Below are 72,089 nucleotides of genomic sequence, written 5' to 3' on the forward strand. Positions count from 1 at the left end.
TTTCAGAGGTTTAGTCCATTGTCATGACAGAAAGCACAGCAGCACACGAGCAGACATGGTGCTGAAGCTGAGAGCGCTACATCTTGCTAGGAACGGAAAATCAACAAGACACTGGGCAGTATCCTGAGCATAGGAAACCTCAAAGTCTGTTCCCTGCAGTGACACACTTCCTCCAACAAGGTCATACCCAACTCCAACAAAGGCACACCTCTTAATAGTGCCACTCTTTATGAGATTAAGGGGGATAATTACATTCAAACTATAAGAAATGATTACATGGCATTTAATTTATATGCTCATTGTGGTCAATTGGGTTGCTTTCCTAGTTTTTTGTGTTTTGAATCTTGCTGCTGAGAGTATTCATGTAAAGTGGTGGTGTGCCTGCCTTCAGTTATTCTAAGAATATCCCAATAGATGGGATTTCTGGCTCGTAAAGTAACTCTGTGCACAAAGCTGAAGGAGCATTAAGACTGTTTCCCAAAGCAGATGAACCTTTTCACATCCCTACCAGCTGTATAGCAGGACTCCAGTTGTTCAACATTCTCATCAACATTTGACATTAACTGTCTTTTTGATGATTGCTACCCTGGGTGGCTTAGTAGTCACTTGTGGGTTTTTTTTTTTTTGAAGATATATATAATCAGGTATTTCTTGAATGTATCTTCCCATTGTTTAATAGAGCTTATTTTTAGAGACGTTTTATGTCCACACCAAAATGAAGTAAAAAGGAAAGGTAGACCCTTACTCTCACATGGGCACAGCCTTCACCACACTGTAGCTCCACACTACGTGTAGTCCATGAGTTTCTGTGGGACAGCATGTCAGAGTTGATGTTAGGATCCACTCCTGATGCTCTAGCGTCTGTGGATTTAATAAATGTACAAAGATGCATACCTGCTGTAAAAAATAGTTTCTGCACCCTAAGCAAAAATCTTCTGTTTATCCATCCTTCCTTTCCTTCAAACCACAGGCAGATACTGATTTCTCTCTTACTGGATTTAGAGTTTTGTCATTTTCAGATTGTCCTGCAGTTGCAGATTGGAGATATTCACTTGGTAATAAGCATTTGAGTTTCCTTCGTGACTAATTTTTCAATACAGTTCATCATGCATTCTATGCTGACCACCGTTTCACTATGTAGCCAAACCAGACAGTGAAACTTCTGGTCTTGCCTCCATCTCTCAAGTGTTGGGAACATAGGTATGCCTTACCATGCCCTGTTTGTGGGATGCTGGGGAGAGAACTCAGTGCTTCAAGCTGGCCAGAAAAGCACTCCACCAAGTGAGCTGCATCTTCAACCCTATTCTCCATGTCCTTTCATAGCTTGATGATCTATTTCCTTTTATCCACAGATGGTATTCCATCACCTGGACATATCATAATTCACCTGGCCTTTTACCTACTGAAGACTATTTTAGATGTTTCTGAGTTTTAGCAAGTAGAAACAAAAGAAGAAAACTTCTTTAAAAATCCATGTGTAGGTAGGTGCCTTTGCCCACTTTTAAACTGACTTCTCTTTCCACACTGAGTTGTGGTCGTTTTTCCATACCATATTCTAGATATAAATTCTCATGAATAATGAATTGGCAAACATTTTCTATCACTCTTTGAGCTCTCCTGTGCTTTCTTGATGCTATCTTTTGAAGTTCTTTATTTCAGTTATGATGTCCAGCTCATACATTTTTACAGTGGCAGCTGCTTATAATTGTCATGTCATATCAACAAAACCCTAGCTAGAGCCACAGTCATGAAGACTCGTACAGGTCTTCTTCTAAGAGTTTTATAATTTTACCTCCTCCCTTGGGGTCTTTTATCTATTTGAGATGAGTGTGTATGGTTTGATGGTCTTATTCTTTTGACAGATACTAACTAAAGAATAGGAGAACTAGATGAACATCTGAAGCAGCTAGAAGAAAATATGGCAACAACTTTAACAGTTCCAACACCTATATGTGGTGGAGAGATTTTAAAACTCCACTGAAATTTTTGTTTTAAGCAGTAAGTAAGAAGTAAACATGTAGAAATTAAAATAAGAAATTAATGGACTGTCGTAATAGACTCCAAATGAAAATGTCACTAATAGAGGAATAAAGTCGAACTCACTTTAGGATATGCAGGGGGTATGGAGGGGTGTGTGCAAATGCTCATATGTGATGTACAGATATGTGTACAGATGAGAGCTTAAGGTATCCTTGTCTGTCACCTTCTCTTTCTCCCCTTGAGAACCTGAACCTGATTCTAACCGGATCTGGAGCTTGACTGGCAGCCAACAAGATCCAGAGCTACTCTTGTCTCCAGTGACCCAACTCCCAGAACTGGGTAGCAGCCATGTGGTTACATTAGACTTTTACCTGGCCCTTATCTGGGGTATTGGGGATCTAAATACATGTCTTCAAGCATACTCAGCAAGCTCTCTTAGCAGCTGGGCCACCTTCTGAGGTCCCTCTATCGGTTATTTTGAAAAGTAATTGTAGATATGCTTCAGTGCTTTATAGCTGTCTCTATAGTACTTTCTAAGAGAATGGCCTTGATAGGGGTCCTTGGCTTTGAGGGTTCTTAGAAACCATAACTGAAAGGCAGCAGCTACTAGCCATCCCTGGCTGTCTGGCACTTCAAGTGTTGCAAAGTCACATTCCAAATTGTAGTGTATAATTTGTAGGTATAAAATATACACCAGAATTTGAGGGATTGCTACCAACAAGACAATGAACTTCTCATTAATCCCTCCTTGTTGATTACATGTTGGAGTAATACTAGTTTGAATATTTTGTATTAAATAATGCGCACTATTAAAATAACTACACCACTTTCTTTGTGCTATTTTCAAAATGTGAATTATCTATGAAACTTGTCACATATGTACTTGGGGCAACGCTGTCCTAAAGTAACAAAGAATGTGCTGGAACACTCACATTCTGATTCCTTTGCTACTTTTGAATAGCCATACAACTTTGAGATATTTATTCTATACGTTAGTCCTAGATAAGAAATAAATTCATTCAGCTAACATGTAGAAATCTCACTACATGAAAAGAAATTAGAAATATGAAGTAGAAAATACAAGATATAAACCTGCCCCCAACTTTGAACCTTTCTTTTCCCATTTCACTCCTCTTTGTTCATAAGTGAAGTCACATATTAACAACGGGAATTCTCACCATTTTAGCTTTTCCCACAAATATATCAATCTTAAAATACTGAACATTGTGCAATATGGGTATGGACTGAAAACCCATATGCACAGAGAATTTGATTTTTGCTTCCTCTGAATTTAAACAGTGAGCAGAGACTGTGCTTTTCTAGAGTCCCTCTCCCCGCTGAGCAATGAAGTTCCCTGGGACAGAACTTTGTAAGACATAAGGTGCAACTCTCTCATTCATCCATGGCACATTGACTCTGATCTTGACCATGTGACTTGCTTTGGGCAGCAGGATACTAGCAAGCAAGATACAAGCAGAGTGTTGGTGTTTGCTCACCAGGCATTTCTTGTTTTTAATTAGTTTGTTAGGAGAGTACAAGATGAATTTCACTACGTTTCTGTTCATGTATTTATTTATCATTGAGGTTTGTCTTTTTGGAAGATTCTTTTTTTGGAACTCTCAAGCTACGATGTGGGGGAGCCTCAATGACCACCAGAAAAAGTCTGCATGGAGGAGGAAAGGGCCAGGGTCATTTTGCCTGGCCAGGAGATAGTTAATTGTGCCTGGAGACACTTTTGGTAGTCACAACAAGTGGAGAAGGACTACTGGTTTCTTATGGGTTGAAACCAGGGCGGGAGTTTCTGAGTATCCTATATATTGAGGGGAGCCCCACAACAAAGAATCACCCAGTTTATCAGTTGTGCTAAACTTGAGAGACAGTTGTAGATAAGGGTTTTCCACAATCTGTCTCCTGTGGATCAAAGAAAAAAGGTGCTTGGGAGAGAAAGCGTTCACCCAAAATCTATAGCTGCTTTCTGAAGCTTGTTTATTTCTCAGTGATAGCTTGGTGCAAGCCTCCTTCTTAGGATTAATTTTTGCTGACTCCCATTGGGATCCTCATCAATTGTAAGTGCAGTTTGCCCCTTGTAGACTCAATACTCAAGTAATGTCCCTCAACAAGCATTTTCCTTGTCGTGCCGCCACAGAGATTTCATCTCATGCTACTATCAAGGTCACATTTAATCTTAGCTTCTAGAATCTCATCTAGAATTAACCTAGAGATCAGGAACTTTAAAATATTATTTTATGCTTCATTGGTTTTGTTATCAAAGAATCCTAGGACCCCACACAGATCAGCAACTTCTTTCCCCCTAATAAAAGCATGTATATACTTAGAGAAATGTCATGATTAATAAATTTCATCTATGAGACAAATATTTAAGGACAGAAAAAATTACAGTAACATTACTGCTAGTAAATTTTATTAGATGAGTTTAAGCATAATTATGGTAGCAGATTCATTCAATAAAATTTTTAGACATCGGTTGGGTATGAGTATAAATCTCATCTCTATGGTAATTTATTATGCAAATTTAATTATGAGATACAGTCATATGCCACTTACCATGCGGTATGTTTTGAGAAATACATCATGAGGTGAATTCATGCTCCTGCAAGGATTGTAGAGTGCACATAAATGAACCAAGACAGTGTAACAACATTAAACAATATATTCTTGATGGTGTGGTTTGTCATCTGAATCTTTATGCAACACATGACTGGGTGTAGCTGAAAACCCACTGGAGGTAGATTGTTGTTGCTGGAGTTGTTTTTGAGACAAAGTCTCACTATGTAGCACAGGCTAGCCTGGGATTCTTGATCCCCATCTCAACCTCCTAACTGAGGAGATTATTTACATCATCATCTCCTTGACTTTAAAAAAAAATCATTAGTAAGATTGCCATTTTTACTATGTTAATTCTACCTACCCAAGAGCATGGGAGATCTTTCCACTTTCTGGTGTCTTCTTCAATTTCTCTCTTCAAAGATTTAGTCATGCAAGTCTTCTACTTGTTTGGTTAGAGTTACTCTGAGATAAAAATAGCATAAAATGCTATTTGTGGCTATTGTGAAGGGTGATGTTTCTCTGATTTCTTTATCAGCCAATTTATCATCTGTGTACAGGAGGGCTACTGCTTTTTTGAGCTACTACATTACTGAAATTGTTTATAAGTTGTAAAAGTTTCTTGATAGAATTTTTGGGGTCACTTATGTAAATTATCATATCATCAGCAAATAGAGTTTGGCTTCTTCTTTTCTGATTTGTATCCTTTTGATCTCCTTTTGTTCTCTTAATGCTCTAGCTAGGACCTCAAGAACTATATTGTATAGATATGGAGAGAGTGGACAACCTTGTCTTGTTCCTGATTTCAGTCAAAAATCACAGGAAAATTCTTCACAGACCTTGAAATAACAGTATTTAACTTCATATGGAAAAGCAAACAACAAAACAAAGAAAATCAAAACAAAAAAAACCAGGAAAGTCAAAACAATCCTGTATAATAAAAGAACTTCTGGAAGCTACAGTACTGAAAACAGACTAGTACTGACATAAAAACAGACAGGAGGACCAATGGAAATTAAACAAAGACCCACATATCAATCCACAAATCTATAAACACTTGATTTTTGACAAAGAAGCAAAATATTTATAGTGGAGAAAAGAAAGTATATTTAACAAGTGGTGCTGGCATAACTGGATATCAACATGTAGAAGAATGAAAATAGACCCATATCTATCCCCATACACAAAACTCAAGTCCAAAAGGATCAAAGACCTCAACATAAAGCCAGCCACACTGAACCTTATAGAAGAGAAAGTGGGAAGTACACTTGAACACATTGGCACAGGAAACCACTTTCTAAATATATTCCCAGCAGCACAGACACTGAGAGAAACAATTAATAAATGGGACCTCCTGAAACTGAAAAGCTTCTGCAAAGCAATGGACAAGGTCAACAAGACAAAATGACAGCCTACAGAATGGGAGATCTTCACCAACCCCACATTGGACAGAGGGCTGATCTCCAAAATACACAAAGAACTCAAGAAATTGGCCATTAAAAGAACAAATAATCCAATAAAAAATGGTGTACAGACCTAAACAGAGAACTCTCAACAGAGGAATCTAAAATGGCTAAAAAACACTTAAGGAAATGCTCAACATCCTTAGCCATTAGAGAAATACAAATCAAAACAACTCTAAGATTCCATCTTACACCTGTAAGAATGGCCAAGATCAAAAATACTGATGACAACTTATGTTGGAGAATTTGTGGGGTAAAGGGAACACTCCTTCATTGCTGGTGAGAGTGCAAGACGGTACAGGCCTTTGGATGTCAGTGTGGTGATTTCTCAGAAAATTAGGGAACAACCTCCTCAAAACCCAGCAATACCACTTTTGGGTATATATCCAAAGGATGCTCAATTGTGCCACAAGGACATGTGCCCAACTATGTTCATAGCAGCATTGTTTATCATAGACAGTGCCTGGAAACAACCTAAATACCTCTCAACTGAAGAATGGATAAGGAAAATGTGGTACATTTATACAATGGAGCACTGCACTGAAGAAAAAAATGACAGCTTGAAATTTGCAGGCAAATGGATGGATCTAGAAAACATCATATTGAGTGAGGTAACCGAGACCCAGAAAGACAAATATAATATATACTCACTCATAAATGTCTTTTAGACATAAAGCAAAGAAAGCCAGCCTACTAATCACAACCCCAGAGAACCTAGACAACACTGAGGACCTTAAGAGAGATATACACGGATCTAATCTGCATGGGAAGTAGAAAAAGATAAGATCTTCTGAGTAAATTGGAAGCATGGGGACCATGGGAGAGGGTTGAAGGAGAGGGTAAAGAAAGGGAGGGGAGCAGAGAAAAAAATGTATAGCTTAATAAAATCAATAAAAATATAAAGTAAGAAAAAACTCATTAGGATATATACACCTTTGTAAGCAGAATGAAAGGGGGCAGAAATTCAACTGGAATGGTGCTTTGGAAAACGTTTTGTTAATCAGCTCATTGGAGTTTGAAAAGAAACCCTTTGGTAAATCCAATTTGCTTGGGTTTAGAGCATTGACAAACAGGGTTCCACTAGACCAAATTGGCCTTGAACTCACCGAGCTCCACCCATATCTGCCTCCAGAGTACTGAGATTAAAGGCTTCCATCACTACGGTTGCCGTCCAATTTGCAAAATACAAGGAAGGACCCAAATGAAAAAAAGCTCGAGGATATGAACAATCTCTTCCTAATCCAAGTAACACAGGAAGTACCTTTAGAGTGGGTTAGAATTCAGCTGCAAGTGGCCTTGGCTGTGGATGGCAAGCCGATTCTTGGTGAACATTAGCAGAGCCCAACCATTTATCTGACAAGTTTAATCTGTCTCTCAAGGCTTTTTTTCTTTAAAAAAAAATGTCACTAGGATCACCAGTGCCCCCACTCCTCCACGAGCTCAAGCTAAATCTCTTTACTGATATTTCGCTTGTGCACATTGTTTGGCTCCGATACCGGATTAACTTCCTCAGAAAAGCTGAGGTCTGGGATCAGCGGAAGCAGAGGTATCCTGGAGGAGGCAGGCTCAAGAGAATCAAAGAGAAGGTGCTGTGAAGGGAGCCAGGGGACCAGCCTATCTACATAAAAGTCACTGCAAGCCCATTGGGTAGAGTCAATGGGCTTGGGGATCAAATGGTGGCTCACATCAATGGCTCCTTTAAGGAGCATCACACCTGATTTATCAAGAACTAGACGCTAAAATTTCCAGGCTTTGTGGACCAAGAGGCAAAAGAAAAGATACTGCGTAGGCATTTATATAACAAGGAAGGAAACGAGTTTTCAGCTATTATTGAAAAATCGAAAACAAAATATACATATCTAAATCAATGAGAGAAAGGAATTGTCGCTGGTGGGAAAACCTTTCTGCAAGTCAAGCTTCAGAGGTAGTGTATACCATCACAGAAAGTGAAACACGCTTCATTCTTGGGTGCAAATGCAGAGCCGCTCTGTGGGTCTCTCCCACATGGACACTGGATGTATCACCCCTGGGTTCTGAGTTTCCGGGTTGAAAGGTGGCTTTTGATGTGAGGCACCCCATGGTCCCTTCCTGCAGTCGCTGGCTCTATGTGCCCACTTCGTCTGGTTCATTGACCTCTTCACTTAGAGGCAAGTCAGAGAGGTCAGGTGTGAAGCATCGACCTCCCCGACGGAGCAACCGCACCTAGGAGATTCTGGACCACCCAGAGCTTCACAACCTGCTGCCCAGCCTGCTTGGGCAGAGGCCACTTCCCAGCACCCTCCAGTGACTAGTCCGTTGCTCCTCCCCTCTCTCTGGTTCCTCCCCCAGCTCCTCCCCTCCCCTAGGTCCCGCCGCTTTTTCCCCCGCTCCACCAGCAGCCTTGGGCACCGCAGCAGCAACAGCGGCAGCGGCAAGTAGCAGCAATAGGGGCAGCGGCAGTAGCAGGGGCAGCAGCAGTAGCAGTCTGTGTCGCTGTTGCTTTCTCCTTCACAGAGCGCCCCTCACCCCCGGAGCGTCACCATGCCCAACATCGTGCTCTTCAGCGGGAGCTCTCACCAGGACCTGTCGCAGCGCGTGGCCGATCGCCTGGGCCTGGAGCTGGGCAAGGTGGTCACCAAGAAGTTCAGCAACCAGGAGACCAGGTGGGAGTCACACCAGGGCTGAGGCAGGAGCCAACGCATGCCCGGGGCACCTCCGAGGGCGCTGTGCTCTCCCTTCCGGGGCGGGACGGCAGCAACGCGGCTTCAGTGCCACCGCGTCTGCGCCCGGGGAAAAAGAAGTCCAGCCAGGGAGCCCCCCCTTCCACCCCCTCACACACACCCCGCCACCCTGGAGTCTTTGCGCGCTGTTGTCCCTCTAGTGGCCAGACCTCCAGCACCCGGACTTTGGCGACCAGTCGTCCCCTAGGCACCCCAGGCCCCTCTTTTGCGCCGCCTAGCCTGGTATTCTCAGTCCGGAAGGGCGACATCGGTGCAGTCACAGAGCATCTGAGAGTGGGCGCAGCGTGTGGGCATCACATCAGTGCCGGGAATGGTGGGGGCAGGGAGACATCTGTGGATCTGCCCGCCCCAGTTTCCGAGTCTCTGCCAGACGGCACCCCAGACTAGAGCGTGGTCGAAAAGGTTCTGCACAGGTCCCCGGCACTGGGTTTACCTGGGGAACTTTCGAACGCTTCTTCCAGCGGCTGGCGATCAGAGTGCTGCCAGCTGCTCAGGTGACTCTTCCGAGTAGCCTAGGTGTTGAGCCGTCTTATCCAGAAGGGTGCGTTTGTGTGGGAGTTGGAAAGAGCCTGAGAACATAGGACGCACGTGTTGAAAGCCCCTGGGCTTCCTTTAACTCTGCTGCAACGAATGTTGCGAACTAATAGGTTCTTTGTGTTTATGGACCTCAGCTGCGCACAGCCAGTCTGGCAAAAATTACACCCCTTTCTCACGTGAGCAAGAGGTGGTCACCAGTATTCAGTGCAATCAGGCAGACGGTAGCCCTCCTCCGAAGTTGAACTGGGGGCTCCTTGTCCCACTTGCCCGAGGCCAATTTCTTTTCCTCCTTCTGTTTAGTTCAGTTAACCAACTATACAGTGACAGATAACCCGTTGTACACTTGGCAAAGTTGCATTTCATCCAACAAGTTTACGGAAAAAAAAAACATATAGAGAAAGACCATTCTTCGTATTTACAAAAATTAACTTGAAATGAATCGTAGACAGAAATCTCAAATCTAGAACTTTGAAATTTCCAGAAGAAATCAGAAAATCTTGATGACTTTGAGTCAATCGAGAATTTGTGAAATTAAGGGCATTTTTTTCCTTTTTGTTGTTTTATTTTTGGTTTTCTGAGACAGGATTTGTCTGTGGTATGTAGGATTGTATTGAATTGAGTGTGTTGCCCTAGCAGGCCTCAAACTCACAGGAGAAACCCCCCCACACACCTCCCAAGTATTAGAATTACAAGTATATGAGTCTCACCAAACCCAGCTAAGAGTTAGATGAATATCAATGACAAAGATTATTTCTCTAAAGGCTCTATGCATCCCGTGTGACCTTTCCCAGGTGGTAAACTCCATTTACATCCCTTGCATGAGAATAGGAGGAACTCTGGACAGCTGGTGGTGTTGCCCTGTAGACAGTTCAGCCTAAGAATGCCCCTTTGGACTTGAGGATGTAGCTCAGTTGGTAGAGTTGCTTGCCAAGTATGCATGAAGCCCTGGATTTGGTTCCCTGTACCACATCAAAACAGGATGTGGTAGCATACACTACAATCCCAGCACTTGGGTGGAAGAAGCAAGAGAAGCGGGAATTCAAGAGCATCCTTGGCTACCTAGGAGATTTGAGACCTGCTTAGCTAAATATAAAACACTTTGCCTTTGTTGGTTGGTTGTTTTTCAGTACTGAGGATGGATCCCAGGTCCTTGTGGATGCTGGGCAAGAAGACAACTGCTGAGCTACATCCACAGCTCCCTTTGTACAAAGAGTTTAATATCTGGAGGGTTCTCTAGGACTTTGGTGAATTGAGCTAGGTTTGAATATTGCAGGATTTTCTCAGTCCCGTCCAAGTTTCAGCAGCTCTGGGAACTCTAATAGAATAAGAGTCTTTGTTCAGAAGGTGTTGTCATGTAAATAGAGGAGACATTTCTGGGCTGAGTGGGTTTTGAAAGTAAGTAAAGCAACTCTTCCTTATTTTCCCAGGGCAGCGCTATCCTTTGCTGCAGAGCATAGCTAATCTAGATGAATTCATTGCTCGGTTAGTATTGGATTTCTGCTACCAGTCCTATATGGGCTGTTGGGTGAAACTCACTGGGATCTTCAAGAGTAATTATTCATACACTTATTTGAAATAGAAAGCAGACTTGTTTTTATTTAGTTTGGGTCCTCTTTTACCCACGTTTGACCATTAGAGATCGTAAGATGGTCAAGACTCCTCAGGCCCGTGTTATGTTTCTTGTGTTTTGCTAATTGGGTTGGGATTTTGTTTTGTTTGCTTTTCCTTCCTTTGAGTCAGGATCTCATGTAGTCTAGCCTGTTCCAAAGCTCACTGTGTCACTAAGTCTAGCCCTGAAATCATGATCCTCCTGCCTTCACCTCCCCAGTGCTTGCTGGGAGTGCCAACACGCACAGCATCTAGCTACAGCTCACATTTCTGTCGCCTCAAAGAGTTTGCAGGGCTAATGTGCTAACTTTTCTTGTGCGCTACACGGGGACAGAGGTTGATTTTTACATATAGTCCTCAAATTGGCTGTTCCTGTTTGGCTGTAGAAATGAGAAAACAAAGAGCAGAAACAAGAAAAAGTGGATTCAGTTTATGTAAGGTCCTGTTTCCTCAGTGTCTCTTGTGTAGTGAGGAGAAGTCCGGATGCTGCACCCTAGCCCTCAGCGCCTTGGTTCCTAGTTTTCTCAACTGCTAGTTCATGAGACAGGCATGCTTCCACTTTTACCTTCTCCAAATTCTTTCCATTTTTCAGGGAGCAGTATATTCCAGCTTCTCTTCTCACCCCAGTGAACCCTCCATAACTTGCAGGGCACTGTTCATAATGGCATCCCAGGTCTCTTGTAGGGTTTTACCCTGGTTAATTTACTGCTGTGCCGGGGGACCCAGTATTCTGGTGACTGCCATTTGCCAGGTCACCCAGAACTCGATGGCTTTAAACAATCTGTTTATGGGGCTCCCAGCCCCAAAATGTGTATAGGTCAAAGCAAGGAAGGCTTATTTCTGTTTGCACTGTTGTCAGCTAGGGTGGGTAGTGGGACCTCCAGACCCAGTTTTGAAGATAGCTCACTCATGTGGCTGATAAGTTTGGCTAGCTTTCGCCTGGATGCTTGGCTAAGAACCACTTCACAGGGCTGCTTGGGTTGCCTTCTAGCATAGAAGCAGTTTTCCAAGAGGGAGTGTTTCAAAAGACAGGAAGTAGTTAAGTATTAGTCTGTTAAGGCCTGAGCTTAGAAGCTGGCATATCATCACTTCTAGAACTTTGTATTGGTCAAAACCCTCTTAGGGAAGAGATCAAGAGTCTAGGGAAGAGACTTAGATCCTATGCCACAATAGAGATAAGTGTTATCAAATATGCAGCCATCTTTTACGTTGCCCTAGCCACTCAGCATTGCTTCAGTCTTCTTGTCTGAGGGTCTCTTGTCCTTGAGCTGATCCACGCAGCCTATTAAAGACGGACACCACAAATTGCGGTAGGGATGTCTCCTTTATAAGGAGAAGCAGAACTGACTTGGAAGAAATGTTACCATGGTGTTTCCTGTGCTCCCCTGGACTGCTAGTCATAGGAAGATTGCAGTTCCTTGGTGAGGAAAGGCAGGCCAAAGAATGTGATCTTGCGGGGATAAGCAGTCATAAGATCAGGAGTTGGGAAACTTTCCATAAAGAGCCCGATCATAAATATTTTAGGCATTGCCAGCCACATGCCGTCCGTGTTACTGCTGCGTTACATATCTATACCTATACAGAACAAGTGCCGTATAGGTCAGCAGGGGCTGCCTTTCCTCCCGAAGCTTCATGGAGAACTCTATGCCCTTGCCTTTTCCAGCTTTCTAGTCTTTTGCTTACAGGCAGTCTCACTCAGGTAGCCTAGGCTAGCCTTGAACTCTGAGTATGGCTGATGATGACCTTGGACTTCAGATCTTCCTGTCTCCACCTGCCAAGTATCAGAACCACAGGTGGGTGTCACCATACCTGGTTGTTCCCTACTGATAGACTGATAGGGATCAAACTCAAAACTTCCTACATATTGGACAAGCTGGAGTCCCAGTCCCCTTTTCCATTTTTTTTTTTTTTTTTTTTGGTTTTTCGAGACAGGGTTTCTCTGTGGCTTTGGAGCCTGTCCTGGAACTAGCTCTTGTAGACCAGGCTGGTCTCGAACTCACAGAGATCCGCCTGCCTCTGCCTCCTGAGTGCTGGGATTAAAGGCGTGCGCCACCACCACCCGGCTCCCATGGGACAAATTTAAATGGTTATGTCTGACCATCCTGGTTTATGATCGATCAATTGATTGGCAGGCTTGATTCCATCTGAATGTATACATCCCCCTTGCCATATAATGTAACATATTCAAAGGATTAGGGTATAGATGGGGGGTATTCATTACTGGGACTACCACACCATTCTTATTGGGTGGGGAGGGGGCTATACAAAAAGAGGCTGTGTGCTGTATTTTGTCAGCCCTGAACTATGCAATACTTGCTTTCCAAATTAAATCAGCCCAATACTTGATGTAATTGTGCTACGTAAGTTATTTGTACGTATGTGCACATGAACGCTACGACACACGTAGACGTCAGAGGACAACTTGGGAATCAGCTCTCTCCTTGCGCTTGTAGAAGTAGGATTTTTCTCCTTCCTGCAATGCTATGTTCTCCAGGCGAGCCGCCAAGCTTTTGGGTGTTTCTGCCCTGCTGCAGGCTTCAGACTAGCTGACTCCCAAACTCGAGGCTGTTTGTCCTGCCCAAGCCTTGTACCCTATTGTAGGAGTTCTGGGGTTGCAGATACATGCCCAATTAAATTATCCTTCTACTTGATGTAATTGTGTGAATCCAATAGTTGGTACATCCAGCTTCTTCTGTGGATTCCAGGGACTGAACACAGGTTCTCAGGCTTGTGCAGCAAGCATCTGCTTTTATCTGCTAAGCCACCTCGTTAGCCCAAGCATTGTATTCATTCTTTAGCACTCAAAATAAGGAGATAGATTTCAGTTTCTTTCTGTTCTTTTCATCCTGGATTTACAGTGTACTGTCAACATCCATAACAGAGAGCCTTATGCAGGAGTGGGATCGAATATTAAAACCCATTTTCAGAGCCCAGCATGGTGGCACATGCCTGTAATTCTTTTTTTTTTTTTTACTGCTACGTGTTCTTTATTCCTTTGCACAAAAAAGTAGCAAGAAGGAGAAGGACAAGGGGTGATCTCCATGAGGTTTTTCATTTTTTTTTATTACTTTTTTAAAATTTATTTATTTATTAAAAATTTCCACCTCCTCCCATTTCCCTCCCACTCCCCCCACTCCCCCTCCCTCTCCAGTCCTAAGAGAAGTCAGGGTGCCCTGCCCTGTGGGAAGTCCAAGACCTTCTCCCCCTCCATCCAGGTCTAGGAAGGTGAGCATCCAAACAGACTAGGCTCCCAAAAAGCCAGTACATGCTGTAGAATCAAAACCCAGTGCCATTATCATTGGCTTCTCAGTCAGCCCCCATTGTCAGCCACATTCAGAGAGTCCCGTTTGATCACATGCTCATTCAGTCCCAGTCCAGCTGGCTTTGGTGAGCTCCCATTATATCAGGCACACTGTCTCAGTGGGTTGACCAACCCCTCGCAGTCCTGACTTCCTTGCTTATCTTCTCCCTCCTTCTGCTCTTCATCTGGACCTTGGTAGCTCAGTCAAGTGCTCCAATGTGGGTCTCTGTCTCTATCTCCAATCTTCGCCAGATAAAGGTTCTATGGTGATAAGCAAGATATTCATCAGTATGGCTATGGGAGAAGGCCAGTTCAGGTATCCTCTCCTCTGCTGCCCAAGGACCTAGCTGGGGACATCTCCTTGGACACCTGGGAACCCCTCTAGAGCCAAGTCTCTTGCCAACCCTAAAATGGCTCCCTTAATTAAGATATCTTCTGCCCTGCTCCCATATCCACCCTTCCTCCATCTCAACCATCCTGTTCCCTCAAGCTCTCCCCAGTCCTCCCTTTCTCCCTTCTCTCTCCTTTCTCCTCATCTCCCCTTCTTCCCACCCCACCCCCACCCCCACCCCCATGCTCCCAAGTTTTGCCCGGCGATCTTGTCGACTTCCAATTTCCAGGAGGATAAATATATGTTTTTCTTTGGGTTCACCTTCTTATTTAGCTGTAATTCTTTGACTAAGAAGATGGAGGCAAAAGGAAGAGAAGTTCAAAGTCTGGCTGGGACTCCGAGTGTGTGCCCTCACACCAGATTCTGATGATGGATTTTTAAGTAGCTATATTCAGTTTTCTCTATTCACTTTCTAGTATGGGGGATGGACCCCCAGGGTTTCCTGTTTGTTTATGCTAATGCCCTCCCACTGAGCTCCATTCATAGCCCCAGGTTTCTGCCTCTTGTCTCAAGCTAAGTTACCTAGAAGCAAAATTCACCTGAAGTCCATAGTGTCCCCAATACAGCAAAGCTCCCAGCTATTGGAATAGGGTCGCCATTTTAAAATGAGAGTTCTATCAGCGCTGATCTGATTCTTTGTTGTCTGATACTCTGTGAAGGACGTGCCAGAGTGTGTGATGTTTTCTTCTCTGTGCAGCAGTCATATAACACGAATGGGCCGACTTTCCAATGCTGAGTACCCCAGAGTCTCTAACTTCACATACAGATATTTTTAGACACATGATTTTCAAAATATTGGCTACTACTAAGTCTCTAGGAGCTACAGGATGACAGCTAGCAAAACAAGGAAGTATACCATAAAGGGATACAGAAAATTACCGATGGAGTGCAACAAAGAGGTGGCGAGAATCCCTATGGCAGCTGGGCCATCCATGTCAGCCAAATGTGGGGAAGATATGGGCAGAATGGGAAAGTGGAGATGGACTTGAAGACTAGCACTAGGAGATTGCAATTATTCATGGGGGGTGGGGGGTGGGATGTTAATGTGTAGTCAATAGAAAAGTCACCAGAGAAAGGCTAAGAGAAAAGACGCACACAAACACACACATGTCGAAGCTTAAGCTTGTGCGTGAATGAAAAATACAAATGTTGGTTTTAGTTTACTTCACAGCTCAGCTCTGATCATCATGGAGAGTTCAAATGCAGCAGGCAATCTTTAGCTTGAATACTGATCTGTATTGCCATGATGATGAGGTCGGAAGAATCCATCCGTGTCGTGGAGCAGAGAGGAAGAGATAGATGTTAAACTCTCGTCTTCCGTAGTGAGAAGTCAATACCTGATGGACACCTCAGGAAAAATCAACTCAAGTCTCTCATGGTAGCTGGAGAATTGAAAATAAATCTCTCTCTAAAAAGCCATCAAAGATTGAAATTGGTTGTCTCCAGGCTGCTGAGAGAGAGAGAGAGAGAGAGAGAGAGAGAGAGAGCGCCTGGAACTCAGGAATCCTCTTATCTCAGCCTCCTGAGTACTGAGATTACAGGCTGAACTAGCACACTTTGATCATGATTTGATTGTGTGCATGTGGTATGTATACATGCTTCTTTGGTCATGTACATGTAGAGGTCAGAGGTCAGTACCAGATGTCTTCCTCCATCCATCTCTGCTTTACTTTTTGAGACAGGACTCTCACTCAACCTGGAGCTCATTTATTCAGCTGGCTGGCTGGTCAGCCAATGAGTTCCAGGGATCTGCTGTCTCTGCTCTCCCAGAGCTGGGGTTAAGGAGGCCATTGCACCTGGCCTTTTTTTTTTAAAAGGTTGGTTTTGGGGAGCCAAACTCAGGCCCTCTATGCATGTGCTGGAAGACACATTACCAAATGAGTCATCTCCCCAGCTCCCATGATTTGAATTTTTAAGACAATATCCATGCTTAACTTTAATAACAGAAGAATTACCACAAGGAATTAACAGAGAAGGCCTAGAACTTAGAAAGGTTCTTTGTACGGTCAGCTCTTGACTGGCCTATGGGAACTTAGCTCTCACAGGGATTCCCACACCATTCTTTCATAAGAATAGCCTGTTGTGTGTGAACTATTAATGGCCAGAAAACAATGTGGCTTACACTGAGCTCCCACCAGCCTGTTGCAAAGCTAGCATTTTGGTATGCACTAGGCAGTGGGTGACTACACCGTTCAGCTTCCAATACAAAGCCTGGGCCCTAAGTCTCTGTGTCTACCCTAGAAGGTAACACTTGCCACTTGTCACAGCTCGCTACTGGACACTTTGAGGTGGACTTCTGTGACTCCCCTCGGGAAGAATGCTTGTAAGTTCCCACCGAGATTGCCTGGTGTACTTTTCCCTTTGCTGATTTTGTCCTGTGTTCAAGCCATCTCATAAGTCACAGGCAGGATTGTGACTCTGTGCTGAGTCCCATGATTGGACCTGCTGGATTGCTGAAGTTGGAGGTGGTCTCAGGGAGTCATAGAACCTTGATATTACCCAATGTCACGATGGCTTATTGTTAATTGTCAACTTGACAGAACCTTGGGTCACCTGGGAGATGGGCCTGTGAGCCAGCCTGTGGGAAATTATTATCTTAATTGTGTTCATGGATGCAGAAAGGCCCATCCACTGTGTGTAGCCCCATTCCCCGGACTGGACCCTAAACTCTGTGAGTGGGAAGGGAGCTGAAAAACAACCTAAGTTCATAGTCTCTGCTTTCCAACCGAGAGTGCAATGTGCACAGCTGCTTTGAGGTCCCGCCGCTTTAACTCCCCAGCCATTATGGGATGTACCTTGAAATGTGAGTCGAAATAAGTGCCTCCCACACACACACTGTCACTTCTCTAGAGTGTTTTTAAACAACAACAGGCAAAGAAAACTAAGATGGCGTTGTTCTTTTGTAGCGTTGAGATTGGCGAAAGTGTGAGAGGGGAAGATGTCTATATCATCCAGAGCGGCTGTGGGGAAATTAACGACAACCTGATGGAGCTGCTCATCATGATCAACGCGTGCAAGATTGCATCCTCATCCAGGGTAACTGCTGTGATACCCTGCTTCCCATACGCCCGGCAAGATAAAAAGGACAAGGTAGGCGAGGTGTGTCTTGCCCTAGAAACCTGCTGTGCTCACCACCGTTTCCTTACCCATTAGTAGAGGCTCTGTAAGTTTGCAGGAGAAGTTGGAGAAAATATAGTTGTTCTTAAGCTTTATGAAACATGAGAAAAGTTGGAATTGAAGCAAACATTGAAGGAGCTTCTCTTGGTTGGTTAGGGTCACTATCATAAATTACCAGGAGCTGGGCAGATTTACAGAACAGGCAATTATTCTTTAGTTCATAGACCAGATGTCTGAGGTCGAAGGATGTCAGTGCCATGCTTATTCTAGGGGAGAATCCTTCCTGACTCTTCCAAGTCCCCAGACACTCAGGCTTCTCTTGGCCCATGGCCCCATTGTTTCAATCTCTGCCTTTGTCTTCAAGACACTGTCACTAAATTTAAGGCCATCCTTATTCAGGGTGATCGCATCTCATGATCCTTCACTAATTCCATTTGCAGAGATGCTACTTCCAAGAGGCATTAGTAGGTTCTGGTGCTCAGGACATGAACCTATCTTTTTGGAGGTCTCCATTCAATTCTTTGTAATTTCTTCCAGCTTCCTCTAAGACCCTAGGGAAAAATCTTCCCTGCCTTGCCCAGCTCCTAGGGGCTTCAGATATCCCTTCATTCTGGCTATACTCTTTCAGTCTCTGCTTCTGTCTTCTATGACATGGCTTCTTAAGTTCTGTGTCTCCACTTTTGATGTGGGATTCCCCTCTGTATGCTGTGAATACCATTGGTTAATAAATTGTCTTAGATCTGTGATAGGGTAGAGTAGAGCTAGGTAGGGAAAACTAAACTGAATGCTGGAAGAAAGGAGGCGGAGTCAGAGAAGCCATGCACCCGCTGGAACCAGACGGAACTTTACCCAGTAAGCCACAGCCATGTGGCAATACACAGATTACTAGAAATGGGTTAAATTAAAATATTAGCCAGAAATATGCTTAAGCTATTGGCCAAACAGAATTACAAATACTATGTTTTCTGAGTAATTATTTTGGGGCTGAGCAGCCGGGAACTAACAACACACTTACAACACACTTCTATCCTATATTAGGACACTATAATCGGATTTGGGCCACTCTTATCCAAAATGACCACATCTCCATATCTTTACACAATAGCACCTTTCTACAGTGAGATCCCATTCCAGACTTGTAGGCAGGTATGAATTTGGGATGACAGCATTCACTTTACAACAGTGATTACTTGAAGCTCTTGTTTCAGAAGAGCACTCAAGATTCCCCTAGATTCGAAAAGCAAAATAACCTGTATAAACATGAGTCCATGTCCTAAGATCTCCTTGAATTTTAATCCCAGCATCTTCAGGACCAGTTTCCAGAGTATGTGCCGCACCCAGGCAGTCACTCCGGGTTTCACTAAAATGTGACATGAAGAAGTCCACTCAGCACTCAAGATACGATTTAGTGTATATGGATAGAAAGAGTCAGCCAGTTTCTTCTATAAACGGCTCATTTTTATTGCACCTCCCCAACTGTGTATCTCGCAAACAGAGCTAGAGGACCATATATAACTGGCAGGTATAGGGGGAGGAGGAGGATGGACAGACGTGGCAGGGTAGGTTCAAGATGACAGTGGTCACTGTGGCATGCATGCGTGTGTGAAACTGTAAAACAAATCAGAATCCACATTTATTTATGGACACATCTGACTCTCTATTTCATACGCCATAAAGTACTATTTTCATTTCCCCCTACTCAGTTAAACTTAAGAGCTCACAAGCAGTGGCAAACATGTAGCAGGTTAGGTTCCGTCTACAAGCCACACTGCATTAGGGTACTGCGGAACTTTACACTGACTTTTATGTTACTGAGACTAAAGGATTTATGCTGAATGACTTATAAAATAAAGGGGTTTATTTAGCAGAGCTGGAAAAGCCAAACTCGACTCTAGCATCCTGCCAGGTGTTTACAATGTGGCAGAGAAAAGAGCTAGCCACGTGTAGAAGGGATATGTGTGAGCAAGGAAGAAGAGAGTAGGAATGGACCAGCTTCTTTCTTTTCATAACACACTCTTGGAGGAAGTTGCTCACTGAGATGGTTAATTTTATTTGTCAATGTGACACAGCCCAGAATCACCTGAGAGAAGAAAAACCTCATGAGGGATTGGCTTGGTCGGGTTCTGTTCTGGGCTTGTCTTTGCAAATTATCAGGAATTCATGTCGGAAGACCCAGGGAGAAAATGGGCAACACCAGCCCTCTCTGGCTTGGGTTCTGGCTTGAATAAAAGAAATGCGAGCTGAGGATAAGCGTTTATGCATTCATTCTCTCTGTTCCCGACTGTGGATGTGACTAGCTGCTTGAAGTCCCTTCCCCCTCGTGTTTCCCAGGATGATGAGCTGTATCCTAGAATCAGGAGGCAATTCAGCCCCTTTTTCTTTAAGTTCTCTTTGTTTTATTACAGCAACCCAAATGAAACGGATTGGCAAGGGGTTTGCTGGTATGATTAATTTGAATCAAGTGTATTTCTTGTAGGTTTTATATTTTGTTTTTCACGCAGAAGATAAAATTACATTGTGTCTTCAGTAAATTGTTTTCCTTACAGGTGGCCTGTCAGCTTGGGGGGAAAAGGGTGGCATTTGTTGGAACTGCAGATTCTTCTTTAAGGAACACAAATATTGGGACACATTTGGTGGTGGCTGTTGACATCACTGATACATGGTAACATTTTCGAAAGTCGTATTTGCTCATTTCTTTTCTTGTTTTTATTCCCAGTTCTTTGATAGATAAACTAGCTCTGCCCCTTGCATTGCAGAAAATCTGTTGGTCTTTTGGTCTCTGTCCCCTGACAGATGGCATCTGCTGTGCCTACAAAAAGAACTCGATGGGTTTCTCAAAACATCAGGAACTTTATTTGTTACGTTTTTATTACATTTAGTGTGGGGGTGGGGGTGGGGGTCTTTGAGTGTTTGGGTACACCTGGGAAGGCTTTGTCTTTTCCAGCATGTGAGTACCAGGCATGAAACGAACATATGTCATCAGGTTTAGTGACAAGCACCCTTACCAACCGAATCATCTCACCCCATCTTCTCTCGCCCCCAGTGGCTCTGTTTCTCAGAACTGCATTGTATGACCAGCTATCCACCAGTTTCCCTGCTGTTAGATGTTTAGATATGTTTTCTATATGGGATCCTTTTTGAACATGTGTCCCATGCCTTTCCAAACCTAGTGGCAAATAAGACCATCATTCAGAGGGGAGGATATGATGACATTGGAGAAACACTGGGTGCAGCTCAGGAAACTGACACTTTCTGGTAGGGAAGCAACCAGAGCGGTGTTGTATTTTTTTTAGCACCCCTGCAACAGATTACTGCAAACGGGAATGGCTTTAGAAAGCAGCAGTGTCTTCTCTTCTAACTCTGAAGCTCAACAGTCCCAAACCAGGCACCAACATTGCAGCTGCGCCGATGAGTAGTACATGCAGTCGTTGATGGATGGGGTGAACATTTCTCGGGCTTAGTTACGCTTTGACATAGTGTAGGTTTCCTATCATTGATCACTTCCCGCAGGACACTCTAGAGCAGGGGTTCTCAACCTTCCTAATGCTGTGACCCTTTAATACAGCTCCTCACATTGTGGTGACCCCCTAACCATAAAATTATTTTCACTGCTGCTTCATAACTGTCATGTTGCTACAGTTATAAATCATAATATAGATATCTGATATGCAGGATGGTCTCAGTGACCCCTGTGAAAGGATCATTTGGCCCCAGGGAGTCAGGACCCACAGGTTGAGAACCACTGCTCCAGCGATTTAAAAGACCAGCCAAGGATGATTTTGCTGGAACCAAGTATCTACTCTTCGCACTGTTCTCAGCAAGTCTGATTCATGGCCACTCTTATATAGCTATGTAAGCTAAAGGGACCTGTAAGGAGGCCAGGACCCGTGGACTGTTCTGGGGCCATGGCTTCTTTTACTTTTAATCTTACTTTTTTAGTGTGTATGTGTGTCTTTGTGTGTGTCTGTGTGTGTGTGCATGGGTGTGCCCCATGCCACACATGTGGAGGTCAGAGGGCACCTTGGTGGAGTCTGTTTTCTCCTTCCACCTTTCTGTGGGTCCGGCTCAGGCTCGCAGAGCAAGCTCCTTCATCCACTGAGCTCCCTGGCTGGAACCTCCATCCATGACTTCGGATGGGTCTGTGTAGTCAGTATGACCCAAACAACAGTGAGGAAACTCATTCTCCCGTTCGGTTTCATCGGTCAACCCGCCATTCAAGCTGTACCCCTGGCATTCTGGAAAGTTCTCACAATTCACTTCTTCCCTTGAACCATGCAGCCTAGCATGCTGGTGGGAAGCTGCTGGGTGATGGCAATGAAGATTTAGAAGGAAAAATAAGAAACGACTAGAACCTAGTACTGTACTTCCTTTCTTAGCCTACTGTAGCCGTTTCCCAGTGTCTAGGAACCGTGAGGACACCAACCATGATTTGGGATGAAGGAAGGTACTTCTATTTTTTTTTTCACTTAAGGAGGCAGAAAGCCAGGTGGTGTTTGAATATCGCAGAAAGCCATATGCTACACTTAATCTCTGGCCCGAAACAGAACATTCTTGTTGGCTATGGGAGGAGCTCTGGGCAGCCCTCCCAGGCCGCCTATTGTTTTTTGTTTTTTTCTCTTCCTTTGGGACTGCATTGCCCATAACCTCTAACGGCACAGAGAAATTCTGTGTAATTGCTTCTACCAAGAAGTACTTGCTGGAAATGCCCAGAAAATCTTGGGGTTTTAAACCATCTTCCAAACTTGTTTCGTGTATTTTGACCCTTCGTCCTGTGTATGTGGAACAGTTTATTTAGCTTTGATTTCTAAGCACCAGAACCTAAGGGCAGCTTCTCGCAGGAAAGAAACTGTTTCATAAATGACCACTTAAGACAATGGAATATTCCCACAGGAAAACGGCAATGATGTCATAGTCATTGTCAAAGGCATGACGTAAGTCCTAGACTTGCCAGTTTAGCAGTGAACCAGCTCAGCTTTGAATTCCAACACCAGTTTTCCCTTTCTGAAGGTCACTTACACTCTGCAACTTCAGGCCCTCACCTGTATGCTAAGGACCATCTTAGCTACTATGGATGAAGATCCTGGCCTATCGTACACAAGCAGACGAGCTTTCAGAAAAAAAAACCAAGTGTTGAGATTCAGGGCTGTGTTGAGATTCGAATGGTTCTTGTGACAGCTCAACTTCTATTTTAGTGCAGAAACTGACATAGCCAATATGCAAATAAACGGGTGCGACTGTGTTCCAAAGTACTTTATGTATGCCTGGTAAAGTCTGGATTTTATGTCACATTCAAATGCTACAAAATCTTATTTTTGACTGTTTTCCAGTGCTTTTCTAAGTGTGGAGACCATCCCTAGCCCCAACCAAGGCATCAGGCAAGTCTAGCCTGTGAGCTGACGTTTGCTGGCTCTTGTAGGAGACACTCAGTAATTACTGGTTTTCTGCTTTTGAGAGAACAGCAGGTTGTGAGCCGGGCAGGGGATAATTACTTCTGAGAGAGTAAAGGGCTGTCAACTTGGATTTTTTTCTTCTTTTTTCCAAATAATTTGTAAGGTCAGCTTCATATTTCAATGATAAAGTGATCGACACAAGTCTCTGGAATCTTGGAGTCTGCATACATGTGTGTGTTTGTCTTTGGGGGAACACGTATGTGCACGAGTCCTGTATACATCTGTGTGCATGAAAAAAAACACAAGCTCAGACGTCATTCTTCTGGTGTTCAGTGCTGTCTGTCTTTGGGGGTTTGTTTGTTTTTGTTTCGATGAGGTTTCTCAGCAGCCTAAAACTTGTCAGGTATGCTAGGACGGCCAGTGAGTCGCAGGGTATATGTCAGTCTCCACCTCCCCAGCACAGGGATTGGAAGCACTTGTCACCACACCACAGCCTTTTGATGTGGACTCTGGGGCTTGAACTCAGATACTCACATTTGCAAGGTAAGCGCTTTCTTTACCTGCTCTTTAAATGCCACACTGATTTTTCTCTCTGTAGACTTGTGATGACTTAAATAAGAATGGCCCCTGTAGGCTCTTATGTCTGAATTCTTGGTCTGCACTTGGTGGAACTGTTGGGAAAGGATTGGGAAATGTGGCCTTGGAGCAGGAGGTGTGTCACTGAGTGTGGACTTTGATGTTTTAAAAGCCCACATCAGGCCAGGCCCAGTCTCTCTCCACACCTCCTGGTTGTGGGTAAGGCAAGCTCTCAGCACTGCTCTAGTACCACGCCTCCCACCTGCTACCGTGCTCCTCACCGTGATGGTCTTAGATTCACCTCTGAAATTGCTAGTAATCTTCCAATTAAATGATTTCTTTTGGAAGTTCCCTTGGAAGCTGTAATATATACACTGAGGACGTGGTACAGACCCACGTTGGCCCTATAATCGCTGCTTAGGTCTCTGCGAATTCATAGGAGCTTTGCTCATGTTGACTTAAAGGGTCTTGTTTTCTTGGTGTCTCCTCTGACTCCTACACTCTTTCTACCCCCTCTTCCACAGGGTTCCCTGAGCTCTAAAGGGACAGATTTGATGGAGGCGTTGCATTTAGGGTTCAGTGTTTCAAGGTGTCTCCCTCTTGGCATATTATCTGCCTGTGGGTCTCTGTATTTGTTCCCATCTGCTGTAGGAGGAAGCATCTCTGATGACGGCTGAGCAAGGCAGTGATCTATGAGTATAGCAGAATGTCATTACGAGTTATTTTAATCACTACACAGTCTTCAATTTTTATACCAGTATTATTTGGTTTCACCCTAGGTCCTTGGGCTATATAGTCAAAGTTTCTTGGTCAACTAAGTTTCACCTTAGAAGAGAGGGATTATTTCCGAAGTTCTTATAGGTACTTTAAATTGCAATATTTGAGCCAGGCCTTGAAGGATCAGTCACACAGGTATAGATCTGGGGTGAGAAGGGGCAGTTGAATATGTGAGACAAGACATGGCATTCTCTAGAGCAAACAGGGAAGGGCACAGGAGCAGAGGCAAGGGAGAGCAGTTTGGAGTTAGCTACAGCCAGACTGACCTCAGTCCTTTGGATATTAAAACTGAGAAAATTTGATTCTTTCCCAAAGGCAACATGGAATACCATACAGAAGAGTTAAAAAAAAAAAAAAAACAAGAAAAAGAGAATGTAAGTAATGATGAATAGTTAGTATAGAGAAGACTAAACCAAAACAAAACCCACCTTTTGAAAATAAGGAAAAGAGATGCTGGATAGATGAGTTCGTGATAACCAGCACAGGCTGCTGTTCCGGAAGTCCTTTCTTTCAGTTCCCAGCACACACATGGTGGTTCACGGGCATCTGGAACTCTAGTTCCAGGGAATCGAACACCCTCTTTTGGCCTCTGAGGGCACTGCATGCATACATACAGGCAAAAAAGCCACACACCTAAAATTAATTTTAAAAACTTTAAAGAAAAGCACTGCCCCTCTAACCTCAGCACTCTGGAGGCAGCTTCAGGTGGATTTCTGTTAGTTCGAGGCCAGCTGGTTGTACAAAGCATACTCCAGTACATCTAGGGATCTTACAGAGTCTGTCTCAGAAAAGGAAAAACAGGAAAGCCATCCCCATCGTTTCCAGAAAATCTGTTGGTAATGTTAGGGGTATTTCCTCCGATTCCTTATGTGTGTGTAATTAATGTAAAATTAATATATAAATGAGTATGTTTATATATTAATAATGTTGATTGTATACTATTAATTTTATTGATTATACTTATAAATATATACATTTTATAGATATATTTTATTATAAGGGGATATGTAGTTCTTTTTGAAACAACAGGATTGTGTTTGAAAGGAAATAAACATATTATTAACATTTTCATATAATTTTCAGGTTGTATTTTTGTGTGTGGCTTGTTTATGGGCATGCAATGCTATTAATAACTATCTCCACCTACATCATGTCTGGACTATGTCTAGTGATAACTGTGTGGACTCTTTGGTGGCTTTGATGTGGGCATTTTTATTGCCAATGATTTATGATGTGGAAACAAAAGCTATAAAGAAGTTAGATAACTTTAGAAAAGGCATAAGGACAGTGATGACAATGAACTTGTTTCTCTGAACGTTGAGTTCTCAAGTGCCTATAAGTGTTTTTTGTTTGTTGTTGTTGTTGCTGCTGAATTTGTAGTAGGGTTAGCTTTCATCTCTCAGGGCATGGTACTTCTTTCATAACTGGACTTTGGGGCCTTGGATAAGCTCTTTGATGGTGTTTTGGCTTGGGAGACTTCATATATTTCGTTGTTTCCTTCTAGAACACTCTTAGCCTAGCACTGGCTGGCCTTCCCTTTAAAGTGATCTCTTAAGCCGTCTTGTTGAACCTCCTCATGCTTCCTTACTATTTGAATTATAGAAACTGTAATGTCAAGTATATTCAGTTTGACTTTATTCCTTAGATATTTGTATTCTACTGTAGTGTCAGGTGCATAGCCTCATAGTAGGATACAGAAGGCCGGAGATGTAGTTTAGATGGTAGAGTGCTTGCCCAGGATACAGGAAACCTTGGGTCCCAGCCCCACAACCACAGAAACTGAGCATGGTAGCACATGCCTAGATCGTGGTCATCCTTGCTTGCATTAGTGAGCTGGAGATCAACCTGGGCTATATAAGATCCAGGCTCAAAAACCAACAGTGGCAACCAATGGTCAATATTTAGTAACCAAATGCAATGTGTTAAATGTATCTTTTGTTATCATAGCTTGTAATTCTCCTTGGTTACATCCATGCCAAACCACCCATTTGGTTTCCTCATGAATATCTTTGCAAAAGGACTCTAACAGTTTCCATCTTTGTCTGATATTAAATCCCTGTTTCTATTTTTTAGAGTCGTGCTCCAATTTCTGCTAAACTTGTGGCCAACATGCTGTCAGTTGCTGGGGCCGATCACATCATCACCATGGACCTGCATGCCTCTCAGATCCAGGTACCAGCATTGTCTTTCTGCCCATGGTCAGGTCCTAGTTCTCTGTACTTAATTTTGAAAGGTTTAAGAGTTTGCACAGCTATTCTCTGGGCTGTTTGTCTTTCCTGTTTTTGCTGCCATCCCTGTCACACCTTTCCTCCAACTCCTTTTGGAGGAGCAAGGAATACCTTTCATGTGCTTTGCGATTCCACCTAAACATCTGTAAGATAGTTAAAATGATAGCACTGTAGTATGCACTGTGTGTATTTGTGTGCACTTGTGTGTGCATACACATGAAGGCAAGGGGTCAACACCGGATGTTCTCTGCTATCACTCTCCATCTTGTTTTTTATGACGGGATCTTTCACTGGACCCAGAGCTCATCAATTCTGATAGATTGGCTAACCAATGAGCTCCAGGGCTCTTCCCGCCTCTGCTTCCCCAGCACTGCTGCTATAGGATATGCACTATCATGGCCAGCTGTTTTATGGTTTCTGGGGATTCCAATTCAGGACATGATGCTTGTACAACAAGTACTTTACACATCTACGCTCTGAGCCATCTCCCCAGTCCTGCCATACACATTTTTAAGTTCTTCATACCTTCCTTCTTCTATCATTAAAACAGGTCACATTTCACAGTGCCTGCTTATGGTATGTAATGACTGTGAAGTATTTGATTTGTGGTAAGTGCTAGGACTACAGCAATGACAAAAAGCCACCTGCTTTCCCCTCTGCCCTGCAGTGCTGTTCTTTCCCTTGGTGCACTGACCATCACATAAATATCGGAGCATGCCCAGAAAAGGGATGGACCAAAAGATGGCTTGTAACATCTCTACCGTTAGATTTAATTCTGTTACAATTAGCCAAAGGGAGAGAGTTATATAAAGGTAACATTTGGATAAGTAATTCAAATATGATTTAGAGATAGCAGTTATCTTTTTAAAAAAATCTTTTTTTTTCTTTTAAAAAACCTTTATCCAATTATGCTGCCTATGTTCCTTTCCTCCTGGGGCCTGGTGTGCAGTAGCAGCAAATAGCAGCCTACTTGGGACGCTGCTTGTATGGGTTTCTCTAAGAGACCACAGAAACAGAATTTTCTGCTAGATAGTCGTGTCTCTTTTCTCATGCTGTCTCTAGTTTAGACTTCAGATAGGTATATGGAGCACGCTTGAGAAGCTCCAGAGCACAGTAGCCAGGCCATCATGTTGATCTGTACAAACCTGCAGAAAAAGGAACGTGATTGAGACCCTGCACAATCAAGTTCAAGGTCCCCTGACTGCCAGAAAATCCACATCTCAAAGAATTGAGACTTCACCAAGTTTAATGCAGATGAGTTGGAAGGCATAGTAGCTGAGAAGCAGCTTTTCCCCAGTGAATGTGGGCCAGATACATCTCCAGTCATGGTCCCTTAGACATGAGATAGGCCCTGTACTCCTGAGGGTTTCCACTGTGCTGAACCACTGACACCACCAACCATGTACTCTAATAAACCTCATACTCAATCCGAAAACAAGCCTGCAAAGTGACATTGATTTCTCTCCTTAGGGATTCTTTGATATCCCTGTGGATAATTTATATGCAGAGCCTGCAGTTCTTCAATGGATTCGGGAGAACATCACTGAATGGAGAAACTGTATTATTGTTTCCCCCGATGCTGGAGGAGCCAAAAGGTACCACGCAAGCGATGCCATGCAGATTTCTGTCTCAACCTGCTGCTTCCCTGCTTTCTGTATTTCTCTGTGTCTTAAGTTAGAAGGCCTGCTTTGTGTCCTGGAGACATAGTTCGCTGCTTTAAGCTATTGCCCTGCAAGCTTGACGGCTGGAGTTGACTCTGCAGAACTTACATAAATGCTGGGTGTGTTTAATGATCTGCCTCTGAGTTCAGCCTCGGAATGCAGAGAGAGGGGAATCCCCAGAGCTGTCTGACTGGCTTGGGCTTGAATTGAGAGACACTGCCTCAATGAAGAAGATAAAAGAACACTCAAGGAACATTTCTGACATTAGCCTGGGACCTCCATGTATGTGTACACACCACACAAAACTACATGAAGAACATTTTATAAAAGTGCTCTCTCTCTCTCTCTCTCTCTCTCTCTCTCTCTCTCTCTCTCTCTCTCTCTGTGTGTGTGTGTGTGTGTGTGTGTGTGTGTGTGTGTATGTGTGTTGCTGAAGACAGATAGTACTCAATGCCTCATAGATGGTAAGCAAGTACCATTGAGCTATATCCCTTTCCCCAGGAAGCTTGCTTTTAATTATATAACACTCTATCCTATAAATGAGCCACTAAATAGGCCTTAGGCTTTGCCTAGCACAGAAGCCCGTCACTCTCTCCACATTTCACAGCATTTATGAAAATACAATGAACACATATATACTCTCTATCAAAAGGGTTTTAGTTAACAGTTGACTGAATTAGTCCTTTTTTATTGATTGTTATTGAGCTCTACACTTTTCTCTGCTCCCCTCCCTGCCTCTCCCCTCCCCTTCAACCCTCCCTCAGGGTCCCCACGCTCCCAGTTTACTCAGGAGATCTTGTCTTTTTCTACTTCCCATGTAGATTAGATCTATGTATGTCTCTTCTAAACCCCAACACATGACTAGAGTAGCCAGAATAGAACCCGAAATAGAATTGCAGAGAAATGTATGTCTGAGGAGCAACAAGAGTGGGAAATAGCTACTGCCTGCCCGTATACAGATGGTGCTGGGGGCTGTACTTGGGTGGCCTGGCGGGTAGGACTGAGATGGGAAAGGGCAGTCAGCTTGGCCTCTCCCACCTATGCAGGGATCTCCATAAAGCAGGGTGCTGAAAGCCAGACCCAGGCCAATAAGCAGAGCCTTTGGATAAGGGAGAAAGTAGCCACCCACGAGAAATCCAGCCCCAAGCCTATGCCACAGGCAGGTGAATGCAGCGTCTCCCTGGGGTACCCGACTCCCTGGGCTAAGAAAATTAATGCAAACGTTAGTCCCAGGCTGTAGCAGCCCTAAGGAGAAAGTTTGAGTTGGTCAAGGAGCAGTTACTGAACAATGTGACCTGCCGTCTGATTATCTAAAGCCAGCTAGCCCTGAGGGCCTGATGTGCCTGGACTCAGTTGTGTATAGCCTTCAGGCACAGCCAGCCAGTGCTTAGGTGCTAGAATGATTGTCAAATGAGCAAGTTCACGGACAAGCTAGCCAGCGCCATCATGGCAGCCTAAGAAAGTAGTACTGAGTGGCCAAGTCAATCAGCTCCATGGACGAGCTTCCAGGAATGTGTGAGCCATTAGAGCGCGCGGGGATGAGGTTGCAACAAGAATAAGTAAGAAGGTAGTGCTGCTCGGACACACTGCTTACTGCAAAGTGAAGCTAAACACCCTGAACCTTGCAGAACTTACCAGCCGCTCTCTGGGAAGATAAAACATGGCAAAAGTCTATTGCCAAAGTAGGGAAAGGTAGGAGAGACCTCTACCCACCAGCTAAAGTAAAGAGGCCCAGAAATGTGAGTCTAGTGTTGGAATCCAGGGTCAAGAATCGCCATTGGACTTCTGAAGGACTCAAAAGTGCAATGACCTTAGGTGTGGCCCAGTGGTGGAACATTGCTAGGCATGCCCATTGCCCCGGGTTCCATCCACAGCACTACACGGACACACTGGAGTACACACACATATGCACACACATGCGCACACACACACATGCATGCAGCTTCTCCCCAGTGTTGATATCTTCATCCACCTACAGCCCAGCCACAGACCTAGAATGACACTTAGGAACTTAGGAATGGCCTACAAAGCAGTCTCAGGGCCCATCCAGTACAGTGTAGGCCCTGATTCTCAGGAGAGCACAATTGTGCTCACAACTGGTGTCCAGTAGCCACTTTGGTTCCCTGCACAAAAGAGGAGAAGGAAAGAGGGCCAGTTACTCGAGAGGGACCTCTGACACTGGCCGGAAGTGCCTCTGCACAGGAAGGAGATACATAAAAGTCAGCAGCAGTTAGGGTAGCTAACCCCCAGCTAGGCATGGGTTGGGCTTGGTACCCAGAGCATGATGGGACCAATTGTGACCTTGGTCAATACGTTGAGGTTTGCCTGGGTCTTTTTAGCAGTGTGAGTGACTTTGCAGCGTCATTTCTCCTGGAAATGCTTGCAGTTGCTATGGAAGCTTCCCAAAGTCACGAGGTAGAATATCTATTCACATCTGTCAGATCCCTCCTAGGCCAAAGGGTCCAGGAGTATTAGATACCTTGGGTTATAATATCAGGTGCAGGTTGGAATTCATATGCCTATAGCTCCCCATGTAAATATAAAGCTAAGTGCTTTTCAGTATATTCTCATATTTGTGCAATTGCCACCATTGTCCATCCCTAGGATACTTCCATCACATCAAGAGGAAAGAAACCCCATGCCCATTGGCAGTTGCCAGCCATGTCCCTGACTCAGCCTCTAGCTATACCAGCTCACCTGCCTGGGACTGCACTCAGAGACATTTTCATGTCAATTGATCATGCAGTAACTGACCATCTTGTCTAGCATTAAGAACAAAATAGAACTTTGGTCCAAGTAAAGTCTAAAGAATAATAGATTCCCTGGAGTTCTTTTGGCCTTTTCCTTTTTCTTATCACAACTATCTCTATGTACAGACAAAAATAGCATTCATGCTTTCAGAAAGACAAATTGAAGTAGGGACAAGGGAGATGGCCCAGCAGCTACAGGTACCTGCATCGAAGCCTGACTAGCAGAGTTTGATACCTGGGAGCCTCGTGGTAGGAGGAGAGACCTGACTTCCGCAACTTAGTATTTGATGGCCACACTTTTGCCCTGGTATTTAGACATGTTCACACACACACACATACACACGCACACACACATACATGCACACACGTACACGCACACAAGCGCACAGTAGTAAAAATATTAAAAGAAATTGAAGAATCGTACAAAAAGTGACTCGGCTTTGCTAAGCACTGCTGTTCTTTCTGATGTTAGGATAGTGTGCAAACACAGATGGCCCCTTTTTCATAAACACAGCAGATAATGCGCTACGGTTTGAGCATGGAACGGTTCCCACAGCCTCCTGTGGCTGCACACTTGCTCCGCAGCTGCTTGGCGAGGTACAGTGTGGCTAGAAGTGGGTCACTGTGGGGTGGGCCCTGTAGTTTATAGCCCTGATCAGCTTCTTCTTGGTTCTCTGCTTCCTGTTCCCCTAAGATGTGGCAAATATGAGCCACCTGCTCCTGCCACCAAGAAGCTGCCTCCTCCCAGCCACTTCCCACCATGATGGGCTTCATTTCCTCAAACAATGAGCCCAAGTGAAGCCTCTCCTCTCTGCGTTTCTTTTCTTTTGGGTGTTTGAACACCAGTAAAAGTAGCGTAGATGCTGTGCACACTTCGCCACTGAGATTTTTAAAAGACGTACTTGCTATAGTTTAGCAGTAATCTCATGGTTATGTAACAGAGGTCCTTGATCATTTTTTTAAGGGAGGAAGGATCTGGTCTGGCTTGTGATTTGAAGGTACAGCCTATCATGGCCAGGGTGGCAGCAGCTAGTCACATTGTATTCTTGGTCATAGAGCAGGCATAAATAAATGCTGGTTCCTAATATTCCTTCTCTGTTTATTCAGTGCAAGAAACCATTCCAGGGTGTAGTACTGCCTGCATTCAGTTACGTGGTTGTTTTTACAGCTATATAATAGTCCCTTGTGTATGTGTGCGTGTGTCCTCATTTCTGTGATTTCTTGCCACTCACTCATACATAGGCCCTGTAGTTTGTGTAGTCCAGAGGCAGCAGACTTGCTTTGACATTTTATATACTTGTCTAAGTAAGGTAGATTCTTAGAAATAGAACTGCCAATCCAAAGGGGCAAGGCATTTGTGTTTTGGTGGACAATGCCAAAAGTAGCTCTTTCAGAATGATATTCTGGATGGCATTATCCAGTATGGCTGCCAGTATCTTGGTACCCGGCTCTGCTCACATAGCACATGATTAGTTTCAGTTAACATATCAGGCAGGTTACCTGTGGTATTTCTTCCTGTGAGCTCAGGTTGTTAGGCGCGAGGTCCAGCATCCTTTCTGGCATGACGGGTTTTCCATGAGTGCTGGTGTTTTCTTGCGGAGACTCTGACCTGTGGATTGGCAAAGGTAGGAAATCCCAGCTCTGCTTTTCATGAGTGTCTCGGCCATTTTCTCAGAATTTTAATGTCCTCCCCCTTTTATATTCGTATTCCCTGAAGAACCTGGAAAACCATCTTACAGTCCTGCTTTCTTCACATTCTGTCTTCTAGACTTATGAAGCACTTGGCTTTCTCCTAAAATGTTTCTTCTCTTGCAATTTTAGATATTTTAAAGGCCTCTTTTTCTCTTTTTAATGTTCTGATTTTTCTTGCATTTGACATTTATTGGGAAATAAAAAGTAAAATAAAAGTCCAATTCCCCCTCTCCTCCACCAGCTATCTAGTCATTCAAGAACTATTAAAACACCCATCCTCTCTCTACTGGTTTGAAACAACATCTTTTATTATATGCCAAGTTCCTCTATCTACTTGCTGGTTCCTACTTTGAAAAATCACAGAAGAGGACTTGGGAGATGTGCAGTGGGTAAAGCGTTCTTTCTGCTCAAGCGTTAGGACTTGCATTGAAGTTCCCCAAAGCCAGGCATGACCCCATACCCCTGTAACCTTAGCATGTGAGGGGAAGAGACAGAATGATCACTGGCGCTTGCTAATTGCCAGTCGAGCTCCAGGTTCAGTGAGAGACCCTGCCTCAAAATATAAGGTAGGAACTGATAGTCAAGAAATTTGGTGGCTTTCTCTAGCCTCTAGACATATGTACCTACAACACGGGTGCGTAGGTATACTGCATCACACATGCAGAGACAGGCAGACAGACAGAAATACAGAGACTAGACCAGAGTAAGTAAGTGAGCAAGTTTAAAATGCTCTTTTGTGTGCGACTCCTCGGAACACTCTCTTCTAGCCACCCCTGCTCCCTCTGCTGGGAAAGACTGGCTTTTTAAGGGTATACATGTAGGAATTTGTGTCACCTCCTTTTTCTTTACCTTAAGTGTCTTCTATACTTCTTTGTCATCGTCCTATTTTGGAATGAGGTATTCTCCGACTGACAGTCCTGCTGGAACACCCTGGCAGGTAGTATGTGATCTATACAGTGGATATCTTTGGTTTCTTTTGCTTAACGCAAAAAGTCATATTTCACTAGAAAAAAATATCATCTTATCATCTATCTGGGAAATCTAAGACTGATGTTTTAGAAAAAACTTTGGGGTGACATCTTTTTAAGTAAAGCTTTGTCTTGCCACAGGAGGTCACTCTTGGGTAGTCTTTGAAGCTTAATTGAACTGATGAGGAACATAGACCAATAAGAAAGAAGCAACCCTATAGTAAATATATATACACACGTGTGTGTGTGTGTGTGTGTGTGTGTGTGTGTGTGTGTGTGTGTAGCAGCTAACTATAAAGTGATGTGGGAAGTGAATGAAACTGGTTTCTTAATATATAAACTTTTTCTTATTATGCTCTTTGCTCATATGCTATAAAAATTTAAGAGCTGGAAAGAAAAAATTATATATAACTGTCTTATAACATTAGGGACACCAGTAGGAAAAATTTGGTGTATTAGATGTCCTGAGAAGTCATATTCACACACAAAGAGAAAAGAGTGGAAACCAAAATCACACATAGGGACCTGGCAATAGTAGTGAAATGGCTTAGCAGATCAAGATGCTTGCGACACAAGCCTAATGACCCGAGTTCAATCCCCAGAATCCACCACTTACAAGAGTTGTCCTCTGACTTCCATGGGCATAGAGTGGTCTGGGCATCCTGCACTCACACCCCCATTCTACTAATAAATAACATTTAAATCATAATGTGTAGATGGAGAGATTGCTCAGTGAGCAGAGTGCTCGCTGTCTAAGCATGTTGCCCTGAATCTGTACCCCCAGCATCAACAGAAATGCTTAGGTGTGGCAGTGTGTGTCTCTAACACCAATGAGGCAGAGACACACAGATTCCAAGGCTTTGCTGGTCAGGCGGTCTAACCAAAGCAGTGAACTCACTCCAGGTTCAGTGGGAGACCCTATGTGCAGTCATAATGTGGAGAGTGACAGAGGAAGACACCCAGCACCAACCTCTGACCTCCCCACAGCCATGCACCAATCAAACCTAATGTCTATTTTCTTCCCATCTAAGATTTCTGGGATACCTCACTTCTGAGAAGCACATGTTAGTCTCCAGTGTGTATATGGAATTAGGTCCATGCAGCTGTCTCAGGAAATGGTAATTTTACAGTGACCCAGGGGATTGGTGGCCAGAATCTATCCCTTTCTCTTATGCTACATGAACCAGCAAGTAACTGATGTGGCCGGAGCTTTTACCCAGGTCAGATGTCCAAGCGCCTCAGTGCCAAGAGCCACATAGTTCATCTTTCTTTCCCTGGCCTCTGTGCCTTTGTACATGCCTGTTTGCAGGGGGATTATGATCTTCAGCCTCGACTTCATGGACTTAGAACCTGAGCCACAAATGGTAGTGTCTCCCATTGCAGTGCTGCAGACCAGGGCCCTTCCCGTTCCTCAAAATAAATACGAATTCTTTGGTATCTACCTTTTACATAATCTGCCCAAGTACCTTTTTTTGAAAAACAAAAACAAAAATGCTGTCTGATGTTCTAAGAGACCTCCTTTCCCTAATCCAAGTTTAAAAGGTTTAACATGAAATTGGCATCTATGTAGTATATACTTGAAGATGATTATGGGGCAAAATTTTTTTTGCCTGCCTTCAAATTACAGGTTTCTTCTTTCAATTAACTGTTAAAGCAAGGAAGCTGTTGGTAGACAGACACCTTCAGAAGGAAGGATGTCTGCTCGAATGACTAGAGTTTTGACTCCTACTGTGGATTTTTAGAGTTGAGCTTTCAGGTTGTATAGTTTGAACATATCTTCATGCTGCCTTCACTGCGGAAGTACAATTTTGGTGTCTGTAGACTCATAGCCTGACTTCATGGTGGATGCTGAGAATTTGACTGCTAATCCGACAGCTGTTCCTTTCTATGGGACCTCTTTCATCTCTTTTAAGATGTCTGGTCTTCTGTTCATGAAATTGCTTGGGAATTCTTTCATTGCATTTAGTGGTCAAAGTAGCATGTCTTCTAGTCATTCTGGAAAATTCTCAGGCATTGTTTTTTATTTTTTTTAAGTGGTGTGTGTGTGTGTGTGTGTGTGTGTGTGTGTGTGTGTGTGTGTGGCCAGAGGTCAGCCTTGGGTGTCATTCTGTAGCAGCTATCTGCTTGTTTTTTGTTTTGTTTTGTTTTGAGATGGGCTTTTTCACTCTGACCTGGAGTTCCCAGATAGTCAACCTGGCTGGCCAGTGAGTGCCAGGGATCCTCCTATCTCTACATCCTCCAGAACTGGAATAAGAAGCACACATGACCACATCCAACTTTTAGGCAGATGCTGGGGCTTCAACTCGGGTCTCTGTGTATACCTGGCAAGTGCTTTACCAGCTATGACATCCCTCTGGTCTCTTTTTTTTCTCTTGACAGACTACAGCTACTCCTGCCATATTGTCACTCTGCCATTCGTGACTTTGAGCTCGTGAACTTTCTCTTTCTCTTTTTGTGTTACATTCTGAACTATAACTTCATCTCATCTTTAATCTACTCTATATTAGATATTTTCATTTTGTTAGCCACTGTGTTTTAAATTTCAATAAAGTTTAAATGTATTTTCTATTTCTCAACTTTCTATTTTCTCAAGTCTTGATTGAACATTCTTCATTACCCTTTTATTATTATCCAGGTATCCATTTTATTTCTTTAAAACATGAAACAATTCCTTTAGCCTTTTTTTCAACTAATTCCAGTGGTTCATTCTTTGGACTTAATGTTTCATTTACAACTGTTTCTGGCTTCCAGTTTGGGTGTCTTATTATCCTTGGATGTCTTATGTCCACTTTTTTTTTTTTATCAGAAAAGTTTCTTTGTAATCCCTTGGAGAACTATCCCAAATTATCACTTTAATTTCAACTCTCTGCTTGAGGGTTTTTGCTACATAATAATGGGAACTGAAATAAGCAACCATCAGGATAGTGGAAATGTGGTATGTTCTAGTGGAGATAGTGGAATGTTCTAGAAAAAACTGTCCTTCACCCAGAATTAGAAACAAGGCAGGGTAAATATCCTTCCCATTGACTGGGGTAGCAGGACAGGATTTATTGGTTGCTATTCTGGATGGAATATTAAAAAGATATCTTCAATCCCCCTGCTTCCTAAGTTGGGGTCTATTTGTTTTAGTACCTCCATTTTTAATGTGAATTGTCTTGTGACTGATTATTATTTTAAAATTATAATAGGAGGACCTTTATCACATTGTATTTATGCATTGTTTTAAAAGAAGTTTCATCATCAAAGTGTGTTTTTCACAGACGAATCCAAAATCCCGTGACCTCATTCACTGTTCCTGTCTTCCCTTTCTCTTTCTCTTGTGTACTCATGTTCTCCTGAGTTAGCAACAATGAACAACCATGTTGGATGGGAGAGGAAGTAGATTTAGGCAGGCATGGCCACCCTTCTGACATTATAAAACCTATTGTCATGTAGAAAGTTTACACCTGAGCATCTTGCAATTGCAGTTTATTTTTAAATCGTGTTTTTTATTGTTTGCCAATTCTATACGTGCATATGTGTTTTGATCAATCCTCACTCCCGTCACCTCCAATTCCTGCCCTATTTCCTCCACCACATTCTCCTCCCAACTTCATGTGCTCTATTAAAAAAATATCTCAAGTTGGAGAGATGGCTTCGATGTTAAGAACACTGGTTACTGTTCTAGAGGACCCAGGTTCTTTTCCCAGCACCCACACGGTAATTCACAACCATCTATAACAGTGTAAGGAGATACAGCACCCTCTCCTGGACTCCATAGGCACTGGATACACACGGTACATCAGGCAAACATCCATATGTATAAAACAAAAATCAATAAGTCTTCTTTTTAAATCTCGGGTTTTGAGCAAGTCCACAATTTTGTGTTGGGCCATATTCATCGTTGTCCTTGGCAGCATGCAGCCTACCAACTTGAGGTTGAGCACAGTTGGACAGGGTCTCATTTTATGAAGCCCTTCCTCAGAAGCCTACAAATCGCCTGAATATGCTAACAAAGCCTTCTGTCCCGACCTTGGCTCCAGAAACCAAGCAAATAATTAAGTGCTTGTCTTAAGTTTTGCCTGTGAGTTTTAAATGGACTCCCAGCTCCTAACAAATTGACTAGCAGTTTCTTAACCAGCAGTCTTATCCAGGTGCCAGGGGGCTCTGACATTCATGACAAGCAACCGCAGAGGCAGACTTCAGCAGCAGCACGCTTTCCCACGTGGACTGCGTGGTGTATAATCTCGACTATGCTTGCCGTCACCAGTGTGACCTAACGCTTTGCATTATCTTAAGGGTGGCTGCTTGCTGAGTTCCTCAAATATGTTTTACAAATACAGATTTTATTTTTTCCCGTGCTGGCTATGGAACTTGGGGGGCTCACATATGCTAGTGAACAGTCTATGGCAGGGTTTCTCACTGAGGGCCTGCCTGGAGTGCACAAAATAGGCTAGCATGACTGGCCAACAAGACCCAGGGATCTGCACATTTCTGCCTCCCAAAAGCTAAGCTCACAAGCATGAGTTCTAGGAATTGAACTGGGGTTCTTAATTCTTCCAAGGCAAACAATTTACAGTTGAGCTATTTCCCCAGCCGAGGGCCCAGCTGTAAATCCCTAGGTGGGCTGTGTTGCCATGTTCGTTTCCGTCTTTCCACAGGGTTACATCAATTGCGGACAGGCTGAATGTGGAATTTGCTTTGATTCACAAAGAGAGAAAGAAAGCAAATGAAGTGGACCGGATGGTTCTGGTGGGCGATGTGAAGGACCGTGTGGCTATCCTGGTCGACGACATGGCTGACACTTGCGGTACCATCTGCCATGCTGCCGATAAGTACGTGGGTTGGTTCAGCAAAGACAAGAAAACATCTCCTTCACAAAAATACATATAAAATTGTATTTTATTTGTTTATTTGTGTGTGTGTTTACACGTATGCATGCTTGTACGCACGAGTCGAGGAGGTATGCATGCTATGGTCCAGTCGTGGAGGTCAGAAGACAATCTTTGTGAGTCAGTTCTCCCTTTCCACTATGAGTCACAGGGATTGAACTCAGCTTGTCCGGCTTGGTGGCAAATGCATTTACCCATGAGGCATGTAATATTTGAAACTGAGCCTATGTTTCTTAATTGTTGCCGATGACTTGGCAGTAGAGTTTTAAGCCTCGGGAGACTCTGGGCTCATTTTTTTCTCAGTCCTCTTTTCCCCCTGTAAGAAAAACAAACACCACCAGCAACAAACATCCATGGGCATTTTTATTTTCTAGATTGGACTTGCAGGTCATTTTTGTAAAGGATCAGAGAATGTGCTTCCCTAGAAATCAGGTCCAGCAAGACAGAGGTTTTATTTGCTTGTTTGTACCGTTTCTGCTTTCAGCTCAACCTTTGGGCTAGTCTCATTGCTCATGGGGCTTTCCAAAGGCTGTGCGTGGCAGAGTGGGAGCCCCCCAACTCCTTTGCCACACATGGCTGTGGAATACAATTTGAGACGCTTGATTACATGTCACATGTATTTTGCACTATTGGTTAAAATCAGTGGTTCTCAGCACAGGACAGTTTTCCCCTAAAGATATCATTGCTTGTCACAATTAAACACATGGGAATGTTGGTAGTGTATGAATCAGGGGTGCTACTGAACTTTCCCATGATGGACAAGATGGCCACCATGACAAGAATTATATAGCTCCAAATGCCAGGGCTGATGATCCTTGATTTAATGGAACTCAGAGCATTTTACTAACATACACAATTAAAAGATCATAGTATGGCCAAATAAATGCAAATGGATTTTTGTTTCATTTTTATAGGGTAGACTTTTCACTAATAAATTTGAGACAATATACAGTGTTTTAAGAATATTGGAGTATTTTTGGACACTTAATTCTTTTGAGACAGGACTTTGCTCGGTAGCTCTGGCTTGTTTTTAACTCACAGTCTTCCTGTCTTGGCCTCTCTAGTGTTAGGGTTACAGGGATGCAATGCCACTAGGAACTTTTTTTCTTCTGTTTTGCAGGTTGCTCTCAGCTGGTGCCACCAAAGTTTATGCTATCCTTACCCACGGAATCTTCTCTGGGCCAGCTATTTCCAGAATAAATAATGCTGCCTTTGAAGCCGTTGTTGTCACCAACACAATCCCACAAGAGGACAAAATGAAACACTGCTCCAAGATTCAGGTACTGTCTACCCTCCAGGCAGAACCATGCAGCAAGGTACCTGCTTCAGACCCTTAAAATAGTAGCCAGCTTTCTGTTTGCTAAGACAGAGGCTAAGAGAGACTGAAGCTTCTCATCACAGCGGGCTAGCCAGTCATATTAGATCCCTGAGAAAGGCGAGGATCAAGAGGTCAATGGTCACTACTTGGAAATAGCAAAGAAAAAGGAAGGAAGGAAGGAAGGAAGGAAGGAAGGAAGGAAGGAAGGAAGGAAGGAAGGAAGGAAGGAAGGAAGGAAGGAAGGAAGGAAGGAAGGAAGGAAGGAAGGAAGGAAGGAAGGAAGGAAGGAAGGAAGGAAGGAAGGAAGGAAGGAAGGAAGGAAGGAAGGAAGGAAGGAAGGAAGGAAGGAAGGAAGGAAGGAAGGAAGGAAGGAAGGAAGGAAGGAAGGAAGGAAGGAAGGAAGGAAGGAAGGAAGGAAGGAAGGAAGGAAGGAAGGAAGGAAGGAAGGAAGGAAGGAAGGAAGGAAGGAAGGAAGGAAGGAAGGAAGGAAGGAAGGAAGGAAGGAAGGAAGGAAGGAAGGAAGGAAGGAAGGAAGGAAGGAAGGAAGGAAGGAAGGAAGGAAGGAAGGAAGGAAGGAAGGAAGGAAGGAAGGAAGGAAGGAAGGAAGGAAGGAAGGAAGGAAGGAAGGAAGGAAGGAAGGAAGAAGGAAGGAAGGAAGGAAGGAAGGAAGGAAGGAAGGAAGGAAGGAAGGAAGGAAGGAAGGAAGGAAGGAAGGAAGGAAGGAAGGAAGGAAGGAAGGAAGGAAAGAAATGGAAGAGAGAAAAAGAGACCGGGGCTGCAATGCTGTAGGTGGAGTGCTTACATAGCATGGCTGAGTCTAGGGGTTCCAGCCCCAGCACCCAATACAGTAGTCATGGTGGCACTTACCTGTAATCCCTGTGCTCGAGAAGGTAGGTGCAAGAAGATCAAGTACTCGTGGTCATCTTCAAATTCAAAGCCATCCTAAAAGGGATGAGACAGTATCTCAAACAAGGATTTTAACCGGAAACGGGAAACGATCTATGTATGGTACTTGGAAGGTAGAAGCAGGAGTACTGCGAGGAGACTACCCCAAGCTGCATGCAATCTTGTCTCACAAACCAACAAAAAAGTAACAAATAGCACCCATGAGATGGCTCAGTAGGTAGAAGGAGAGAAACAGAAGAAGTAGCAAACAAAGAGAATCACAATATAAAACAGGAAGAGCAATGAGGAAGTAGCTTGATGTAGCACTTGCCTGGACTGCCCAACCCTGAACAACAAGGTTAAACATAGAATGACTTTGTAGCATGCGTCATTCCTACATATATAGTCCACTAAAAATGGGGTGGGGGAGGCAGCAGGCTATACTAAGTATATTTGGGGAACTACTTTTTCAGGTCCCTTCTGACTATATATATGCCCATAGGTACCAGACAAAAGTTGTTATTTGAACACAAGGAGATAAGCTTGAAAATTGTCAGAGTAGTGGGTCCCTTACATTTTTATGTGTGATTAGTGTAGTGTAGTAACTGCGGCCCAAAGGCCAAATCTAGCCTACCTCTGTATTTTAAATAAAGTTTTATTGACACATACTCATGTTTCATTCCTGTGTTGCCCATGACTGCCTTTGCACCACAATGCAGAATTGAGTGTTTGGTACACAGATAACCCCAAACTCTTAACCTTCTAATATTTTTCAGGAAAAGTAGTTTGCTGACCCCCCAAGTTAAAATGATCATGGTTGTGCTTTTATCATGACAGACACTCAATGTTTTTAGCAATTCTTGGGGTCAGGGAGATGGCTCAGTAGGTAAGCACTTACTGCACAAATCTGGAGATCTGAGCTCTATCCCTGGTACCCACTCAAAGGTGGATGGAGAAAAGCTGACTCCACAAAGTTGTCTTCTGACCTCCACGTGCATGTCATGGCACATGTGTGCTAACCCCCCCATACACACTCACACATGCACACACTGATAATAATAATAACAACAGCAACAGATGAAAGAGTTCTAAAAATCATATTGGGCTGGCATTCCAAATTGAAGTATAGTCAAGTAGAAAGATAGGTAGTGTAAGATTTGCTTTATAATATTTTATGAAAAACATTGCCATGTTTTAAAAATTGGTACTGGGATTATAGTAAAGACTTAAGAAATAAAATGAAAGTTGCAACTTTAAAAAATTATAGCCACTATCTTTTCTAACTAGGAAAAAACCTCTCCCGATGAAGAAAGAAAACTAGTTTGTAAATAACCAGTGTCCCAAAAAGGGACCATCTGTGGGTAACAGCAGCCCTGAGTATCAATACTGAAAATCTTCCCAGGAACTGAGAGTAGTCACCTCCACTGGCTGTGATGTCTTTAAAGCTAAACTCTACAAACAACTGAAGATTTTTCAGTGTGGACACTCCCAAAGAAATGGCCAGAGGAGGTTTAACCAAAGCATACCACATGGGTGCTGGAGAAAACATTCTTAGGCTTTCTGCCTTTTCAGCTTTTAAAGAAATCGAACTCACTCCTGCCTTTTGTGTTTTGTGTTTTCTCCTTGCTATTCAGGTGATTGATATTTCAATGATCCTGGCCGAGGCCATTCGAAGAACCCACAATGGGGAGTCTGTGTCCTACTTGTTCAGCCACGTACCACTGTAGTCCCATGGGATACGGAAGGTGGAGCAAGCCTCCTCCTGCGTCTCACTGTCTTTGTCTGCCTGCTGTTTTAGCGTTAGGACTCAGCAATTCTAGGATGATCACTGGCAAAAGCATCCGATCTATGTACACTCTAAGATTCCTTGTCTCCCTTTCTAATGTTCAAGACTACTGCTTTTCTGTTTTGTGGGGGCAGGGGAAGGTGGTGGTTATTTGGTCTTTAAGTGAACCATTGTCGATGAGAACTAGTCTTTTCCCTCATTCTTTTTTAGGACGTTGGGGCAGCGATTTTTAAGCCTAAAATCCTATGGTGGAAATTTGTCCTATATATATTTTCAGGTTGCCAAAGGTGACTTCAAATGAAAGCCTTCTGTGTAAATAGATCCTGATAATGCCTGTGGACATTAGGGTACAATCCTAAATACCCTTTCCTTTGGAGGGAACCTCAGAAAATTTATACTGTCATGCATTTTGAATACTTTTTTGCTTTTTAGGAAAACCTGATAGCTGGGTTTATTTTATTATTGCCCTTAATTGGGATTGGATTTTATTGAGCCTAAGATGGTCACTGACATATTGACTTTTCTTAGTAAACATTATACGTATTGAAGACAATATAAGGCTCTATCACTTTTAATTTTCACTTTGAGCATATGTCACAACCGTCAACTTACCTGAAACTCCCAAAATTATGATGAGGATATAGTCAGTGAGTTCATGATCACATCGATGTGCACCTTTGTTTATCCCAGAGGAATTATTCTTTATGATGCACCTCATGTCCTGTCTATCATCTTATTCCCAGACGTCGTCATTTTAGCGCTAGCCTATACTTTGCATTTTTCACGATAATTTCTTGGCATAGTTATCCACCAAAAGAAAAACTTCTGGAAATCCCCTCACATTTTTTAGACTGATTATTATTTTTGCTTTTCACATACATAAAACAGGGAAGTTTTAAGAGTGCCACCAAATGTATTTATTCAAGCACTGTTTAGTGAGCTTGGATGAAGTGTTCTTTGGCCTTTGTAAGCAGAAGTACTAAATCTCTAATTACTGATTACCATCTCTAAGGCTGTAAAATGTAGAGATAAGAGAGGCCTGAAAAACAATGGATACAAGAGTAAATAGTTGTTCCCTTAGGAGCATCTTTAAAAACTGGTCCAAATAGCATCGTGAAGGAGAATTTCACTGAGGGTTGCGTTCTTGACAAAATTCTCTTTTAGCGATGTGTGGAGGCTCATACCTTTAAACTGAAGCAGGAAGATTAACACAAGTTTGAGGCCAGCCTCGGCTACATAGTGAGTGCCAGCTCAACCTGGGCTAGACTTGAGCCCATGTGTTAGGAAATAAAAACAAACAAAAAGGCAGTCCCCTGTAGCATCATTTAAAGTGGCAGAGGTCACCCATTGACTGACTGATTATATGTATATTGGCAGACAACCTGCCAAATTTCCCTGCCCCCAAAGAAGATAATTTGCTTGAGTACCTAAAGATTCAGAATGCTAAACAATCTCTCCCCCTTGGTAAATCTTAAAACTGGTAGATAAATTTCTAGCCCTAAATTTTGAGGGTAGAAAAATCCTAGCCATCTGAGTAACACACTGGGCCAGCACTCTAGAATATCAAACTCCAGGGCAGCAGAAGTCAAATCAATGTTAAAAGTATCATTTATGTTAATACGGAGACTGGCATTTTGACAATACCTTATTTGTAACTGTTTAGAAGAAAGTGGTCCCATCACCTGGGATACTCAGCTCTGTGATACATACTGTCTGTAAAGTCTTGGCTAGACAAGTGTTAAAGTCCTGTTTGACGCTATGCAATTGTTAGTTTTGATAAGTATGTGATGTCTGTATTTCGTGGGGGTTTATGCCTGTGCTGAATGAAGACATTCCAGTGCACATCCACATGGAGACAGCTTAATGTATGTGTGCACATGTCTCAAAGCGTTGGCATGACAAAAGTCCATTGGTCATCATTTTATCTAAGATATTCAAAGCTTAAGGATGTATTCAGTAGATTTTACAATAATGATTGTCAAACGTAAATCCCCTATAGCCAAACCTGCGTGGCTGACCTCGGAAATGAGAACGGATGTTTTCTGGCTTTACTTGGCCCCAAGTTAGTGTATCCAGAGAACCACTGAATACACTGAGGAGCTGATTAGACTGGAATGAGCCTTATACAGTGGAGACAGAGACTTTGAATAGTTGACAGTTTCAGTTGGACCAAAGTGACAAAGGCTGTTTCCTGAGCAGTCTAAACCCAGGACGCTCCTGATTCTTGCTGTTTGTGGTAAGGAAACGTAAGGGGAAAATCACCAACAGATCAGCTTCGTCTGGCTCTATGGAAAGGGCCAAAAGGGGGAGCCAGAAAAACAGGAATATACCAAAGTTGTTTAGCCTCCAGCTAAAATTTTCCTCCTCACCTGGTAGATGTTCATAGGCTAACTTTCCTTCGTGAGCTACAATGTCGACGACTAAGTTCAGGAATACATTCTTTGCAGTGCTTGCTCTGGTGTTAGAGACTAGAGAATCTTGAGATCCTGTGACGTTTACTAAGACATTTCAATAAAATCCTGCTGACTACTTGGTTTCATAGTTTGTGTCATTATTTTGGAATCATTTGCTTTTTGAGGAAGTGACCTGTTGATGAAGTCACTGAAAATGTTTGTTACCATGTTACTAAGACCCGGTTTGCAAAACTAAAGGAAAGCCAGAAGTTAATTAAATGTACTCCTCGCCATTTTGACGCCTCTGCCGTGTGAAGGCCTCATAGTGATCATTCTACATAGTAAATCTCCAATTGAAGACCAAGATTGCTGAGATGGGATGGGAGGTGCCACCAAGCAACCAGAGTTCAATCCCTGGGGCTCGCATGGTAGAAGGAGAGAATTGTCCACTGATCACCACATGCAAACTGTGGCATGCAGACGTCCATCTCCCCTCCCACACACACACACACACACAGACCCATAAATCACTATAGCGTGTTCTGCATCTAAGCAGTGAAATTCAGTAGTATCCATCTGAATTTGGATCAAGTGGTCTAAACAAGTACAAGCTACATAGAAGTTGTTCGTGTGCGTTGGGTATAAGACAGGAAGAAGCGAGATAGTCATGAGTTCAGCCTTAAGGGGGGCACAACCTCCTTGCCCCCTATTGTGAAAAGAGTAAGTACATGTTCTTTGCACATGCCTGTCTGAGTCACAGGGAGCACTGGGGCAAGAGCAAGTAGATGCATGTGGGAATCGCTCTAAAGTGGGCTCCAGAAATAGCACCTAGGGATGACTGCCTCATAGCCATCGAGATGCTGCTCCACTGGGGTCTGGTAGAAGCTGGTTGTGCCCCAGCCCTCCACCACAGGCCCATCAAAAGTAGAGTTGAAAGTGGTGCCCAGTTGAGTTCTGTGACCGAAAACTAAGCCAGCTGAATTCATTTTCAATTTTAAAAGCATGATAAAATGGGAAATGAGAATGCCCCAAAATGGAAAGCAGTGGGAAGTGCCCTCATTCGGGAGCGTGGCAATCCTGACATACTGTAAGCACATTGTGACCTCACCATAAATTCCTGCACTTCTGCGAGACTTAAATGTCTCTGCAAAACTCATGTAAGAGAAGATGGTTACTGTACCAGACCTTTTCTTTTCGGCCACCAACGAGCTCCCAAATTATGACATGAAGATTTATTATTAGTTTTAAATGCTTGGCCTTAGCTCTTATTTTACTGTTTCTTTTTATCTACTTTTGTCTCGGGACTTTTTACTTTTTTCCCTTCTCTGTATCTCTTACTTTCCTGCTGTCTTCATGTCTGGTTGGTGGCTGCCTGACTTCTGGTCCCAGGCATGTCGCTTTCTCCCTCTCTTCTCCTTTCTTTTTTTTTTCTTTCTCTGCCTAAATTTATCCTGTTCTCTTTGCCCAGCAGCCCCGCCTATCACTCACTCTCTCGCCTAGCTATTGACCATTCAGCTCTTAGGCAGGCAAGGTGGAATAGATGCAGCTCATCTTTATATAATTAAGCAGATGCAGCAGAAACAAATGTAACACACCTTTACATAGTTAAGGTAATAGTCCACAGCATAAACAGAAGTAACATATCTTTGCCTAGTTAAAATAATATTCCACAACAGGTTGCCAGCTGCAGCAATTTTATCATTCTACATTTACCTGAAATAGTTGGGCTCATTGCTGACTATGGTTCCAATTAGGCAATGATAGAAAGTTGCTTCTCAAATAAATAAACGGAAAAAAAAAACAAAAAAAAAGAAAGAAAGTTGCTTCTTCATCTTCCTCAATTAAACTCACTTTAGTTTGCCTAGGACTTTTTCTCAGTCTTAGAACTGGAAGTCTGAGCAGGGCAGTGGCGGTGCATGTCTTGAATCCCAGCACTTGTGGAGGGGAGGGCAGAGGCAGACAAATCTCTGTGAGTTCGCAAAAAAAAAAAAAAAAAAAAAAAAAACAAAACAAAAAACAAAAAAAAAAGGGATGAAGAGGGAGGGGAGAGGTAGGGAAGGGAGCAGATAAAAATCAATAAGAAAAAAAAAGAAAAAGAAGTGGGAATATGTTATCTCTGGAAACTTCAATCCTGAGCAACCAGGAACAACCATAGTTCCTTCTAAAGCCAGAAATGATGGAGTCCCAGTGCTGTTTTTCAGAGATGGAAGTACATGTAACTGATGTAGATGGAAGCTGGGGGGATTTGAAAGTGGCTCGGGGCATTGGTTGGAGGAGAACATGTGTGCACAGCACATGCACTAGGCTGTCAGATGCACAGTTACAAGGGGTGTGAGTGTGTACGTGCATGACTCAAAGTGAAGCAGAAGCCTGAGGAGAGCAAACTGTCTCCTATGTATGCACGGCTCAGTAGTAGGCATTTGTAGTGGTTTGAATGAGAACAGCCCCCAAAGACTTACATATTTGAAAGTTTGGTCCCCTGTTGGAAGAGGTGTGTCACTGGGGGTGGGCTGATATTCTCAGTTAGCTTGTCTTCTCTCTCTCTCTCTCTCTCTCTCTCTCTCTCTCTCTCTCTCTCTCTCTCTCTCTCTCTCTCTCTCTCCCCCCCCCTACTAGTCCATGTTAGCTTGTTCTCACCCACCCCCGCCTTCTTAAGTCACTTCTTCTTAAGTCACCTTGCTCATGATGTCTCGTCACAGTAATAAAACAGTAACCAAGACAGCACTCAGTGATCGTATTTTTAAAAAAAAATTCCAAGACAAGAAATGTAATAAATGATCAATATTAGCAATGACTAAAAGGGTGATTTATATCCAAACAAATACTTGTTCTAGAACTTTTTCTTTCTTAGCAGATTATACTTTTTAATGCCATTTGATATTCTAAAAGTACAGACTGTTTAGTTAGTAGGTGTTTGCCTAACATGCACAAAGCCCTGGGTTCGAGCACTTTAACCACACAATCAAGTGCAATGGGACATGGAAAATGCTTGTAACCACAGCACTTAGGAGGCTAGTAAGAAGGTTAAGTTCAAGGTCATTTTTTGTTAAATAGTAAGTTTGAGGTAAGCCTGTACTACATGAAATCCTGTCTCAAAAAAAAAAAATCTAATGCCACGGTATTTAGAACTGTAGCATTCTTTAAAAGAAAAAAAAATCTACACAGCCAGTTTCAGGACAGCCAGGGTTGCAAAGAAAGACCCAGTCTCCAAAAAATAAAAAAAAAAATAAAAATAAAAAAGTGAAATTTTCTGTGTATGTGTGAGTGCTTGCAGATATGTCTGTGTATCCATTGCCTAGTGGCCTTGGAGGGCAGAAGAGCTTCTGAGAACCCCTGGAACTGGAGTTAGGGAGCAGTTCTGAACTGCTTGATATGGGTGCTGAAAACCACACCCAGATCTTCAGCAAGTGCTCTTAACTGCTGAGCAATCTGCCCAGTCCCTCTGCAGTATTCTTTCGTTTTATTATTGTTTTCTGGGAAAAGGTCTCACTATATAGCCCAGGCTGGGTGTGAACTAGTGAACTTCCTACCCCTGCCTTCTGAGGCTGAGATTGCCTGCACCTGCATTCACTCCAATGCCCAGCTGAGGCTTCATGATGTTTGCAATCCAACATCTTTCCAAGAATCAAAAACAACCAATGTTGCTCTGCTGATTCACAAGGATATTGTAGAACTCCCAAGAGATGGGTTATTACTTCATGTCTCCTAATGGGCTGTGCTTCTCAGTATTCATGTCGTAAAACACTAGCAAGAATGAAGCAAGCAAAGACTTAGTATGTGCTCCTATACCAGACCCGGTTTCTCTGGAAATTCTTGCTTTTCGAATCTAGCCACTATAAAAAGTTGAGTTTATCGTGTTTCCTGTCAATGCTTAATTCCGTTCAAGGAAACTGCCCTATTATGGGCTGAGAATAAGGTGGGCCAAATCTCTCCTGCTCAAGGCCCTATAATTTTGACCTGAGATGAGACAGCCTAGTCATGTGAACTAATGCTAGGACATTAAGGGAAAAAGTGAGGCTGCAGGCATGGTATGTACTTAGACTCCCTGCACTGAGGACACGGGGAGGCTCTAGAACGTGAGCTTTACTACAGAGAAAAAACTTTGCCTTAGCGAAAGAAGGATGACTGGCAGGGCTTAAGTGTCACTGTGAACTTTCAGTCACTCGCTACTCACTTGCCTAGTCTATTATTCTATTTTACTAGGAATTGCTTCTCTCTAAGTCTTCATCCTTTTGATGAAATAGACACAAGTATTGGTTACATGATATTCTGACTATCCATCATGCTGCTAAGTTATAGGCTTTAACTTGGTAAGTTTTATAAGCCAGACTTTAATGAAAGGTGGAAAGTAACATGTACTGTGGGATACACACACACACACACACACACACACACACACACACACACACACAGTGGATAGAACTGTAACTAGACAACTCATTTCCATCACTTCATCTCAAGTGCTCAGTGGTTTCCAGCTTGTGTCTCGGTAACTGCTACCCAGAGGTACACATGCCCCTGCCTTCACATCCCAACATTTCTTCACATCCCTTCTCCTTTAAAGGCCCAGTAGAGAACGAGTTTGATTCAATTTTATGTATCCATCTCTTCATCCTCTAAATACTTATATACATAGTAACAGGTGCCGAGTGCTTCAGGAATACATACGATGTCATCTTCGATCCTGTAGTTTCCTGGGAGGCAAAGATGATAGATGACGAAATGCCATATAGTAACAAATGCGACGAAGATTTTCACTAGAGAAAGTTTCTTGACTGCTGGTATATTTATTAAAAAAAAAAAAAAAGAAAGTACACTCCCAGAGAGACTAAGTTGAGGCTCTGGATTTTCTGGCTATATTCCAGAAGAATCCCTTCCATTCGTGCAAGAAAGCCATTAAGTGACTAGACTGTTCCGGTGGTCCTTTCTTCCTGACACCTTCAAGCCACATAAAAAATGCCTTCTAAATAAGCGCATCCTAAGTTAACAACCGAGTTTGCTCTGCGAATGTTGAACGATGCGCCCTGGAACACTCCAAGCACTCCATTCTCCCGTTAGACTGAGGACCTGTAGGAAGAACACTTCAACACGCCTACTCAAGCACTTCTCTAAGTAACCTTTTTGAGGAGGAACGGTGATAAGGATCGAACCCTCGAACATAACAGGCAAGTGCTCTACCACTTAACAACACATCAACCCTAAACAGCTTTTAGTATTTTGATATAAATTCTAATTACAATCTGCACCGACCCTCTGTGTGCTGTGCTGAATGAGAATGGACCCCTTAGGCTTATATGTTTGAATACTTGGTCCCATCTGGTGGCACTGTTTGGAAAACCTTAGGAGGTGTGGTGCCAGGACTGGGCCCTGATTTAAAAGCCCATTCCATTCCTAGTTGGCTCTCTCTTCCTTCTCCCTTTGTGTCTCAGGATGTGAGCACTCAGCTACCACCACATAGCCATGTCTGCCTGTCTGCTGCCGTGCTCCCTTCTGTGATGGTCATGGATTCTAACCCTCTGAAACTGTAAGCCCCAAATAAACTTTCTTCTATTAAAAAAAAAAGTTGGGTTTAATCACATGGAAAAAAGAAAAGTGGTCATGTACCCCAAGAAACCTCAAACACAAGCAGCTGAAACTACAGGTCTGCCCCACCAGGCATCTCCTTGCTTCCCAAACTCCTGCGCAGAGGCAATAGACAAAAGAAAACCATCTGGTTGGCAGCCTTTTTGGAAGAGGGTCTCCTGAACGACCATATATGTGACCAACTGAGAAGCATTCCAGCAGAGCTGCAGCCAACAATGTGGGATTAACAGCAAGCTGGTACTATGTTAAGATGCTACAATTTGTGTTGGTTTTTTACATAGCAAGACAAGACATGAGCAAAGTATGACAGTATCTAATATGAGTAGAAACATCAAATATGGGGGGATCCTTAAATTCATGACTCGGGATATGTCAAATTGTTAAGGTCCTGGCTGATTCCATAACTTATAGTAAAATATGAGGGTAAGAGATTGAATCAAGACTTGAGGTCCTGGAAAGATGTCTCGGCAGTTAAGAGCACATAGGGTCTGGGTTAGGTTCCAGGCACCAATGCTGGGTGTGGTGGCTCACAACCACATGTAACTCTACTTCCAGGGGATCGAAAGCTCTCTCTTGGCCTTCACATGAACTGCACTTATGTGTACAAACTTGACATATATTCATATGCATGCATAATTAAAAATAAAAAGACAAGAGTCTGACTTCTTAATAAATCTATGATTCTTCAAGGGTTAGCTCCCTTGTGGGCAGTTTAGGTTTAATAATAACTGCCTCCCAGGTATTCTGTGTTTAGATTTACATGTGTGATGGTACCTGTAATTCCATGGAGATGTCAACAGAATGAATTTATTACTGGAAATGCAAACTGAGGAACAACCAAAGTTTCAAAGTGTTTCTGTCAAAAACCAAGATTTTATATAGCAGAAGCTCCAAATCAGGGTGACTCAGGAACTCTGCGAAGGAAACACAAAAAGGAGACAAATCTTCTGTAGGATATCCACCAAAGTAAAGGAAATGTTTGACCAGTTATAATTACGCATTAGCAAACCTTTGTCTTAATTAGAAATGTGCCCTTTGCTTCCAACTGCATGAGCTTAAGTTCTGAGTTCGGGGATTGTGACTCTGACGAATCAAATTCCCATCTCTTTTCATGTTAGGCAATTGCTCTGTCACTGAGCTATGGCCCCCAGCCCCTGATTTTCTGTAATATATGCATTTCCAAGAAATGGCTAGCTAAGTGTCACCCATAGTTTTGATTTCATCTCTAAAGGGCCTTTCCATTCTTTGAAACGAAGTCAGCTCCCCTATGGTTTGGATCAGGGGACTTCTTTCTAAACATTTGCCCCTTCAGACTCATTGGGTGAACTCCAGTCTGCATTGAAGAGCAGCCTTCAGCCCTGCAGAAGGCACATGTCACAGAAATTTGCATGCCCTGCCACAGTTGTCTCCACGGCACTTTCGTTTCTTAGTAAACGGAAACTTGGAGAAGAGCTAAGCAGCAGGGTATTTCATGCTGCAGTTGAAAGGGGGGATGAAAAACAAAAGGCAAAGTTGACTATGACAGTGGGGGATTTACCAGGCTAAAAATGCATGACACACAAAGCTTTTCATAGTTTGTGTTCTTTTACCACATGCCAGGTGCAAAAAAAAAAAAAAAAAGAAAAAGAAAAGAAAAAAAACCAACAATCAAGTTATCTGTAAATATATTATAAAGAAGATTACTATATTTTAAATGTCCAAAGTCATATCTAAAGTGGTCAGAACTCTGGAACTGTTATGAAAACACTGTGATGTGTGTTCTTGTTTGTTGTTGAGTGAGAACCTCACTTTGCAGCTCAGCTGACTTGGAACACACTATATTGAAATTAGAGAAGAGAGTCACCATGCCCGGGGCACAGAAACTGAGGAAAGCAATTAATAAATGGGACCTCCTGAAACTGAAAAGCTTCTGTAAAGCAAAGGACATGGTCGACAAGACAAAATGGCAGCCTACAGAATGGGTAAAGATCTTCACCAACCCCACATCAAACAGAAGTCTGATCTCCAAAATATACGAAGAACTCAAGAAATTGGTCATCAAAAGAACAAATAATCTAAGAAAGAAAAAATGGAGTACAGACCTAAACAGAGAACTCTCAACCAAGGAATCTAAAATGGCTGAAAGACACTTAAGGAAATGTTCAACATCCTTAGCCATCAGCGAAAGGCAAATCAAAACAACTCTGAGATTTCATCTAACACCTGTAAGAATGGCCAAGATCAAAAACATTAATGATAGTTTATGCTGGAGAGGATGTGGGGTAAAGAAACACTCCTGCATTGCTGGTGGGAGAGCAAACTGATATAGCCACCTTGTATATCAGTATGGTGATTTCTCAGAAACAACCTACCCCAAGACCCAGCAATACCACTTTTTGGTATATACCCAAAGGATGTTCAATCATATTACAAGGACATTTGTTCATCTATGTTTATAGTAGCATTATTTGTCATAGAGAGAACCTGGAAACAACCTAATAAATGCCCCTCGACTGAAGAATGGAACAGAGAAGGGGTGATACATTTATACAATGGAGTACTACACGGCAGAAAAAAATGACATCTTGAAATTTGCAGACAAATGGATGGTTCTAGAAAGCATCATATTAAGTAAGGTAACCCAGACCCAGAAAGACAAATATCAAATGTACTCACTCATAAGTGGCTTTTAGACATAAAGCAAAGAAAACCAGTCTACAATACACTATCCCAGAGAACCTAGATAACAAAGAGCACCCTAAGAGAGACATACATGGATCTAACCTACGTGGGAAGTAGAAAAAGACAAGATCTCCTGAGTAAATTGGGAGTGTGGGGACCATGGGAGAGGGTAAGAAGGGGAAGGGGAGGAAGAAAGGGAAATGGAGAAAAATATATAGCTCAATAAAAACAATTTTAAAAAACAATACAAGAGAAAGGATGAGAAATAAAGGGAAAAAACACAGGGCTGGAGTTGTTTGTACTGTGAAAAATGATCAACCATCAGTTACTGGAAGACATCAAGAACAACATTTCAACAACGTTTTCAGCCCCGGACGCCAGCAGAAACTCCCTACAGGAGGCGCTAGCAGCAGTCACGACACAGAGACACAGGAAACTGCCTGCAGTAACTATCACCTTCAGGATGAATGACAACCAGCCTACAGAGCACATCACCCTGAGGGTTGAACACGTGATTACACAAACCAAGTGCACTTGCTCGTTTTTTTTTTTTTGGTGTTTTAATAACACTGATGCAAAATATTAGTAAAATTACAGGTGCAAGTTTCCATTGTAGTAAGAAACTTTTAACCCGTGTTCCTGGAAGTAACCCATTAGACGTACTCATTCAAAAGGGTAAACTTGGGTTCAGCGGATGCTTTAGTTTGTCATCAGTGCCCTGGCTGGAGTAGCTAGACTTTTGTGCGTGGCTCCCCGGGAAAAGTCATGTGATACTTGTTCTAAGAGATTTGTAATACCAGGGATAAGAAACTATCTCTTCTAGTTCCTTTTCTGGCGCTGTGATAAATGTTGTGAGCAAATAGAAAGTTAGGGGAGAAAAGGGTTTATTTGGCTTAAACTTCCCGGCCACAATCCCTCACTGAAGGATGACAGGACAGGAACTTGAGGAGGTATTTGAAGCAGAAACTATGGAAGAATGCTTTCTCAGGTTCATCTCTCTGGCTTTCTTATATATAGCCCAGGACCACGTGCTCAGGGAAGGGTGCTTCTTACAGTGCTCTGGCCCTTCAAACATCCATTAATGAAGGCAATCTTCCACAGACATGCCCACAAGGCAACCTTATCTAAAAACTCAACTGAAACTCCCTTCTCAGATAACTCTAGGCTGTGTCAAGTTGAAGTCAAGCTCCGCTAGAACACTGCCCATATGGCCATAATAGAGAAAACATGAATTATATTGTGGACTGTTCATGCCAAGGAATATTTTGTGGCTGTAAGGAAAGGCTATAGAATTTACAGTATAGAAGCTCTCCAGATTGAAGTATGAAAAAAATATTCAACTAAAATGCCAAGGATGGAGCGAAGTCTATGTGAATAAAATAGTTTATTGGGGAAATGGAGATAGGAATACATCTGGGAGCTGGAAATGGCTCAGCGGGTTAGAGTGCTTGCTCTGAAAACACAAGGGCATGAGTTTGCATCACTAGCATCGATGTAAAAGTCCAGGCATGGCTGGGCACGCCTATAACTACAGAACTATGGGACCGAGACAGATAGATTCCAAGAGCTCCCTGGCCAGCCAGATAAACTGAAATAGCAAGCTTCAGTTTCAGCGCCTTATATCCGGACAATATGGCAAAGGGCAACTGAGTTAACAGCCAATGTCCTGCTATAGCTGCTGTAAAATGTGAAAATGGCCAATGCCTTCTTTTTTGCCCAAAAGTCCCATTCAATCTACTGTTCTTTCTGTCTCTCTGTCTCTCTTTTCTTTTTTATTATTCATTTATTTAAATATTTAATTAATTTGTTTATTATAAGAGTTTTCATGGCTATTTTTTTATTAAAACAGACACAGACCAATAGAATAGAACAAGGGAGTCTGAAATAAAGCCACACAGCTACGACCACCTGATTTTAGACAAATATACCATATATATGAGGTTAAAAAAAAAATCCCTCTCCTCCAGATGGTGCTGGGAAAGCTAGGTATGCACTTGTAGCAGAATTCAACTAAATCTCTGTCTCTCACATTGTTCAAAATTCAACTTCAAATGGGCCAAAGACCTTAATGTAAGAGTTGAAATTAAAACTGGCATAGAAAAAGGGAGGGAAAATGTCTTAAAACATCTTTATAGTCAAGAATTTTACAGTCTAGAGAGATGGCAGAGGGGTTCAGAGCACTGGCTGGGCTTTCAGAGGACCCAGGTTTGATTCCCAGTACCTACATGGCAGCTCACAACCATCTGTAACTCCATTTCATGGGATCTAACATGCTCTTCTGGGTATGTGTGTACTGTACAGACATAGGTAGACAAGACATGTATATACATACAATAAAAATAATTATTTAAAAAGGACATCTCTGTGTACAATTCCAATTTGGTCACGAAATAGAGCCAACAACTGATAAACAGAAACGTGTGGAATTAAAAAGCTGCCCCTCATAGGAAACAATGGAATAATAACCAGTCCACAGAACAGAAAGAAATCTTTGTTAGCTAAACATCTGACAGAGGATAATTATCCAGAGTACACAAAGAATAATAACTCAATAAACCCAGGCAATAAATGGGTTAATTAAATAAGCATACATGTAGTTCTCAAAAGCTGAGGTGCAAATGGCCAATCGACATATGTAAAAGTGCTTAACTTTGCTAGCCACCAAGAAACCCAAATAAAAACCACCATGGGATCCCAGCTTACACCTGCCAGAATGGCAATTATCAAGAAAACAATTAAGGGCAAAAGGGAACCATCATACACTGCTGACGGAATACAAACTAGTGCAATCTCTGTGGTAGTTACTATGGAGATTTCTCAAAGAAAAACACAAACTAGAACTATCATGTGGCCCAGCGACCCCACTCCTGGATATTTATCCAAAAGACTTCAAGCCAATATATTGTAGAGACACTTAAACATTAGCATTTACTGTAGCACCGTTCATAATGGCCATGTTACAGAATCAACCAACATGTCCATCCACAGAACAGTGAGTGGATAAAGGAAGTGTGGTATATATGTACCGTGGAATTTTTCCAATCACAAGGAAGAATGGAGTCATGTCATTTGCAGGAAACGGGATGCAACTGGAGGTCACCGTATTACAAGAATTATATCAGTCTTGGAAAGGCAAACATTGCTTGTTTTTCTCTCCTTTTGCGGGTCCTAGACTTTAAGGACACACAGTTGCACGTGTACAAATGACTGAAATGTAGAAGTGAAACTCTCTGAGGAACAAACGGACTAACAGGGGGAGGAGAAAGGGGATGGTAATGGGGAGCGTATGATCAAAGTGCCTTATACGTTTGTTTGCACCAGAAGAAAAGAAGAAAACAGAGGCCTTACTAATTATAAATGAGTTATAAGGCTGCACTTGGTTCAGCTAGTTAACTCAACCAGATAGTGACCCCAATAGGATTATACTGGTCACTTCAATCAATGAATCTGCCTAATGAGCTTCCTCTCAAAATTCACCTGGTTGAATTGTTTTGATCTTCATGGTCACTTCCATCATCAATAAAGAGCAATTTCTTAAGTGCCCATTATGTACAAGGTTTGGCGTTCTGCAGTGCTATTGGGTAACTAAGAGATGTGAATCAAGAACAGATAGCAATACAAGAACACAGTATAGAATATCATAATCTCTCATGATCTTGGCATGGAAGTCCTAAACACATCTTTTCTGATTGTAGAGCATTATTCTTCCCTTTGTGGATAAAGAATTATATTTAATTTTTAGTCATTTGTGGAATCAATTTTTCTTCCTTTTTTCCTTCCTTCCTTTCTTGTTTCCCTCTCTCTCTCTCTCTCACTCCTTCCTTCCTTCCATCCTATCATTCCTTTCTTTTTGAGACAGGCTTTTGAGAATGTAGCCGTAGTTGGCCTAGAACTCTTGATCCTCCTGCCCTGCCTCCCAAGTTCCAAGATTACAAGAAGGTGCCGCCAATGCCTGGCTGTTCCATGTTTTCATTAAGACACTGGATTGTTGCTGATGAGGCTTTTTTGTTTGGCATCTGTCATACTTAGAAGGACCTTCACACTTCAAAGTTATAATTTTTCTCTGGTTTCATTTTTATTTTATTGTGTGGTGTATATGAGTGTTTTGTCCACATTCACATATGCACACCACATGCATGTCTGGTGCCCAAGTAGATCAGAGAAAAGTGCTCTGGATGCCCTGGGATTGGAGTTACAGATGGTTGTGAGCTGCCATGTGGGCACTGGGAATCAAACCTAGGAGCCCTGAAAGAGCAGCCAGAGCTTTGAATCACTGAGCCAGCTCTCCAGCCCTCCCTATGGCTTCTTTGAGCACTCTCCATGTGCTGGGGTTTATGTTTTGGATTCTAAGAAAGGAATTTGAAAGTGACAAATATCTTTACTAATTTTCTAAACTTCAAGCCAGTTACCCAAGATTATCTGAATGATCTCTTTTGCCATTGAAGTGACATTCATATCCTTATGAGTGCTTTTGCCTAATTCTTACTTTTCTGTTTCCTTTCTAAGTTTGGTGTCATGCTGCTTCTGGATTGCAGCCTTATGGAAATGCATTCATAGATCTAGGGGCGAAGGCTTTGCCTTGACACTTTTTCATTTACAATTACCTGACTGTTCACAAATGTGGTTTTACCCTACCAGACTCAATGCCTAACACTGTTTTTTTTCCTTCATTATTCAAATAAAATAACATCCATAGATAATGCTGCCCCATATTATTGAATAAATAAAGAGACCTGATTTCCCAAATGTACCCACCCATTACAAGTCAATCTGGCAAGTTTCTCATGAAATCCTGTTGGTATTTGACTGAGATTTCACAGTAACTACAGATCAATTTAAACCACACTTACTTTTTTTTTAAAACCATGTTGTGGGCACTATTTCCAGTACCAATATATTTCGTATCATATAAATGTTTTCAGCTTCCACAGCCCTGCCAGGAAACAGATATGATGTTCATCTTAGAAATTGTTGAGTTCAGCATAGTGAGTGTATATTTGGACTGGATTTAAGGAAATCAAAGACATGACACAGCACTTCAGGGAAGAGCATTCCCAGTTTGAGCCCAAGGTGGCAAGGGAAAGGAACGATTATTAGAATTGAGCAGGGACAACGCTGGATGGACGAGACTATCAATAGGTAAGGGCTACAACCAATGCCAGACAAACAGGACGGAAGTCACAGGGAGAGAGCCTCTACTACCCTCCTGGGCAAACCTATGGCCTCTCTTTGCTCATATCCAATCAGAAGGCAGCAGCTAGCAAGGGGATGTTGTTTATCCAGCTTGGGCTCCAACCACACAAAGCCAGCTAGAAAGGTTGGAAGACTGCTGGGGGTGAAGTGTAGGTAGGCATTGCAGTAAGTATATATTGTGGTAAGCCCTTTGTTATTCCACCCGAATCGCTTGTATTTCCTGTCAGTTCTTTTTCCTCACACACTTTTTAGATTCTACTGTTCCAATGGTTTCTCCCCTTCCACAACCAGTTCAGATCAGTTATTGTTTCGATGTGAGATGGTTCTTAATTTTTATATAGTATTTTCTCAGCAGAGTGCTTGAAGAAGACTTATTATCACGTGCATGGCTATCACGTGCTATGCAATCTGAATCATGTCCAAGGCTCTTCTTGTCCCAATTCCACTATCGTAAGAAATAGACAATGAGACATTTGCTTCAGTGGTTAGAAGCACTTGGAAAAGATCATAGTTTGAATCCTGACATACGTGGGTTTTGATTCGCAGCACCCACGGGGCAGGTCACAAGTGTTCCTAACTCCCGTTTGAGGAGATTGCTACTGCTTGTTTCAGTTAACAAGGTCTACTGGGTTTACATGCATTGTTGGTTGCCTGGGATTTTGAAGTTGATTTATCAGTTTTACGTAACCACAAATTGAGAAGTGGATCATAGGAAGATACTCCGGGCATATTGTAAAGTACAGTCATCAAAATGAACATGGACTAGGTGATTCTCCCTTTGCAATGCCTACTTTGCTTCTCAGTAATTCAGAATAATTGGGAGCAATCAAATGCTGCTTTCCTCTGATGCCTTTTCCAGGGTCACAGTCACCTAAAAGAAATTTTTTAATCCCTTCACATTCTTTTAACTTCCATCAATGTTCATGAAAAACAGAAGCGGGGGAGGGGGGGCGGCATCTGGGTTGTTTCAGTGGTAAATTGATTTCTAAATCTACTGCCATGCTACAGCAAATAAAGATGGAACTTGCAGCTTTACCAGAAATCAGTTTTTATATTAAACCCTCAGTCTCAAGATCTCAGCTTCTTTTCCCAGTAGCTTGAACAATACACTTTGGCTCCTCATCACCACCTGTGAGGAGAACTCCAGTTTCAAGGGATTCAGTGTCCTCTTCCAACTTCCTCATGATACACAGGCAATGCATCTGAGCCAAACAATAATACACACACACAAAATAAATAAATCTAAAGAAAATTGAAGACATTTGCATCACTATTTTCAGTACTTAATGACATAAATATGAACCTATTACAACTGCATGTTTTACCATTAACATAACGATCCCTCAACAAATACGGCCTAGTTGTTGTAGTTAGTATTTTCTCAGCTAACGTGGGGTACCAATGCAATCCAGCATATCAACCCTTGACATTATTAGCTGATTTCCACATGTTGTTCTCTGCATCTTCTTTCTTGATGAAATACTTGTGTTAAATAACTTTAAACACAGCTACAGTGATTTAAGTGTGTCCACAAAAGGTTTCCATAAAGAGTAGAGGACCACACTTTGAGAAGTTAGCCTTTCTTTATATGATTCCTGGCTGCAAGTATAGCTGACCTTTGAAAACTAAAGTGAGTGACCCAACTGGTGGCCTTTCTGCCATTCAAAAACTAGTATCCCTTCAAACTGGGCCAAAGACAAAGCAAGGTAAATTTAGGCTTGTTTTGAAGATGTTTCTAAGACAATGTTTCTTAACCTAAAGCACACAGCCTGTTAAGGCATACTCTACAGTCTCTGAGGGTATCTGTGATTGTCACCAATGGAAAGAGACAGTGCCATTAGCCTCTAGTGAGATGAGACAAAATGCCACCAAATATCCCACAATAAAACAACAAACGATTCAGTCAAAAATGTCCATAGTGAGCTGCAGAGATGGCTCAGTGGATAAGAGAATTTGTAGCACAAGCTTAGGACCTGAGTTTGAATTCTCAGAACCCTAGTAATACGGCGATTATGCCATAACCTCTCTAATCTCAGCACTGTGGGGTGAGAACAGGGGGATTTCTAGGATTGGCTGACCCCAGCCTAGCTTCAGATTCTGTAAGAGACTGTCTCAAAAGGATAAGGGAGAGAGTGACGGAGTGGGCCACTTGAAGACCTCCCCTGGCCTCAAGTGCCTTCATGCACCTGTACCTTCACAATACCACATTAACACACACACGCGAACATACACACATCAACCAGTCAATAGAGACAGCGTTAAAAATCCCTGCTATAAATGAAAAGAAAGATTTGTATAAAAAGGTTATTTGGAGTTGGAGATGTTACCTCAAGTCTGGTGATAGAAATAAGAGGAACCTAGCGTTTGCAAACCTCATGTGTGGGGTGGCTTAAATAGCCATGCTCCTTCCTGCCCCCCTCCTACTACCGAGCCTCGATTTTGTACTTGGAAATCCCAGAACCTGCAGCTCAGAGCCTCTGTGAGTCTGTGCCTCCTGCTGCCTTCTCTCTCTCTTAGAAGACTCCACATACGGAACCACTCCATGCCACCAAGAAAGGTATTTTAAGCACTGCGACACATGTGGATAATTTAAGTAAGTAGATGGATGTGCTGTTGCAAGGGAGTGGGGAAGGGGCGGGAAGGAATCCAAGTCATAAGCAAAAAAAAATGTTTTAGAATTAAGGCAAATAATATTGTAGTCCAAAAATGTCAATTCCTCGAAGACAGACTTTTAGTAAGATTGGAAACAGTCTCCTGGAGTCTGTTCTTTTTGTTTCTAACTTCAAGGAAATAACTAAGTATTCTCAACATCACATTTATTAAACAATGTTTCCAGCATGTCTTTAAGCTACAGTATATATATATATATATATATATATATATTTTTTTTTTTTTTTTTTTTTGCTGCCTTTCAAGTGTCATGTTTGATGTCTCTGTTTCTCACAGCTGACGCCACTGGCTCCATCTCAGGCTGATCCTGGTTTATCTCCGCCTCTGCTCTCCTCCACATTTTGAAGGAAAACTGAAAATGGTAAGCACAGCTACTGGAGCCTGAATTTGCCATTGGTAATCTTGTGGTGAGAACTGAACCCAATTGGTGAGAATAATATTTGAAAATTCTTCAGGGATTGAGATGTAGCGCAGGAGCAAAACCCTTGCCAGGATGTTTCCTCGGAGAGGCTACTTTGAGAGATTTCATAACCAAGATGAATCAAGGTAGTATTTCATAATTTCAGATTCGTTATTGCTTGCTCTGACCAACTTCCCACACAAGTTAAACACATACTGGAGCGAGCAAGAGTAGATCTTTGAATTGAGGATTCTGTTTTAGTCTCCAGTTTGATCTGTTAAGTCATACAGGTTGCTGAAGTGATTTTAATACAGTGTTTTTTTCTACCATATGTTGTGACTGTCCCATATCTGAGTGACTGTACAGAAAGGGTGGAGTCGGGAGACACATATAACTAGGATTTGGGGGCCCCCATCCATGCTCTATTGCTATGAAATATGCCCAGAGCTTGTGATTGAATGAAATGGGATTATCAGGATTAGCAGACCAGGGGAAGAGGCCCCAGGATGCACCTGGACTCAATTCTGTACACAGCCAGAACAAGTGGGACTTTAAAGCATAGGATGAGTGGCAACCAGTGGATGGAAAATTACTAAGAGGAAACTTCAGGCATGTGGGGGGCGGATTCTAACTAAAGTGGCTTGACAGAGTTCTTGTTGGAGGCAGGCCAGGATGGTGCACAGTCTCCTGGGAAATGAGGAGAGTGAGAGATGCCACGAGACCCGACGGGGGCAGGAGGTAGGGAAGTTGTGGTGAGAGTGTAATCATAAACAAGGGTAGGATCTCAATGTAATGACTTAGCAGGATCCCTGCTCCAGTCAGGCAAAACAAAGATGGCCACAAAAATCCACCCAGAGGCCTAGGGTTTAGAGAAGCCTGGCTGAAAATGAGTCAAAGAGAGTCTGATAATGCCTTGCTGGGAGATTCTGTCCACTTCCCCTCAGTCTTTTGGAAGTCAGTCTCTTTAACCATGTGAGCGTTATGATATCTTTATAGGCATCTTACAGAGCCACAGCGGCATGCAAATAACCATACATTCGCTCAAAACGGTTGCAAGTGGTAATGAGGTAGGCCCAAAGCAAATCAGGAAAAGCTTCTTCTGAAATGAGTTTTTCACCCACGCCAGACTTTATAAAGGAGTGTTCATTAGCAGCGCACTGTGATTTCCAGCTCATCACATTGGCCCCAAACTCAATTTCTCAAGTCTAATGAAGCATTACCCATGGGGCCACACTACTACAAAGGAAGCAACTGTTTTGAGTTTCATTTCCTAGAAACCCAGATGTCTCTTTTAATGCACACACATGCCCACATCTATCTTTGCCCCCTAAGGGTGGCATGCTAAGAGGATGGTGAGAAACAAAATTGAATCCATTGGCCACTTACTGTAAGCCAAGCTGCATGCACTCTTTTCTGACTCCAAAGCTGATCTGGGGCTCAGATAAAGAAACTGGGCCTTGAGAGGTTAAAGAGCTTGAGAACATGGTCCCTGCAGGCCAACGCCTGAAACTGGGGCTCTAAGATTGCTCTGTTCTTCCAAGCGAAGCCTGATATGTGCTTTCACCCAGCTGATACTCAACAAATATGGGCTTCCTTATGATATCACTCTATTTAAGAACTAAGGGGAAACTGGTGTGCTTGGCCATGAAAAAAAAATCATAAAACCAATTTTCAAAAGAAGTACGAAAGGTCCAAAAGTACATAGAAAATATCCAGTCCTCGCAATAGTCATGTCATTAGGTTTTAATCCGGAAATTCCACTTCTAGAATATCTAGTTAAGGATGGCCATGTGGGGGGTGAACTATTTGCCAAAACGGTATACGCGACAAGACAAAGGAAACAGCTCAAGTCCCATGAGAGGGAAAGGTTTGTTCATTATGAGATACTTATTAAGTGAAATGTTATAGAATCATCAAATCAAGAGTATTGAATTATTTAAGAAGGCAGAGTGTAATGTTAATTTAAAAGGCAAAGTAGAACTCTGTAAAATCTGTATGTTTACTGATTTTTTTTAGTTTTAGATGTACTGATGTTTTCAATGCACACACTAGACAAGTGCAGGATGTTTAGTAAACACTGGATAATCTATAGTTATGGTTTCTACAAATAAGAGTGTCATATACTCTAATTTCACAAAACAGCCCTGAATTATAATTATTCTAAAGATTCGTTTTATTTGTTATATATTTACGTTAGTGTGTGTGGCTGCGTGAGTCTGTGTGCACTGTGCATGCAGGTACCTGTTGAAGGAAGGACAGGCTGTGGGACCCACTGGAAGTGGAGATGTAGGTAGTGATGAGACATCTGGTGTAGGTGCTGGGAACTGAACTCTGTGGTAAGTGCTTGTAACAGCTGAGCCATGTCTTCAGCTCCCATTATATTTATTTTATAACTGGGCAGTTATAGGTAAAGTGTTACCTGAAAGTAAGAGTTCTTCTATAGCAGACTCAGGATTTGAAACCAAATCTCCCCTCTGACAAAGCCCTGATTATTACTAACATGTTCCTCACTACATGAAATAGATGTAAAGTCAATCAATATTAGAAGGAAAAACACCAAACTGTTTACAGTGTCTAAACAGTTAGTTTTAAAAGTGAAACATTTTACTTTTAACTATAGCTATTGGTTTTCATGGTTAAATAAAGGGACAACAAAGCACTTAATACACTAATTAAATACAATTATTTTAAAAATTGGAAGCTCTTGGTGGAATTAAAAAAACATCATATCATTCCAGATTAATCAGACAGCCTCTTTGCACCCCCAAAATAGATTATTTCTATTTCATAATTTCACAAAAGTTTATGGCTGAGTTTGAATAACTGTGGCCATATCCAAGCTGTCAGTTTTGTAAACCACAAAAACTAAGAATGTCTTTCTATGTTTTTGCAGTTTTTGATGGTTTCATACATGTGATTTTCAGTTCTTGATGGTTTCATACATGTGATTTTCAGTTCTTGATGGTTTCATACATGTGATTTTCAGTTCTTGATGGTTTCATACATGTGCAGACGAATTTTAGTCACTCACCCCTCCAGCGCCCTCTCTCATCTCCCTCCCACTCCGGTGAAACACACCTCCTCAAGTCCCCTTTTTTTCTTGTATATCTTTTTTTCCCCATGTGCAGCCCACTTAGTTAGGGTTGTTCATATGAAAATGGATGAAAGGTTATTTACTAGAGGTGAATGTAGTTCAGTGGAGGAGTACTTGCCTAGCATGCACAAAGGCACTGGGTTCAATCCTCAGTGTTGTTAAACAAATATGTAGATAACTGAAACATATCAAGGGAAATTATTAATACACTATACCTCAAAGTTAAATTTAAATCTCTGTGCTCACAAAATAGTGGTTTTGTTCGTGTCTACAGCTGCTTTTGGACTACAACGATCAACTAGTCAATGAAGGAAATGGTGGCAGAAGTTGTATGACCTACAGAGTCTAAAACGCTCTGTGCAGAAACAGTTTTCCACTCTGTGGTTTATGGAAATCAAGGAGATAATAAAATTGAAGGCTGCCTCCGTTTAATGCCTTGTGGTCTTTGATGACTGTAAAAGATAGTAGTTGCTGAGTGTCTATTTTCTGAAGGCCGTACATCATTTCATTTTCTTAGTTTCAAACCTGAAGCTAAAATGGTAGAGAGTGTATGATTTAAAAGAAAAATGAGTGTGCTTTTTAAAAAAAAGAGGGTTACATCCTTGGACATGAACTTTATTTTTTGTTGTGCAATGGGTGTTTGATAAGCCATGGAATCTACCTTTTTGCAGAGATTAGCCTATGAATAGAAATATTTCAAAATTCAGGAAAAGAAGATATTGGGTCATAAATCTATTATTAGGGGAATGTCTAGCAAGATCTCAGTCTATAAACAGCAACTTCCCTTATTCTCAGCTCCTGGGCCACTCCTAGGGAGATTTGCTTCTTACAAATCTCATTAGCACACCATTTGGTGTCATATCAACTTAGACAAAAGTCCAGGTCAAATTCAAGGGCTTCCAACAATGATTGCCCACTCCTCCTCCTCCTCCCTTACTCCATGTGCCTCTCTTCTCCAGCCAGGTTCCCATCACCTCGGGATCACCCATGCCCATCCGCCACAAGTTCCCCAACGGGGTGTAAAATCCCCAGGGTTCCTTCCACAGCTTCACTGAATTCCCTCACTCCTTCCCTCCCTCTGTCTCTTTCCCTGCTTGCTCCTCCCCTCCCTGCAAGTGAATTACAACATTGCCTTTAGACACAAGCAATTTAAATTTATTCTGCTCTGGGGTTTTGAAAGAAGGTCGCAGAAGTAGTTGAGTTAAGGAAATCCATGCTCTGAAAAGTGACATGCTGTAGCCTAGAGGAGATCCACTGTGCTGGCTTTCTCGGAAGTTGATTGAGTGCGTGGATAAAAAAAGGAGAGGGGAAGAGAGAGAAAGTAAGAGTAAGATGGATGGAAAAAGCGAGGAAGGGAGGGAGGGAGGGAGGGAGGGAGGGAGGGAGGGAGGGAGGGAGGGAGGGAGGAAAAGAGGGAGGGAGGGAGAAGAAGGAGAATTGTGAATCTCAACTTGAATTCCATTCTGTGATATTTTATGAAATCAACCCAATCATCTAATCCATAATAGCTGTGCAAAAATTGTGTGTGTGTGTGTGTTTTAAAGACAAAAATGGGGTTTAATGCATCAACATGTCAGTTTTGTTGAGGTTGGAGTGTCCTTACTGCTCCAAGTTGTCCTTTACAATATACCTCCTCCTATGTTCAGCTCATGGTCTGTTGGACAACTCTCCTCTCTTTCTAAACCTGAGCATCTCATCTCCCAACATCACTCTTAGTTAATTACCTTGCTTCCCATTCCGCTAAGAAAACAAAGTGATTAGAAAAGAACGTTTCTCTATCTCCCCTTTGTGGACCTATCTAGGGCATCCTCAGTCTTAGGTCCTGCACCCTGTACCATTCATAACCTATCCCTGAACCATAGATCACCTCCAAAAGGAAAGGCGTCAAACAAGACAAGTCTATGCTACTTCCTGTCATGGTCAGGGGTTGCCTGGGTTTGGCTGGGTAATCCTCACACTAACTTTTTTCTGCATAGGCAGGCAGACATTGTGCTTTGAACTACCTAGGAGTCTTAACAGCTTCGGGTCCAGAGCAGTGGGGGCTCCTCTCCTTGTGATCTCTGTACTACGCTATCTGTAGTACAGAAAGACTTTTAACTAGACTCCAAAGTGGGGAGAAAGGGGGTAGGGAGAGAAAGAGTGTGGGAAAGAGAGAAACAACTGCTGGCTAGGTCTTTGTTCCTCTTGACAGGAAATCCCTCAAAATGTGTGTGCTGCTCGATACTTTATATTCCTCTAGGAACTTAGAAATCGTTGTACCTTCAAAGTCTCTTGGGTACACAGCCAGTTCTCATCACTTCCAGCACTGTCATCTTGGTCTTTGCTTGACCTCCCTCCTTAACAGCATCTGCACTTGTCTCCATGTTTGCCCATTTGTCCTTCATCCTCTGTTCTCCACACCACTCTAAAAGATTAACATCTGCTTCCAGTCATCTGCAAAACATGTAGTGACTCTGAATCCCACTCACAACACAGACCAGCATCCCAAGGAGGCTGGATATGCCTTGGGCTCCCTCTCTGACTTCATCTTCTATATTCCTTAGACTCCTCCTTTGGCTATTGTGTGACTGCTCCACAATGTCTCCATGCTGGAATGTTTGTAGAAGGTGCTTCTCTCTGTCTTGGATGCTTTTCCTTTTAATATCTATGTAGGAATCTTCTTCCTTTCACAAATATTGATTCAGAGGTTAAATTTTGAGGGTGCCTGTCTAAGCCACCATATTTTTGTGGTCATGTTTCCACCCCCACCTCCCTGATCAGATATATAGACTGAACTTTCTTTCTCTGTAAAACTAACCATCTAACTTCTAAAACAACTTGGAAGAGGTGCATGTTTCTGCGTCTAGAGAACTTCATCTCCAGAAGAGTAAAATTCATTTGTTTAGACCACCATTACACTCCAAGGAGTTGCTTCAAGAAGCTAAGGCATGATGGCTACCAAGAATTTGAGAACGGCCTGCAGTGTACAATGAGTTGCAAAAGCAAGCCTAAGCCGCAGAAACACAAATCGCTCAACTCTACTTCCTCATGGTTCACCATCAAATTGTTCGAAGGGACATGCATCTCCTCCCCATGCCTCAGATTACAGCCACACCTCATGCATGAGCAATGTTTAGAAGATAAAAATAACTATTTGCAAAGCATGAATTTGGGTACAATTTGGTAACGGTTGCTTGCAATTACTAGTCATATATCTACGCTTGTGAATGTTGAGTAGGAAACTCATGGTGGTCTAAAATCAAGAGGGCTTGGGTCTTGTCTTGGATAGGGTTTCTATTGCTGTGATAAAGCAACATGACCAATAAGCAGGGTGGGGAGGAAAGGATTTATTCACCTTATACTCTCAGACTGTTGTCCATCACTGAAGGAAGTCCAGACAGGAACTCAGACAGGGCAGGATTCTAGAGGCTAATGCAGAGTCCATGGAGCGGTACTGCTTACTGGCTTGCTTCCCCTGGCTTGCTCAACCTGCTTCCTTGTAGAACCTAGACCAGCAGCCCAGGGGTGGCACCACGCACAGTGAACTGGGCCCTCCCCCATCATTCACTATTTGAGAAAATGTCTTACAGCTGGATCTCACGGAGACATTTCCTCAATTGAGGCCCCTTCCTCTGTGATGACTCTAACTTGTGTCAAATTGACACACAAACCCAGCCAGTACAGATCTGAATTCAAGCTTGGGTCCTACCACTAAAGCTATGCATCTGTGCTCTTGGTCTCATCACTTTGGCCAATTATCCACCTCTGAATTGATCGCTGCCCACTGCAAGCAGAAGCTTCACTGATCTAGGCTGAGAGCAACACCAGTCTATGAGTAGAAACATGAATATTTGCAAGGCATTTTGGCAACATGACCATTTAGGAAGATAAAAATAGCAACTTCAACACAAGGGAGTGTGGCCTCCGCAGCCATGAGCAGTAGACCATGATTACAGTATCAGGCAGGAAATTACCTCATGTGGAACAAGTCTCGAATCCAACCAAAAAAAAAGAACACTATAACACATCTTCCCAGGAAGGGTGGTTTTGTGGCATGCCCAGTACCGTGTTGGGTAAGATCACTGAGATCTTTTCTCCTACAGCAGCTGGAACCACATATTCTGGCACCGTGAACATATAGGCAGTGCTAACTGGATTTACTGGTTTAAAAAAAAATAGTTACATTAAATCAAGAGGGGACATGCTGCAAGGGATGTGATAGAGTTCAAGGGGAGAACTAGGGATGGATATGATTACTATTTCCTTGCATTCATGTATGAAATTCCCAAGAATAGAAAAAAATTGCAGTTTTACAAACTATGCACCTGAGTAGAGAGGTTGTTGCAATTTGGAAGACCTGTTTGTTCTAGCTTCTGTTTGAAGGGTAGCCAAACAGCAATGCATGCAGGCCTGGCAGCCCTTGTCCCATAACCTCTAATTTTCCCCTCACATGGATTTCCTGAGGCAAAGAGAGCTCTGTGCATAAGATGTAGCCAGCTCTCGCCACACATACATACATACATACATACATACATACATACATATATAAATAAGTATGAAAGAAGGACGGTGGATCAATGGGAGTAGGAGGGGTAAAATAATCAAAATAATTATACAATGCAGAAAATGTCATAATGAAACCCACTATTATGTATCATTAATATATAATTTTTTTTTCTTTAGAGAAACAGATGGGTTTTGGGCAAGCCAGCAGTGGAGGCCTTCGCTTCCTAATTGGGTAGGGATGAAGACCTGACTCATTTCCTCCCCTCCTATGTTGTCTAGCACTGACTCCATTACCAGTAGTGTTTGTTGAGTGAGAACATGATTATAGAGTTCCCTTCTTTAAAAAGTGGAATTTAGTTTATAAATTCATAAAATGCCTAAGGCAGCATTTCTGGGCAGAGAATGAAATTCCTAAGAAATGCTGAGGCCAAGAAGTTTTTCTGTTTTTCCCTTTCAAATCAGACTCATCCAAAACATAAGAATACTTTCTATAGTTTTTTTTCTTTTAATTTCGATGTAGTACTAAGAATTGAACCCAGGACGAGCTCTCTTACAGATCCACATCCACAGTCTTCTGCTCTAGATTTTGTTTTGAGACATGGTCTGGCTAAGTTTGCTAGACTGGACTTGAACTTATGGTTTTCTTACCTCAGCCTCCCAAACAGTGGGATTATAACCCTGCACTACTGGGCCTGGCTTGAATACTTTTTAAATACTTGCAAATTGTTCCTATGAAAAGTCTCCTCCTCTTCTCCCCCAGATAATAGTAAATAAAACCAGTCTGAAACATTAGAGTACCAGGAATAATTTAATTCAAAAGGAAATTAATAAAAATACAAACACAAGTTGTGTTGAGTGGGTTTACCGGAACTACGTGAGGTGACTTGCAGATGATCGATCATAACTGAGTTGGCATCTGAGGTCGCAATTGCCTCGCAGGCCTCTGGGTCTTCCTCAGTAAACCAGGCATATTTATGTGCCTTTTTCAACTTCCGTATGAAGAATTAGTGATGTTATCTAAATGATCTGTCTATTTTACCTGGCACATGCTAAGAATAAAAGGCAGAGCCAGGGGGTGGTGGTGCACGCCTTTAATCCCAGCACTTGGGAGGCAGAGGCAGGCAGATCTCTGTGAGTCTGAGGCCAGCCTGGTCTACAAGAGCTAGTTCCAGGACAGGCTCCAAAGCCACAGAGAAACCCTGTCTCGAAAAACCAAAAAAAAAAAAAAAAAAACCCAAAAAGAATAAAAGGCAACCATTAGAGAGAGTGTGTTCATACGCATACAAATGAGTTGTGGCTGTGCCACATGAATTCTGTATTTTCCATTTTAGCAAATGAGGTGATTTACTGAGAGAATAGAAACACCTGTGCATAGAAAATTGCGTATTTCCACTTCAACCATAATTACCTCACTAATTAAGCATCCAAATTTACCCAGTACATTTGCATGTGTAATTAGCTGTGATTCATTATCAAAGCTAGGCCCATGTCACGGGTACTATGCCATTTTAGAAATGGAATTACTGAAAGATATATGTCTTTCAGCATTCATTGTTCCCCTCCCCAAAGCAAGCAAAAGAAAACAATGTGATTTGTAACAAAGACAGAGACAGAGGGACTTGGCTTTAAATTTGAAAATCACGTTAATTGAAACTGACATGTTTTTGAGACAAATCCCTCCCAGTGTTTTAAAAAAGGTAAATTTCCATGACAATCAAGAAATATTTTCTATTTTTTTAACCTGCTTTCCAAAAGATCTTTTGAATTGGGCGGTCTCAGAAAAGCACACTTTCCCTTTAATTACAAATTTAGAAAGGCTCTGTCCAGACAGTGCGTTTCCGCCCCTCAGCTGCTTGCTCAGAGCCCAGCTTTCACAGTCCAGTTCAGGTTCCTGCTGGCGGGAGTCTCAGGGCAAAGTTTGCAGGCGGCTTGTTTCCAAGTACCAGGCTTGCAATGCAGCCCGCACAGAAAGCTAAGAGAAGTTTCAGAAGCTTTATAATGCTCTAAGGGCCAATTCTGCTTGAGCTCGCTCAATCACTGAGCACAGGACATGTGTACTGGTAGCCTTTGCTTGGCTCTACCTGTTACCAGATGACACAGCTGGAGTCCGTGCTCACTGGACATTCAGCTTCAAAAAGATAGAGCTGGAAGCAGGGATAATGATGGAGTCCTAAAGAAGATCCTCTTCCATGCCCTTCCTGTGACACTTCCGGGCTGCTCTCAACCCCTTCCTTTAGAGGCCCAGCTCCTTGATCTCTCCCTGTACTCTTGATAGAATCTGATCTTCAGTTTGCACAAGATTCATAAATATTCCCTCCTGGAGGCAGAAAGAGTTCAGTCCCCGCCCCTGAGGATGGATAGGCGGTTAGTAGTTAGTGAAGAAAGGGGAGACATTTTCCTTAGTGGTGTAGAGACTGGTAAGTTACCCATGCTCCTGTCAATATTCCCTCACCCATACTCAGGTGAGAAGCCATGATAAAGCACACTGAGTCACCATCCCACACACAGAGAAAAATCTGATATTCGGGGCAAAAGCCTTCCTAGTTCTGATAATAGAATGTGGAGATTCTGTGGGATTTTGAGAATGTTTGAAGCTTTGATTTCCTTAGCAGATCTTTCCCTTGTACTCATCATGTGACTGACTGGCATCATTACAATGGAGTATATGTAAAGACAAAACATAGTTTGGGGATGTAAAGGTGTTTGCTCCCCGCTGATATGGAGAGTATGGGGAGATGGGGATAGTATGAGAAATAGGAGAGCAAGATCTGTGTCTTGGTCGCCTCAGTCCCATCCTGTACACCTGATGACACGTCTGCTTTTTACTCTCTTTCTTGGAAATGAATCCACTCCTTGGAATTGGGAAGTGGACATCGTTTTGAAATCAGCGACACGAATAGATTTCTAGGCTTTGCAAGAGGAGTTGTTTCTTCTTAACCGCTGTGAACTTGGATTGAATGTGCTTAGAGTTAGTGTCATGCTGTGTTGGGAGCAGTGAGCCCCCAGATCCTGAATTTCTTATAATC

General features: G+C 42.6%; 1 protein-coding gene and 1 pseudogene across 2 annotated transcripts; both read left to right on the top strand.

The window, feature by feature from the left end:
* The first annotated feature begins 8,354 nt into the window (after nt 1-8,354).
* Nucleotides 8,355-45,113, top strand: LOC121444432 (ribose-phosphate pyrophosphokinase 2). Of its 2 annotated transcripts, none has more exons than XM_041646243.1 (7): nt 8,355-8,650; nt 17,472-17,664; nt 26,499-26,597; nt 28,124-28,248; nt 38,365-38,538; nt 39,716-39,875; nt 42,433-45,113. In XM_041646243.1, exons 1-7 carry the CDS (start codon nt 8,529-8,531, stop codon nt 42,523-42,525), a joined length of 966 nt encoding a protein of 321 aa, XP_041502177.1. In that variant the 5' UTR covers nt 8,355-8,528; the 3' UTR covers nt 42,526-45,113. The 2 variants fall into 2 exon arrangements, with proteins under 2 accessions (XP_041502177.1, XP_041502178.1); XM_041646244.1 differs by having other exon boundaries at nt 17,472-17,655.
* LOC121444444 lies at nt 27,550-27,671 on the top strand (annotated as a pseudogene).
* Nucleotides 45,114-72,089: the final 26,976 nt, after the last annotated feature.

This window comes from Microtus oregoni, unplaced genomic scaffold (genome assembly GCF_018167655.1).
Source record: "Microtus oregoni isolate MIOR12 unplaced genomic scaffold, Mior012 000124F_ref0000388, whole genome shotgun sequence".
Taxonomy (NCBI): domain Eukaryota; kingdom Metazoa; phylum Chordata; class Mammalia; order Rodentia; family Cricetidae; genus Microtus; species Microtus oregoni.

Bases quoted from the DNA above. Each gene is read 5' to 3' on its own strand.
- LOC121444432 (XM_041646243.1), top strand. From the start codon at position 8,529: ATGCCCAACATCGTGCTCTTCAGCGGGAGCTCTCACCAGGACCTGTCG. The intron at 28,249-38,364 runs GTACCACGCAAG...GTCTTTCCACAG, and splicing joins GATGCTGGAGGAGCCAAAAG to GGTTACATCAATTGCGGACA. The intron at 39,876-42,432 runs GTACTGTCTACC...CTTGCTATTCAG, and splicing joins AACACTGCTCCAAGATTCAG to GTGATTGATATTTCAATGAT.